This window comes from Bombina bombina, chromosome 1 (assembly GCF_027579735.1).
Source record: "Bombina bombina isolate aBomBom1 chromosome 1, aBomBom1.pri, whole genome shotgun sequence".
Lineage (NCBI taxonomy): Eukaryota > Metazoa > Chordata > Amphibia > Anura > Bombinatoridae > Bombina > Bombina bombina.
This window is the reverse complement of record NC_069499.1, coordinates 1523798606-1523870694: the sequence shown is the minus strand read 5'-3', so window position 1 is coordinate 1523870694 and position 72089 is coordinate 1523798606.

The window sequence follows — 72089 nt, the reverse complement described above, 5'->3', positions numbered from 1 at the left end:
CTAACTAATTTTATAAAAGGACATTGCAGAATTAGAAAAAGTTTAAAGAAGGGCCATAAAACTGACGGAAATAAATGGTTTAGACTATAAGGAGACGTTAGCCAAGATGGGTCTGTTTTCTTTAGAAAAAAAGTTAAAAAAAGTTTGTAGATGGCGCTAAAAGCTATGGGAATAATAAGGTAAAGCAATAATTTAATTTACAAGACAAGAGAGAGACAGATGCGCCACATGGCCCAATATTGTTTGTTCAACACAATGTATATGATCTAGTCGTGTTAATGCAAACTCACAATTCAGGGAGCACCTCAATCAGTGCAATAGAAGCAGCCTGGGATCAATCACAGTCACCCAGCAGACCGACCTCTAGGATAAAGTGGAGTAATCTGTAGTGGATATATAGAGAGACACAGAGGTGCCTATATGGCCTAGTACAGTTTGGACCAGGATATATTACAGTGTTTAAAGTAATATACTCACATTTGATATAGCATCTACAGTGATGCTATTCAAGCAGGATGGGATCAATGTAGTCACCAAACAGACTTTAGACGGGGTATCCGCAGGAAGCAGTCAGCAGGTGTCCAATAAATTGTCAACTGTGAGTGAGTGTCAACTCACTCCTTAGAGGCCCTTCAATTGTATTATTTACATCATTGGAATACTACCTACTGTCTATATTTTGTGTGTAATATATATATTAATAATTGATTTATAATTTTTTGTTTAATTGATTTGTGATATATATATATTGCTATATTAGGTTGGATATTTGATCACGCTCTAGGGCGCCCCCTATTTTTTAGAAAATAATTTAATTTAATATTCTTTAAAATTAACTTCAGACAGTCACTAAAAAATTGGGAATTAATAACAATTTATTCAGATTCTAAAAATTTATAAAATCCAATACAATTCAATACAATTCAATCACACCTCATTCAAGAAACACATTCATTCAAAGGTTAGATAAAACAATTCATGGATTAATATAAAGACCCTTTGGAGCAAAAATTAATAAATTCGTAAATTCGATAAAAAATGTGTAAAAAGTAGGTTATAAAATGTCTTTTGAGGCAAGTCCGTCTCCAAATAGAAGTAAGAGTAAAAAAGGGGACGTCTCTTCACATAGATCTCCTTTTGTAAAAGTAACTTTTTACCTTGATTTACACACAGATGGTGTCCTTTATATAGATACTCAGTTCACCAAACAATCCTTTCTTAGAGGAGATTTTCCACAGTCAATTACTTGTTGCAGTTTATGTTGGATACAAATCAGGCAAATGGTGTTTCGATCGTATATAGATAGATAATTATAGGTATGTGCACATTTATGGCTTTGTAATTTCGCTGAATAGTTATAGTCTTACCGCCTTGGGGTAGCACTTGTCTCCAGGTACAACGCTCTCACCTGCAGTTCAGTCCGGTATTTCAGCTTGCAGCTTGTGGTTTCCCCGGGAGTCCTCGCGCTGCTAGCAAAGCGCCTGACGTCACCGGTTCCGATCAGCTTGTAAACTCCTGTATGGTAAGTTTGAATACTTGCGCAAGTAATGTCAATTCAGTCCGTTTCTTCTCGACTGCCCTTTGCTCACTCTCTGCACTTAGTACTTCGTACGCAGAGTGGAAACTGGTCTGGGCTCAAATATTTTCAATGTCTCCAAATCAATCCACAGTATTTCTACGCGTTTCACCCCTTTCAAACGGGGCTTTTTCAAGATACTGTGTCCTGCTCACCTGTGCCTTAAATTCACCTGTAACTTCCGGTAGGTGGTTAAGAATTGACTGCTTCCTCTCTCATTATGTCTATACGATCTCAGTAAGTGGAAATCTCATGTACTGCTTGTCCTCCATGATTATTTCAGTGTGTAAATCTTTATGCCATTATTACTCTCAATATTGTTCTTAAAAAAGGGGTCTTTGAAATATAGGGTCTTTGAACTTCCGTTATAAACCACACAATAGTTTCACCATCTTTGACACACATATATAAATATTTCATAATAAACCTTTACTAAAAACTCTACTAAATTAATTATAAAAACAATTTATTTAAAAAAAAAATTGAAATAGTACTGGGAATATAGCAATTTAATACAATGACAGGAATATTAATTATAATTATTCATCCAATAAAATCAATGGGTGGTGCGGGACATAACAATATATAAAATTACATTAAAAAATTACATTAAAAATATATAGAAATTATTATTTAATATTTTATCTCGTTATAAAAAATAGGGAATATAGTATTTCATCCTGGGACTATTTAATAAATACATTGGGGGAGGAAAAATATAAAATTTAAAATGTTTTAAAAGGATAATATAAAATAGAATATTATAGAAAAGGTTATTATAGAAAAGGTGCAATCTCTATTTCAGAATTTAGTCCTTGTGGATACAGCGCATTAAAATTATATATCATTTCAGCTTCTTTTCTCAAAAGTTTAGTTTCATAATCCCCACTCTCCAATCTCCCTTTATTTTACATAATCCCCAGAATTTAAAATCTTGTAAATTATTTTTGTGCACTTCCCTAAAATGCTGGTAAAGGTGGGTTTCTAATTTTCCCTTCTCTATGTTCCAGAGGTGCTCTCGCATTCTATCTCTGAGCATTCTAGTAGTTTCTCCAATGTAGATTAAATTGCACGAACATTGGATAACATAAATCACCCCCTTACTACTACACCTTATGGTGTCCTTAATTTCAAAATCCATGTTCATATTGGGGACTATGAAATTCTTCTTCTTCGTGCTATATTTACAGGACCTGCATGTTATACATGGAAAAAATCCTTGTATTTCCTTACCCCTCAGGTCTCTATCTATGTTCTTAACTGATTTCTTTCTTTTAAATTCACTTGGGGCTAATATGGATTTTAAATTCTTACGGCTAGATTTAGAGTTCGGCGGTAGCCGTGAAAACCAGCGTTAGAGGCTCCTAACGCTGGTTTTAGGCTACCGCCGGTATTTGGAGTCAGTGATTAAAGGGTCTAACGCTCACTTTTCAGCCACGACTTTTCCATACCGCAGATCCCCTTACGTCAATTGCGTATCCTATCTTTTCAATGGGATCTTTCTAACGCCGGTATTTAGAGTCGTTTCTGAAGTGAGCGTTAGAGCTCTAACGACAAAACTCCAGCCGCCGGAAAATAGCAGGAGTTAAGAGCCTTCTGGGCTAACGCCGGTTCATAAAGCTCTTAACTACTGTACCCTAAAGTACACTAACACCCATAAACTACCTATGTACCCCTAAACCGAGGTCCCCCCACATCGCCGCCACTCGATTAAAATTTTTTAACCCCTAATCTTCCGACCGCCACCTACGTTATACTTATGTACCCCTAATCTGCTGCCCCTAACACCGCCAACCCCTATATTATATTTATTAACCCCTAATCTGCCCCCCTCAACGTCGCCGACACCTGCCTACACTTATTAACCCCTAATCTGCCGAGCGGACCTGAGCGCTACTATAATAAAGTTATTAACCCCTAATCCGCCTCACTAACCTTATCATAAATAGTATTAACCCCTAATCTGCCCTCCCTAACATCGCCGACACCTAACTTCAATTATTAACCCCTAATCTGACGACCGGAGCTCACCGCTACTATAATAAATGGATTAACCCCTAAAGCTAAGTCTAACCCTAACACTAACACCCCCCTAACTTAAATATAATTTACATCTAACGAAATTAATTAACTCTTATTAAATAAATTATTCCTATTTAAAGCTAAATACTTACCTGTAAAATAAATCCTAATATAGCTGCAATATAAATTATAATTACATTGTAGCTATTTTAGGATTAATATTTATTTTACAGGCAACTTGGTAATTATTTTAACCAGGTACAATAGCTATTAAATAGTTAAGAACTATTTAATAGTTACCTAGTTAAAATAATTACAAAATTACCTGTAAAATAAGTCCTAACCTAAGTTATAATTAAACCTAACACTACCCTATCAATAAATTAATTAAATAAACTACCTACAATTACCTACAATTAACCTAACACTACACTATCAATAAATAAATTAAATACAATTTCTACAAATAACTACAATTACATAAACTAACTAAAGTACAAAAAATAAAAAAGAACTAAGTTACAAAAAATAAAAAAATATTTACCAACATAAGAAAAATATTACAACAATTTTAAACTAATTACACCTACTCTAAGCCCCCTAATAAAATTACAAAGACCCCCAAAATAAAAAATTCCCTACCCTATTCTAAATTAATAAATGTAAAAGCTCTTTTACCTTACCAGCCCTGAACAGGGCCCTTTGCGGGGCATGCCCCAAGAAAATCAGCTCTTTTGCCTGTAAAAAAAAACATACAATACCCCCCTCCAACATTACAACCCACCACCCACATACCCCTAATCTAACCCAAACCCCCCTTAAATAAACCTAACACTAAGCCCCTGAAGATCTTCCTACCTTGTCTTCACCATCCAGGTATCACCGATCCGTCCTGGCATCCGGTGCTGAAGAGGTCCAGAAGAGGCTCCAAAGTCTTCCTCCTATCCGGCAAGAAGAGGACATCCGGACCGGCAAACATCTTCTCCAAGCGGCATCTTCGATCTTCTTCCATCCGGTGCGGATCGGGTCCATCTTGAAGCAGCCGACGCGGATCCATCCTCTTCTTCCGTTGTCTCCCGACGAATGACGGTTCCTTTAAGGGACGTCATCCAAGATGGCGTCCCTCGAATTCCGATTGGCTGATAGGATTCTATCAGCCAATCGGAATTAAGGTAGGAATATTCTGATTGGCTGATGGAATCAGCCAATCAGAATCAAGTTCAATCCTATTGGCTGATCCAATCAGCCAATCAGATTGAGATTGTATTCTATTGGCTGATCGGAACAGCCAATAGAATGCGAGGTCAATCTGATTGGCTGATTGGATCAGCCAATAGGATTGAACTTGATTCTGATTGGCTGATTCCATCAGCCAATCAGAATATTCCTACCTTAATTCTGATTGGCTGATAGAATCCTATCAGCCAATCGGAATTCGAGGGACGCCATCTTGGATGACGTCCCTTAAAGGAACCGTCATTCGTCGGGAGACAACGGAAGAAGAGGATGGATCCGCGTCGGCTGCTTCAAGATGGACCCAATCCGTACCGGATGGAAGAAGATCGAAGATGCCGCTTGGAGAAGATGTTTGCCGGTCCGGATGTCCTTGTCTTGCCGGATAGGAGGAAGACTTTGGAGCCTCTTCTGGACCTCTTCAGCACCGGATGCCAGGACGGATCGGTGATACCTGGATGGTGAAGACAAGGTAGGAAGATCTTCAGGGGCTTAGTGTTAGGTTTATTTAAGGGGGGTTTGGGTTAGATTAGGGGTATGTGGGTGGTGGGTTGTAATGTTGGAGGGGGGTATTGTATGTTTTTTTTTACAGGCAAAAGAGTTGATTTTCTTGGGGCATGCCCCGCAAAGGGCCCTGTTCAGGGCTGGTAAGGTAAAAGAGCTTTTACATTTATTAATTTAGAATAGGGTAGGGAATTTTTTATTTTGGGGGTCTTTGTTATTTTATTAGGGGGCTTAGAGTAGGTGTAATTAGTTTAAAATTGTTGTAATATTTTTCTTATGTTGGTAAATATTTTTTTATTTTTTGTAACAGTTCTTTTTTATTTTTTGTACTTTAGTTAGTTTATGTAATTGTAGTTATTTGTAGAAATTGTATTTAATTTATTTATTGATAGTGTAGTGTTAGGTTTTATTGTAGGTAATTGTAGGTAGTTTATTTAATTAATTTATTGATAGGGTAGTGTTAGGTTTAATTATAACTTAGGTTAGGACTTATTTTACAGGTAATTTTGTAATTATTTTAACTAGGTAACTATTAAATAGTTCTTAACTATTTAATAGCTATTGTACCTGGTTAAAATAATTACCAAGTTGCCTGTAAAATAAATATAAATCCTAAAATAGCTACAATGTAATTATAATTTATATTGTAGCTATATTAGGGTTTATTTTACAGGTAAGTATTTAGATTTAAATAGGAATAATTTATTTAATAAGAGTTAATTAATTTCGTTAGATTTAAATTATATTTAACTTAGGGGGTGTTAGTGTTAGGGTTAGACTTAGCTTTAGGGGTTAATACATTTATTAGAATAGCGGCGAGATTCGTTCGGCAGATTAGGGGTTAATAATTGAAGTTAGGTGTCGGCGATGTTAGGGAGGGCAGATTAGGGGTTAATACTATTTATGATAGGGTTAGTGAGGCGGATTAGGGGTTAATAACTTTATTATAGTAGCGCTCAGGTCCGCTCGGCAGATTAGGGGTTAATAAGTGTAGGCAGGTGTCGGCGACATTGAGGGGGGCAGATTAGGGGTTAATAAATATAATATAGGGGTCGGCGGTGTTAGGGGCAGCAGATTAGGGGTACATAAGGATAACGTAGGTGGCGACGCTTTGCGGTCGGCAGATTAGGGGTTAATTATTGTAAGTAGCTGGCGGCGACGTTGTGGGGGGGCAGGTTAGGGGTTAATAAATGTAATATAGGGGTCGGCGGTGTTAGGGGCAGCAGATTAGGGGTACATAGGGATAACGTAGGTTGCGGCGGTGTACGGAGCGGAAGATTAGGGGTTAATAATAATATGCAGGTGTCAGCGATAGCGGGGGGCGGCAGAATAGGGGTTAATATGTGTAAGGTTAGGGGTGTTTAGACTCGGGGTACATGTTAGAGTGTTAGGTGCAGACGTAGGAAGTGTTTCCCCATAGGAAACAATGGGGCTGCGTTAGGAGCTGAACGCTGCTTTTTTGCAGGTGTTAGGTTTTTTTTCAGCTCAAACAGCCCCATTGTTTCCTATGGGGGAATCGTGCACGAGCACGTTTTTGAGGCTGGCCGCGTCCGTAAGCAACTCTGGTATCGAGAGTTGCATTTGCGGTAAAAATGCTCTACGCTCCTTTTTTGGAGCCTAACGCAGCATTTGTTTGAACTCTCGATACCAGAGTTAATTTTATACTGCGGCCAGAAAAAAGCCCGCGGAGCGTTAACAGCCCTTCTACCGCCAAACTCCAAATCTAGGCCTTAGTTTTTTTATATACCACTTTTGGGTATGGTGGGAGTTTATCTCCTAATATCGGATCATTTTTTACAATATGCCAATGCTTTTTTAAAATCTTTTGTATGGCATAATAATTATCGCTGTATTCCGTTATGAACGGCACATTATAATCTTCTTTTATTTGGGAATTTCTATTTTTGTAATCGAGGAGTGAATCCCTATTTGTATTTCTTGCTCTTATTACTGCTTTTTTCACATTATCGTCCTTATATCCTCTTTCTTTAAATTTAGTTTCTAGAACTTTTATCTGCTCTTCAAAATCGGAAATTTCTGTACAATTCTCTCTAATTCTTAGACTTTGTCCTATTGGTATATTGCTTTTCGATTTAGAGTGATGACAACTAGTGGCATGTATATAATTATTCACATCAGTAGATTTAAAATGTGTTTTAGTGACAAGTCTATCTTTGTCCACTATTATATCTAAATCTAAGAATGTTATTACTTCTTTACTGATTTGATGTGTAAATGTAAGTCCTCTGTCATTACTATTCATTAACCTGAAAAATTCTTGTAAACTCGAAGAGAGTTTACAAGAACTCTTTAATTTGGAGGGGAGATTAACTCAGGTTAATCTCCCCTCCAAATTATAAGGATATCGTCAATATATCTTTTGAAGAGCACAAGATTCGCACCGAGCTCCGCATTGGATAAAAAACTTTGTTCCCATTCTCCCATAAATAGGTTTGCATAGCTCGGTGCGAATCTCGTGCCCATTGCCGTTCCTTCAATTTGCAAAAAATATTTAGTATTAAAGGAAAAATAATTGTGCTCTAATATAAAGCGAATGCATTCTATAAGAAACTCTTTTTGTTCTTTTGACATATTTTTATCTCTCTTCAAGCAAGATTCAATAGCTTCCAATCCAAAATTATGATTAATATTGGTGTATAGGGACATAACGTCACAGGTGGCCAATAAGTATTCATTTTCCCATTTTATATTTTTTAAAAATCTTAAAACACTAGTGGTATCTTTTAAATAAGATTCTAATTGTACTACATATTTTTGTAGAAACTTGTCCACATATTCTGATAAGTTCGCTGTAAGGGACCCTATCCCAGAAACTATTGGCCTGCCTGGGGGGTTAATTAGGCTCTTATGCACTTTTGGTAAAAAGTAGAATATAGCTATTTTCGGGAATAGTGGCATAATGTAAGAATATTCTTTTTCAGTTAGAATTCCTTGTTCTTTTCCTTTTTCTAATACTTTCTTTAATTTTGTCATATATTTATTTGTAGGGTCTAGCTCCAATTTCCTATATGTTTTCTTATCATTTAGCAGACGTTCTGCTTCTTGTATATAGTTCTCAGTGTCCATAATTACCACACCTCCCCCCTTGTCTGCCATTTTTATGGTCACATCATCATTATTTTGAAGTTCCTTTACTGTTGCTCTTTCTTTTTTGGTTAAATTTCTCATTATTGCTTTACCTTATTATTCCCATAGCTTTTAGCGCCATCTACAAACTTTTTTTTAACTATTTGTATAATTTTACTGTCTGGGAAGGAGACAGTTACACGTAGATTGGCCAGCTGGGTTAAGCCTTAGCGCCTCACACACACACCTTTAGAAAAAAAGCACTTGAGAGGTGATATGATTACTTTATATAAATATATTATAGGTCTATATACAAAGCTGGCGGAAACTCCATTTAACCCTAAGCAATTGTTTGTGACAAAATGTCACAATTTAAGGCTGGAGGAAAGGAGATTTAATCTCCAGCAATGTAAACATTCTTTTTACTGTAAGAGCAATCAAATTGTGAAACTCATTGCCTAAGGAGGTAGTAAATAGAAATATCTTAGATACATTAAAAAATGGATTAGATACATTTCTGGCTATGAAACAGAATTCAGGGATATGATTGCTTGTGTTAAGTCACCTTTCTAATTGTATTAGTGTTTGATTGGCAGCTTCTTATAGTAAATCAAGAATGATCTGTATAGGTTGAACTTGATGGACTTCTACCTTCTTTCAACCTAATTTATGTTATTATATTAAAGGGATAGGAAAGGCAAAATTAAACTTGCATGATTCAGATAAAGCGTGTAAGTTTAGGACACCTTTAAATTCACTTCTATTTTCAAATGTGCTTCGTTCTCTTAGTATCTCTTGTTAAAAATGAATACGCACATATCATACACCAGTGGGAGCTGCTGCTAAATTGGTGCCTGCACACATTTGTTTCTTGTGATTGGCTAACTACATGTGTTCTATAGCTGCAAGAGAATGAAGCAAACTTGATAATAGATGTAAATTGGAAATTTGTTTAAAATTGTATGTTCTATCGAAATCATAAAATACAATTTTGGGGTTTACTATCCCTTTAATATTCATACCCTATACCTCAAATTTAAATTCAATACTTTGGATTAGATTAAGAGTTGTGATTGATATTGGGTTTTTGTGGCCATTTGCATGCGTCATATTCCACCTGTATTACAAGTTGAAAGTAAATGTGAACACGTGAGCGCAATTGCCATTTACGCTAGAATGATTACCGCAAATTCAGAGCTCTGGTTAACTGTTACAGTCAATAAAAAAGGGGGGCGTGGAAAGGCATGAACATAGTAGAATCTACCTTCCATCTATTTATCTCAGATATCACGCTACATCTAAGGACAGAAAGAGGTCCCTGGATCCAAAATAGCCTACACACCTAGAAAGATCCTTGATCTCTGAGAGTACGAGCTGATACCATGATCTCAGCAAAGGAAGAAGTTGCCGATCGCATTACAACCGATACCCCCCCCCCGGTAACCCAGGTAATACAGTCATGCTTCCAACTATAATCCTTACTACCACTAACCCACAACCTCAGCTAAAAACGCTTACACAAGCCATAGAATCTACAAGGTGAAGTCGCTGGCTTTCTACATATCTACAATGATCTCACTCGACAGATGGGAGACACGTGTCCAACACCTACTGGACCTCCATTTTAGGGAGACCTTTGCAGACCTACTTACACAAAACGCGGTAACTCTTGCGACACATAAGATGGACTCTAAGAGAGAGGATCAAACCGAGCTGCTCTAGCTGATTAGTACTATGCCTGACAAGAGAGGCGGCATGTTCGCCATTACTAGGCCCCCAGACAGCATACTAGCTTCAGCAGACAAATCTTGGAGCTGAGACTATCTTGACTACAAGGTACATTTGCCAAGACATTACGGATCTTACAAGCTTCCGAATATAAAAATACTCATGCCGGAGACGTCATAACTGTGGCTGTTTACAAGGTCTGATATAATGTGGCCTGCACCAGCCTGTCCTAACAAGTTGTAAGACTATGCTATGCTTGATGCGGACCATAAAATTTATTATGCCCAATCACCCAGAGACGGCATAGGTTGATATCTGAGTTACTATCTCCCCCCAGGAACAGTGGACTTTTTGTTTTAGACTACTGCAGTCCATTGTGCCTACTCACATGGTTTGCTCCCTTCACTCTTAAATAACTAGGGCTGTGTTTGCAGCCCATTATACTCACTGTCAGGGTTTGCTTTTTTTCTCTTTTAGGTTATTTAGATCATATGAGGAATGGTTGTTAATGTTTACTATTATTTGGTTGAAACACGCTTGTCTCATTATAGCTATACACATATCTACACATATTGCATGGGTATACACTGCAAATTAGGACTTCTCACTGTTACTATATGCACTGAATACAGCTCACATAGGATTACGATAACAACAGTTAAATTAAGGAATGCTTGTTAACTCTTGTCATTGTTGTGCTTACTCCTGCATATATAGCTTTACTATACTTATGCCTCATGGATGTATAACAGTAGCGTTGACACTCAGCTATATCTTATTGTTTCTGATTCCATATGCATTGAATATAACTGACATAGAACTGTGATAGCAATAGCTCATCTATGGAATGGTTATTAACACTTGTTATTTCTGTACTTATATCTGTTTGTTTCATTTTAGCTCTACACAAACTTATACTTTATAGGTACATACTACTAGCGATGGTACTTAGCTACAACCTGCTGATACTATATGCATTACATGTAGTTGACATAGATCCTGATAGTAATAGCTCAATCACACTATTTTATTCTAAGATCATATCTTAGTCTCAACAATAGCCTAAGATGAACTCTAATTCGCCACATGGTCACTTAGACTTCATATGCAGTTTATAGATATATGGTGCCAAACCTCCTTGTCAGTGGCCAAGACAATGAGGTTTAGTCTCTATCAAAGATATACTGCTTGAGTCTCAGATAACTACAGCCAGAGATGTTAGTTATTAAATCTATATATTGATATGATTTGATTTTAGTACCAACCCCTGCCACCATAATATTTAAAATAAAGAGCAATTGCATTATATACTATTATATACTGCTTATAGTATCTACAAGTGCATAAGTTCCCTGATTTGTCTATCCCCCACTTGTTCAGCATCATCTGTTATAGCTCCTTATTTGTCCATGCTGGCTTCACCCTGACATTACCCCTATCTTATCTTTCAGGATGGGTTACCAATATTTGGATTGTTTATTATTATTTACTCTATTTATTTATGTAAGCATCATTAAAAGCTCTCCCTACTAACTCATCTAGTGGTCCAAAAGTGGCCTCTCAGTAACTACCTGCTGACGTAATCGTAATTATCTAGCTGGTCCAAGAGACACCAGAGCAGTAGTTGCCTCATAGCTATCTCTTCAAAGGGAAACAAAATATGAGGTTCCATTTATGTGTACTTAATTTCCATATCAGCCTTTTAGATATTTACTATTATCATGGAAGTTTAACCTTATTCTAATATACAGGTATACACTACCACTCTAATACTCACATTGTATGCAATTGTTGGTTAGCTTTTTGGCGAGAAAGGGAGCCTGTAAATTGCATATATATATATATATATATATATATATATATACTTAATCAAGCTCAAGTATGTCATGTTACTGCTCTTGTATTAAGACAATCTACTTTTCTAACCTGTAAATTATTCCGCATTGCCTGTTAACAACCTGTATACTTATTCTTTTTAAATAAGACTGTAAACTCGAGGATGCGACTGCGCGAGTGCAAAAGTTTTACCTGCAACCTATAATAAGTGCGCAACTGGGTGTACAATGTTAAAAAAAGTTGAGCACTGATAAATCCTTGGCGGGAGTGCAAATTTGCACTCCACTAATAATCTAGCCCTTTAAGTTTCTAATGTAAAATACGTTTTAGAACAGGTTTGTCTAATGTTCTCTCACATATCTCATTGTATTTTCTAACCATATTTCCTCTGCAAGCTGCTTTATCTCACTAAATGAATGGCAGAGATATTTTCTCACTAAACAAAATATACTGATAGAAAATCAATATGCATGCACAACTATGATACTACACATTAACATATGCTAAAAACAAGGAGCTGTGTAAGCATATTAGTTACAGTAAAGATAATTTTCTGCAATAGCCAGTATACATTTCCACAGTCAGATGAAGAATTTAGCTGACCATAGAGAAGACAGGTACAATGGAAACATCCAGTATAACTGCACTGCACATATCACTACCCCATGCCACAAGCACTGCATATGTCACTACCCCATGCCATTGGCACTGCAGATTTCACTACGCTATGCCATCGGCACCCCACATATTACTACTCCATGCCACAAGCACTGAACATATCACTACCCCATGCCATTGGCACCGCACATTTCACTACCCCATTCCACAAGCACTGCACATGTCACTACCCCATGCCATTGACACTGCACTTTCACTACCCCATGCCATTGACACTGCACATTTCACTACCCCATGCCATTGGCATTGCACATTTCACTACCCAGTGGCAGTGCAACGGGCATAAAATAAGAGAGAACGAGAAAAATAATCCGATGCCTTTTTAAATTCTGTCCCAACTTTGTCTAATTTCGGAGATTAGACTGAATTAAAAATACAGCTTGCATCAGGAACCCACGTACCATCTATGATTTACTTTTATTTATATTTCTGGAATTCAATACTTTGATGTCAATGATAGTTACATCTTTATTATCTTACTATCATCTATCATATACAATTCAAGCTCAGCTATGTTATGTAATACTGCAATATATTCTTACTCGCTAAAAGCTATTTAGGAAACACACACAGGCTTTATATATAGCCAATTAGTAGACATGTGTATTAGTATTGTTATGAAGCATATTTATTAATGAAACATGGATATTTATCTTGTTTTCACAAAATGAATATCCTAATGAATAAAGAACAAAATTCAAAGAAAACGAATGAATAATGATGAATTTGTCAGTATTCATTAATTTCCTTTAAATAGTTAAAATACTTACCTTTAGCACGCTGGAGACCTGCGCTTATCCCATCCTCTTTTTCACAGAGCCCCAACCTCGCTAATAAGAGACTTAGTACGGCAGCTCCCAAGACCTGCACTTAAGGCGAAGGTCCTTTAGAATCAAAATTAGCATTGCTCTCCAGCACGCTAAAGTTAAGTATTTTGCACTACAGGTGAACTTTTTCAACTGTAACAAAGGAACATTTAATGAAAATGAATGTAAATATTCTATGAATGGTCAATATTTGTTTTGTTTATAATAACACGGGTAATGAATATTCAAAATACATGTGAAACAATTATTTATTTTTATAGTATTGTGGCAATTTTTGAAACAAAAAAAAATCGCAATTTATTTTTGTCTATTGATTTTTTAGATTATGTTTAATAAATGACTATTTGGATAAAATGCATTTCAATTAATAAGATGACTATTTTTCAATAATGTACCACATAGTTGTTATATCAACTATTGAAACATTTGTCAATTATCAGTGTATATTGTAATTATCAACAGCCATTTTGAACCTATTTTTTTATACCTCTTTAAAGTTTCAAATTCTTATATCATTTTTGTCTTAATGTACAGTATATTTAGCTGGTCTGTCTCATTGATGAATACTTAAAATAATCTTCTCTCTCATTGATAAATACTTAAAATAGAGATCTCCTTCATTTTGGTATCATAAAATTAAAATCTTATTTCTGATTCGTTAAGAGTTGTCAAGAGGCAAATGCCTTGATTGGTTGCAGGCTCACTCATTTGTGCCTGCAACTGATATTTTGCAATATCCCTATCAGTTTTATAGGCTTTTAGAGGAAATATGATAATTGTAGGTATTCCTATTTAACAACTCTCAAACAGATTAATGAAGTTGTTTTTTCTAGGATTACCAGTTTAGTAGTTATTATTTCAATAGGTAACCCACTGACAAAACTATGGCCTCTAGTTATCAAGCCGTCAACCTCAAATACACTGGAATTCTGCAGCGTATTTGTTGCGAGGCTGATTCGCCTTAGTTATCAAGCCCTAGACACCGGCAAAAGTAGAATTTAGTGACGTAAGCTTCGATCCGCCGGACTCAGTCCGACACAGATCGATTCTTACGTCACTCCAGATGTTCCGAACACAAGTTCGGCACAATCTGACTTTTGCTAGTTATCAAAAAACTAGCAGGTACGCTCAGCACTTTTCCGGGCCCAGCGTACCTGGTTTTCAAACCGCCGCCCTGGAGGCGGCGGATCCCATAGGAATCAATGGAAGTCTGACCATAGCGAAAGTTCATGTTCGCTGCTGCCAGACATCCCATTGATTCCTATGGGAGCTGTCTACACCTAACACCCTAACATGTACTCCGAGTCTAAACACCCCTAATCTGCCCCCCCCCCTACACCGCCACAACTAAATAAATGTATTACTGTCATGATCCTCCTATTCCACCTTAAATGTGTCAAGCAAATACTATATACCACCTTTACATCTTGTTAACTTCCTACCTGAACCCAATATAAACCTGCTTCCTCCCATGGTCCTTTGCTGGTTTATTGAAGTGTAATAGCTACAGTTCCAGTCCTTACCTTTTTCTACAGCATAACAGGATTTAAACTGTGTATTTATTTCCTTTTCTATCAGCATACCTCTATTTCAGCCGGAGCTGACATTACATATCTGCAGCAGGACTTCACTCCACACCTCCCCCATCCAGGGTCTGCTTGTGAGTATTCCTAACAACCTGGCGTGACACGCCACTCAGCAAACAGGAAACGCAGGGACCACAGCGTTCACACTGCTCACCAAGCTCATTGGGACCGGATCTCTGTGCTGCACTCATCGCACTCACAGCAGCTGCAGTTTGCTTAAAGGGGAAATCTCATTCAGCGACTTCTGGACAGGTGCTGTATAAACTTTCATAAACACACTGTGCAACTCTCTTCTGAAGTACACTTAAACATACTACAAGTGTAAGATTTGTATAGTGAAGCTGCTTGCATTTAACCGTGAACTCTCTCTTCTAACTGCATCCTGAAATACAATTAACCTCTGCATTACTGTTTGTAAACTGAAGCTGCTTGCATTTAACCCTGGTCTCTTTCTACTAACTGCATCCTGATATATAATTAACCTCTGCAGTACTGTTTATCTCTGTATATCCATAATACCTGCCAAAGTCAACTCCCACTAATAGACACTCCAGTTACTGGGAGCTAGCTGTCCGGCAAAATTAACAACAAGTGTTATACAGTTCACTAAAAGCATATAGTGTACTGTCATCCTCAACTCTTGTAACACATCCTCAATTTTACATGATATCTTGGTTGTTACAATTACAAGTGAGTTGATTGTTACATAATAAACCAGCCTTATATAGTAGCCATGGAGCCCACTGACGTCACTCCCCAGCTACACAGCCTAAATCAAAGGCTGGATAACCTAACCCAGGCTTTCAGGGATTTGCAGGTGGAAAATCAAAGCCTTAAAGCCTGCTTAAGGGAAGTGCTATCAAATAGAAATTCTGGAAATGACCATCATGCTGAACCCCAGGTTTCATACCCCGAAAAGTTCTCAGGGGACCGCTCCACTTTTCGTCAATTTCGTAATGCATGCTTATTGCTTTTCGATTTATGCCCTAGGACCTACCCCACTGACAGAGCCAAAGTACTAACCATCCTAAAATACCTTAGGGGAGAGCCAAGGGTCTGGGCTGACTCTTTCTATGAGTCACAAGACCCAATACTGAATTCCCTGGACTGCTTCCTTAAAGCCCTCTCCTCTCTTTATGATGATCCCTACCGCCAGATTACAGCTGAGGGAAAACTCAGAGGTTTAAAACAGCTTAAAGCCCCAGTTGAAGAGTATATCACTCGATTTATGATATGGGCCAGAGATTCCCTCTGGAATGAGGTTTCTCTGAAAAACCAGTATCGCCTTGGTTTATCCGAAGACATTAAGGATGAACTCGCCAGAGTAGGTATTCCAGACCGCCTGGAAGAACTGTACATCCTTACCACTACTATTGACCGTAGACTTAGGGAGAGGAGGCAAGAAAAAAGCCCCTCTAACCCCCCTCAGCGCAGGGTTTTACAGACGCCATCTACTTCACCACCTGAGCAACCTATGGACATTAGTTTTCTACGTGGACCCCTCTCTCCACAAGAGAAATTGAGACGCCGTACATTAAATTTGTGCATGTATTGCGCATCAGCAGACCATGTTGTTAAGGAGTGTCCACTACTATTCAAACAGAAGATTGGTAAGGTACACCCTTTCAACCATTGCCTAAACACAAAAAATATTGCCACTGCCTATCTAACATTACCCTTATCCTTGCAGTGGGAACAACACAGGATAAAGTGTGAAGCCATCATAGATACCGGAGCATGTGCCAACTTTATTGATTTGAGTTTAGTCACTGTTAATAAAATACCTTCTTCTTTCAAAAGCACACCTCTGCCTCTCAAAGTTATTGACGGTTCACATCTACCATCTGGTCCTGTCATGCAACAGACTATTCTCTTACTGGTTACTACTCCCTCTGGTCATTCTGAGACCATTACCTTTGAAATCATATCATCCCCTCTCTATCCTATAGTTCTGGGAATTACCTGGTTACAGTTACACCAACCCTCGGTGCATTGGGACACACTTACTCTATCCTTTCCCTCTTCTTACTGCTCTAAGACCTGTTTTCCAACTGCTCATTTACTCTCTACCTCTGCTCCTTCTATTCCTCCTCAGTATTCAGATTTCTCTGAAGTTTTCGATCAGAAAGAGGCCGAGTCATTACCTCCACACAGGTCCTACGATTGCCCCATTGACCTGCTACCTGGAGCCACCATTCCCTACGGCCATATCTATCCCCTGTCCAGACCTGAGTTACAACATTTAAAAAAACTACATAACTGATAATTTAAAAAAAGGTTTCATCCGTCCCTCCACTTCCCCTGCCAGTGCCGGCATCTTTTTTGTAAAAAACAAGGACGGGTCCTTGCGCCCTATTATAGATTATCGTGAATTAAATAAACGGACGATAAAGAACAGGTACCCGCTACCTCTAATCCCAGAATTGGTTGAGAGGTTGAGTGGCGCTACTATATTTACTAAACTAGACCTTAGGGGCGCATACAAACTTGTTAGAATAAGGTCCGGGGACGAGTGGCTGACAGCATTTAGGACTAGGTATGGTCTTTTTGAATATACTGTTATGCTATTCGGTCTGTGCAACGCCCCGGCGACATTCCAGAATTTTATCAACGATATCTTTAGGGACATCTTAGACACTTTTCTGGTGGTCTATCTTGACGGTATTCTAATCTATTCTTCTTCCCTTTCAGAACATGTCATACATGTCAGGCAAGAGTTAAAATGGGGAGAGAGTAAGCGCTAAAAAGCTTAAAAGGCTAGTAAAAGGTACATTTTAATACATATAAAAATTTACAAATGGCAATCAGACGCATGGATCCATGTCTGACTTAACAAAAAAAATATATATATATAATAAACAAATCTAAAAATATCCAATGGAGTATAGCATGTGACGCTGACTTAGTGGGCCAGTGATGAGGAGTTAGGACATGTACATTCAATAATATAAACAACCTAAGTGAGTGATTGAGTGCACACAATAGCTTTCAACAAAGAAAAATAGCATTCACAAAAAATAGTGTTCACAAAAATTGGCGTACATAAAAAATGTTCAAATGTTCAACCGGTTATATGTAAGTGAATCCAGTAGTGTTTCCTCCAAAGTGACGTGTAGAAATATAAAGTGAAGTCAATAATAGTAGAATGTAAACGTTGAGTGGGTCAAATTATTGTGGTTCAGCTGCTAAATTAAAAAATTGTAAATCCGTGAGGTGTATAAAAATAAAAATAACTTGTGAAAAAATCCACGTGGAAAACTTGAATTCAAATGATAAACAAAGGTCAAAAATCAAAAGACAAAAATCAAAAGACAAAAATATCAAAAGACAAAAATAGAAAATCAGTGATAATATTAAAAAGCACTAAAGATCTAGTGAAAACAAATCCTTAATTCAGATGTTAAAAATCCTTGGTAAGATCCATAACAAACAAATACATCGATAAAATACCTAAAAGGGAACAAAAGAGAAACAAATAGTGCAACTCTGTATATGATATATAATATAGTTAATTAAAACCAAGCTCACCAGTATGCCAACGCGTTTCGGCCTAGACTAGGCCTTTCTCAAGACTATAAGTGTTGTCCAGACTAAGATCACATAGTCTCTACGTAAAATTAGAGAAATGTCTCTTCCATGTTACAGAGGTCTCATTCCTAGGTTACCGTATCAGTCAAAGTACCATTATGATGGAAGACAATAAAATCAAAGCCATCACATCTTGGACTACACCAACCACTATCAAAGAAGTACAACGCTTCTTAGGCTTTGCAAACTTTTACAGGCGCTTTATCCATAATTTCGCAGCTATCACTAAGCCATTAACAAATCTCACTAAGACGACAAAACCTTTCCTCTGGACCCCCCAGTCTCAAAAAGCCTTCAATGACCTCAAGTCCCTGTTTGCGTCATCACCTATTCTTCAATTACCAAACAGCAAAGCTCAGTTCATATTAGAAGTTGACGCTTCCGAATATGCCATCGGTTCAGTTCTTTCTCAAAGGTCCTCTCCTGACAAACAGATCCATCCTGTTTGTTATTTCTCCAGACTTTTAACACCCGCTGAGTTGAATTACCCCATAGGGGAAAAAGAGTTATTAGCCATCAAGTCATCCTTTGATCAGTGGAGACACTTACTGGAGGGGGCAGAACACCCTATAACTATTCTCACCGATCACAAAAATCTCCAATACCTCCAAACCAATCGCACTCTCTCTGCTCGCCAACTTTGTTGGAGCGTCTACTTCTCCCGGTTCAATTTTACCATAAGCTACCGCCCCGGTTCAAAAAACGGTAAAGCTGACGCACTCTCACGCAAGGACCATAAGCCCCACTCTGATCCTTCTTACACAACTATAATCCCTAAAACATCCTTCATTGGTTTCATGTCCAAGGATTTTTCAGAGCTCAAAACCCAACAACAATTGGATCCCACTACAAGTTCCTACACTTTATCTATGGATGACAATGGTATCCTATGTAAAAACTCTAAGTTTTATATACCTCCCTCTCTCCGTGACAAGGCTTTACAACTTACACATGATTCTACACTGGCTGGACACTTAGGTCTACAAAAGACACTGGATCTCCTACAAAGACATTTTTGGTGGCCCTCCATGAAACACTCAGTAAAAGCCTATATCAAGTCCTGCCCCACCTGTCAGACCTCTAAGCCTTCACACCAATTGCCTACTGGCCTATTACAAAATCTACCCATTCCAGATTGCCCATGGAAAAGCCTCTCTATGGACTTTATCGTTGACCTCCCTAAATCCCAAGGAAAGACTGCCATATTTGTCGTAGTGGATCTATTTTCTCGTATTGGCTCATTTCATACCAACTGACTCTCTCCCTACAGCACAACAAACCGCTGAGCTGTTTATCAAAGAGGTTGTGCGCCTTCACGGATTACCTACATCTGTATTGAGTGACAGAGGCTCGCAGTTCACCTCAAAGTTTTGGAAATTTCTCTGTTCCTCTCTTTCCATTCAGCAACATCTCACCACCTCATACCACCCTCAGTCAAATGGTCTCTGTGAGAGGACCAACCAGTGGCTAGAGCAGTACTTAAGATGCTTCTGCTCTAGCACCCACGAATCATGGGTCTCCTTCATACCTCAAGCGGAATTCGCATACAATAATACTACTAACTCTTCTACCGGATGTTCACCTTTCTATATCAACTCAGGACTCCATCCACGTTTCCATCCCTTATCATCCTCTCACACTCCTTGTCCTCAGGTTAATGATCTCATCAATTCTATTAAACTAACATACAATGTGGTCCAAAGCAATATCAAGCATGCACAAGCTTCTCAAAAGCGCTACTATGATTTACGGCATCGTCCACAACCTAATTACAAGGTTGGGGACATGGTTTGGTTGAGCACAAAAAATCTTAGAATACCCTCACCATGCAGGAAGTTTAACAATCTCTTTGTTGGTCCTTTTCCAATTGTAGCCATTCACAACCCACTTACTGTTACCTTACAGCTCCCTGCTACTTACCGCATCCACCCAACTTTTCATATATCATTGATCAAACCCTGTGATACCTCTCGTCTTCTGCCTCTTCCTGCTCTGGTGTCCCCGACGCCGGATCCTGAATATGAAGTACATTCGGTTTTGGACTCTCGTCGATGCAATGGACAACTGCAGTACCTTGTCCATTGGGCTGGATTTGATTCCTCTGAAGATTCTTGGGAGCCTGCAGCCAACCTCTCGGCTCCCCTGCTGGTGTCTCTCTTTAATAGGCGCCATCCCGATCCTCCCACACCCTGATCCCTTCTTGATGGATCTTTGGGGGGGGATGTGTCATGATCCTCCTATTCCACCTTAAATGTGTCAAGCAAATACTATATACCACCTTTACATCTTGTTAACTTCCTAACTGAACCCAATATAAACCTGCTTCCTCCCATGGTCCTTTGCTGGTTTATTGAAGTGTAATAGCTACAGTTCCAGTCCTTACCTTTTCTACAGCATAACAGGATTTAAACTGCGTATTTATTTCCTTTTCTATCAGCATACCTCTATTTCAGCCGGAGCTGACATTACATATCTGCAGCAGGACTTCACTCCACACCTCCCCCATCCAGGGTCTGCTTGTGAGTATTCCTAACAACCTGGCGTGACACGCCACTCAGCAAACAGGAAATGCAGGGACCACAGCGTTCACACTGCTCACCAAGCTCATTGGGACCGGATCTCTGTGCTACACTCATTGCACTCACAGCAGCTGCAGTTTGCTTAAAGGGGAAATCTCATTCAGAGACTTCTGGACAGGTGCTGTATAAACTTTCATAAACACACTGTGCAACTCTCTTCTGAAGTACACTTAAACATACTACAAGTGTAAGATTTGTATAGTGAAGCTGCTTGCATTTAACCGTGAACTCTCTCTTCTAACTGCATCCTGAAATACAATTAACCTTTGCATTACTGTTTGTAAACTGAAGCTGCTTGCATTTAACCCTGGTCTCTTTCTACTAACTGCATCCTGATATATAATTAACCTCTGCAGTACTGTTTATCTCTGTATATCCATTGCTACGAATACCTGCCAAAGTCAACTCCCACTAATAGACACTCCAGTTACCGGGAGCTAGCTGTCCGGCAAAATTAACAACAAGTGTTATACAGTTCACTAAAAGCATATAGTGTACTGTCATCCTCAACTCTTGTAACACATCCTCAATTTTACATGATATCTTGGTTGTTACAATTACAAGTGAGTTGATTGTTACAATTACCCCCTAAAACGCTGCTCCCGGAGCCCACCGCCACTATAATAAACTGATTAACCCATAAACTGCCGCTCCTGGTCCCAGCCACAACTATAATATATGTATTAACCCCTAAACCGCTGCTCCCGGACCCCGCCACCACCTACATAATACCTAATACCTATTAACCCCTATCCTGCCCCCCCTACACCGTCGCCACCTATAATAAAGTTATTAAACCCTATCCTGCCGATCCTGGACCCGCCGCAACTAAATAAATTGTTTAACCCCTAAACTGCCGCCCTCGGACCCCGCCGCCACCTATATTAAACTTATTAACCCCTAATCTGCACCCCCTACACCATCGCCACCTATAATAAATTTATTAACCCCTATCCTGCCCCCCCTACACCGCCACCACTGTAATAAAATTATTAACCCCTAAACCTAAGTCTAACACTAACCCTAACACCCCCTAACTTAAATATTAATTAAATAAATCTAAACAATATTTCTCTTATTAACTAAATTAATCATATTTAAAACTAAATACTTACCTGTAAAATAAACGCTAAGATAGCTACAATGTAATTAATAATTACATTGTAGCTATTTTAGGATTTATTTTTATTTTACAGGTAACTTTGTATTTATTTTAGCTAGTTAGAATAGTTATTAAATAGTTATTAACTATTTAATAACTACCTAGCTAAAAGAAATACAAAATTACCTGTAAAATAAATCCTAACCTAAGTTACAATTAAACCTAACACTACACTATCATTAAATTAATTAAATAAATTAGCTACAAATAACTACAATTAAATTCAATTAAATAAACTAACTAAAGTACAAAAAATAAAAAAGCTAAGTTATAAAAAATAAAAAAAATAATTTACAAACATTTCAAAAATATTACAATTTTAAGCTACTTACACTTAATCTAAGTCCCCTAATAAAATAACAAAGTCCCCCAAAATAAAAAATTCCCTACCCTATTCTACATTAAAAAGTTACCAGCTCTATTACCTTACCAGCCCTTAAAAGGGCCTTTTGCGGGGCATGCCCCAAAGAAAACAGCTCTTTTGCCTGTAATAGTATGCAAGCTCAATCTGATTGGCTGATTGGATCAGCCAATCGGATTAAATCGTATTAAATCGGATTAAACTTCAATCTGATTGGCTGATTAAATCAGCCAATCAGATTTTTCCTACCTTAATTCCGATTGGCTGATAGAATCCTATCAGCCAATCGGAATTGAAGGGACGCCATCTTGGATGAAGTCACTTAAAGTTACCGTCATTTGTCGTTAGTCGTCAGGAAGAAGAGGATGGCTTCGCGTTGGCTCCTCTGAAGATGGCTCCGCTCCGGATGGATGAAGATTGAAGACGCCGCTTGGATGAAGACTTCAATCGGATGGAAGACCTCTTCAGCGCCCCTTGGATGATGACTTCAATCGGATAGAAGACTTCTTCAGTGCCCCTTGGATGATGACTTCTGCCACTCCGGATTTCTTCTTCAGTTCCATCGGTGTGTCGGCTGGCTGAAGACGGCTAAAGGTAGGATGATCTTCCGGGGGGTAGTGTTAGGTTTATTTAAGGGGGTTTGGGTTAGAGTAGGGGTATGTGGGTGGTGGGTTTTAATGTTGGGGGGGTTGTATTTTTATATTACAGGAAAAAGAGCTGTTTTCTTTGGGGCATGCCCCGCAAAAGGCCCTTTTAAGGACTGGTAAGATAATAGAGCTGGTAACTTTTTAATGTAGAATAGGGTAGGGAATTTTTTTATTTTGGGGGGCTTTGTTATTTTATTAGGGGGCTTAGATTAGGTGTAAGTAGCTTAAAATTGTTGTAATATTTTTGAAATGTTTGTAACTTATTTTTTTATTTTTTGTTACTTAGCTTTTTTTATTTTTTGTACTTTAGTTAGTTTATTTAATTGAATTTAATTGTAGTTATTTGTAGCTAATTTATTTAATTAATTTAATGATAGTGTAGTGTTAGGTTTAATTGTAACTTAGGTTAGGATTTATTTTACAGGTAATTTTGAATTTCTTTTAGCTAGGTAGTTATTAAATAGTTAATAACTATTTAATAACTATTCTAACTATCTAAAATAAATACAAAGTTACCTGTAAAATAAATATAAATCCTAAAATAGCTACAATGTAATTATTAATTACATTGTAGCTATCTTAGGGTTTATTTTACAGGTAAGTATTTAGTTTTAAATAGGAATAATTTATTAAAGTATAGTGTAGTGTTAGGTGTAATTGTAACTTAGGTTAGTTTTTATTTTACAGGTAAATTTCTCTTTATTTTAACTAGGTAGCTATTAAATAGTTAATAACTATTTAATAGCTATTGTACCTAGTTAAAATAAATTGAAAGTTGCCTGTAAAATAAAAATAAATCCTAAAATAGCTACAATATAATTATTATTTATATTGTAGCTATATTAGGGTTTATTTTAAAGGTAAGTATTTAGTTTTAAATAGGAATAATTTAGTTAATAAGAGAAATATTATTTAGATTTATTTAATTAATATTTAAGTTAGGGGGGTGTTAGGGTTAGGGTTAGTAAATGTATTATAAGTGGCGGCAGTATAGGGGGGGCAGGATATGGGTTAATAGGCATAATGTAGGTGGCGGTGGTGTCCGGGAGTGGCGGTTTAGGGGTTAATACATTTATAAGAGTTGCAGCGGGGTCTAGGAGCGGCGGTTTAGGGGTTAATAACATTATTTAGTTGCAGGGGGCTCCGGGGGCGCCGGTATAGGGGATAGAACAGTATAGTTAGTGTGGGTGCTTAGTGACAACTTATCAATAAAGCTGTCAAAAAGCCGAAGAGCAGCGGATGATTGATAACTATCACAGTCCGCTGCTCATCACCCCGTACTTGGTGCACGGCTTTTTGACAGATTTATTGATAACTTTGGCGAGATTTTTCAGGTCCGCGGTGGCGATGGTAGGCGAGCTTAGGCGGGCATATTGGGCCGGCGAAGGCAGGTAAAGTAGACACTTTGATAACTAGAGGCCTATGTGTTTAACAGAGAGCTTATTCAACTATGAATATGATTTTATAACTCATCTGGATAACCTGCTAAAGGCTTTCAATATTTACTAATAAAGAACTTTGGTTTTGCAAAGCAGTTCTGATTTTTATCAAAGTCTTAGTTGTGAGTCTTAGATGAGCTAAACAACAGGTATGAAAAAGCAGGCAGGTTTCATGCAATGAGGAAGTAGTTTTGCAACCCCTGATATGTAGAAATTAGTAGAGAAATATACCCAAAACATAAAGCTATTTGCAGATAGTCAGAGACAGTCAAATTTACAAACAGCTGATATAAAAGTACTTGCAATTAATATATAGCTTTCTTACTTGTATACTTCTGATATCTGGTCTGTTGTTAATCCTTTGAAATAACTTACTTAGGAGTTGAAGATCCTGAATTCAATAAACGTTGTGCAGTCTGGTTAGAGAGCAGAGTGTTCTGTGACTCCCTCAGAACACAGCGTGTGGATGATGATGTCAGTGCACAGCTGATTCAGTGTGAAGTGGCTGCAGAGGGAGAGGATGATACTCACAGCTGTTAGAGGATTAATGCAGGTAACAGAGTTCAGAGATGATTAAAGCTGCAATGTAGTGAATCCTTCTGAAAAGAGAAGTATAGAAACTTCAAATAGCAGATAGTTTGGTTTGAGAGAAAAGCTCAGGAAGAGCGCAGCAACAATGGGAGAGAAAATAAGTTTCCCAAACACTTGCAGTGATCAAGCAGTTTGTGTAGGAATAGGCCCCTCCTTAAATAGGGATATGAGTAAGAACAAGGATATGCCTCTTAAAGGGGTAGCAGATATGACATATTTATGAAATCTTCCTGAACCATCTCCACCAACAGTTGGTGGATGAATATCACCCTGGACTGATTCGATCTAGGTGAACAACAAACATTAATAGGGTAACAATGCAATCCATAAACTGCAATCTCTCAGGTGGACATGTTCACTGTGGGTCCCATTTAATAAAGCCCAAACAGACAAGGTACACTTCCGTGAACCTGTCTACCTGGGATTACAGAAAGCAATGCCACACCCCACTCACACTATCCAATAAGGGCTGTCAATCACCCCGAGCGAGTGTGAGGTACAAGCCGGAGTCAAGAACCACAGTACTTAATATTAGCATGGCATCAGAACAGAAAGGGCAGGCAGAGACGTAAACCAATGTGCAGTTCCAGGGGGCAGCAATAAGAATCAAAGTATATAGTTCAAGGTGTAGATAAATGTTCAGCCAAAGATGTGGTCCAAAATGCAAGCAAGGGTCAAAACCAGAAGGACAGGATAGAAACAGGACTCACTTGTCCTCCAGGACTACGACTTTCATCAAAGAATTACCAAGAACTGAATGATGTTACTCAGGGCTTTTTAATACTTACCTTGCAGGTCTTGGAGCTAAAATCTTCAACAGCTCACTTACGATATTAAAGGTAAAAGAGATAGGTCTTAGTGCCAGAATCTTCAACAGATCACGTACAATATTAAAGGTAGAAGAGATAGAAGACCACCTGTGCTAAACTTAGCACACTCTTCATTTACTGGCTCCAACTCCAGGATAGAGATAGCCCACCTTGGATCAACCATTGTGCTACATCTCATTACGTTAGTTAAGCACCAGGCTCTATCTACCTCCATTGAAGACAACTAAACCATGGCCCTGGATATGCACTGATAAGGCAATGGGCATGACACTGAGTAGCCATATGCTCAAGTGTTTCACAAGTTAAAGGTGTAATCTTTCCTTTTTGGTGCGTTACCACTTTTATGCTTGTGGTAATCTGCATTTTAACTCCCTATCATGCATGGTGGATGCTGAAACTCTGCATATTCCCTACCCTACTAACCAAGCTGCTTTAAGAGAGGCAGTTCATATCAGAGCAATATAAGTTGGGAAAATATACCACTGCCTGAGTTATTAGACACTGTATTGACAGTTAAGTCCTAAACAAACCTCTAAAATGCATTAGTAACTCATATTAAAGGACACAACCCCATGATTATCACCTTTGGAAGTGTCCCACCAAATTTTTGCAGGAATGACATATTTCTTTTACAAGAACCCAGTATAGGAACAGTCTATAATTGTCTTTAACATAAAACTAATTTCAGTTCTGTAAATTTCTTAATTTAATGTGCAGCCTCAATTTAAAAAAAAAAAAAAATGATTCCTTCTATTTTTCTAAATGCACCCAACCAGCTTAGATGAACCCCAAAAAAGTCTAACACATTCTCAAAATGAAATCTATCCTGTATTTGCTCTGCGCATGTATTTGTTCAGTCTTTGCATGTATTTTGATTGGCCTATGTGCAAATGTATTTTATATATTAGTTTATATATTAACCATTTAATAATTAAAAAGTAAAAATAGTGTAAAAGGTATAACAATAATTGAATATAACTAAATAAATGTATAATTCTAAAATTGCTTATTTTGTCTCTCAATGTATTTCTGTAAATCAGTTTAATTTATCATAAACCTTCAAATAACTAATAAAACACATTGCTTAAATTCTTTTTCTGCTTTAAAGTACAATTTTTCTTTTTTAATGCAGAAAGCTTTTCTTTCTTTAATTATCTGAATAACTTCAAATAGTACTTTACTTGCTAAATAATATAATCAGTTTCAAAATTACAGTACCTAAGATTTAGCGAGCCTTTTCATGATTTATGTAGAGGAAAATGAAATATTGACAGAGTACAGGAGGGTCAATTTCTTTATGTAATAATACAGGTCAGTGGTTTTTGCCCTTCATAGGTCTGCAGGGGAGTTAGGATTCATTTCTCAGAACTTGTTTAAATAAAACTGTTAAAAAAAAACACATTTGTTTGAATAATATTTTAAACAAAGTAGTAATTCAAAAAGTAATTTACATGTAGCAAGATTTGTAAATGAGTCATACATAAAACATTAATTAGATATAAAAAGAAAGCCTACAAATATACAGATAACTAAAACAAAACAGTTAACATTTTAAGATTTTTTATTTCTTTTTATACATACTTTATGCTTTTAGTTTTATTTCATATTTGATGTGTTAATAAATTTTGCTCCATTTTTTTCGGCACTTTGTTCACTTTTGTTAAATCATTAGATCTTTACTCATTTGGATTATGTAATTATGCAGAAAAGATGGAACAATTTCTGTTATATTCTGTTATAGATTATAATAATATAGAGAGGACAACCAAGGGACAGATTCTCAAAAACTCACCAGTCAGAAGACATTGGGCTCGGTTCATAGATGATCAACAGGTAGCCTAGAGGTTTTTATGTAAAGGCGAGATCATGTTAAAAATGAATTAAGCATCTCTTTAACAACATTTACTACAGGGTCATTAACATCTTTTGTTGTGTTAAGTGACAAATACAAGAAATCTTGCACATAAAAACAGAATATGTTGCTAAGTAGTTACAACAATTCAACTACATTGAAAATACAGCTCATGTAAATTGTAGTAAGTGTAAAATATACAATTGTAGGTGTTTATGAGACACCACAAACACAAATACTGTAGTGTTTCCACATACTCTAATCTCATGAAACACCCCAAATATTTCAAAATACATTGTTTAAAAAAGAATAATAATAACTATGATACACAAAATAGCATCCATACTGTTCACTTATGCTGAAAATCAGACACAAATAAAAATATAATATACTATATAAAGAGCTCTGGAAACAATTAAGAGACTACTGCAAAATGATCAGTTTCTCTGACTTTACTATTTATAGGTATGTGATTAAGTAAAATAAATATTTGTGTTTTATTCATTAAACTACTCACAACAATTCTCTCAAATTCCCCCAAAAACATATTTCCATTTAGAGCATTTATTTTCAGGAAATGACAAGCAACTGGTCAAAACAACAAAAAAGATGTTGTGCTTTTAGACCTCGAATAAATAAAAAAAACAAGTTCATATTCATTTTAAAAAACACAATACTAATGTTTTAATCTACCTAGAGTTCAGAAATAAATATTTGTTTGAATAACCCTGATTTTAAATCACAGCTTTCCTGCGTCTTGGCATGCTCTCCACCAGTCTTTCACATTACAGTTTGGTGACTATATGCCACTCCTTGTGCAAAAATTATTTTTTTTTTTTAAAAAAAAAAACGTTTTATTAGGGAAAGTCAGCAGATATGAGAGTCACAAGTCAAATAATATATGCCACGCAGGGCAAAAAATAATAATATTGAGCAAAATAATACATAAATATCAATCTTAGCTTGACAATCTGACATTATTAAACACGAAAGTTAGAGTCTTAAGGATAAAATTGTCTAAAAGTACTCCTTAATGGTGTGAGCATATACTCCTTAGCTAGACAAACTTAAATCTTACAGTTGCATTTACTTAATTACTATAACATTAAATTAGAGGAAGTCAACAGACATAAAAATAATGACTTAAATAACATATGCCGCGCAGGGCAAATGCCAGTCATCATTTATAACAAATCAATCCTAATTAAACTCAGATCTTATATACGTGGATAATTAATATTGTGACCCTAAGTTGACTTGCGGTAATCTTTGTGAAATCAACCATACCTTTAACATGCTTAAATCTTTTAATCATAATGGTTAATATCAGAATCAGAAGCTAACTTAAATTTTTTCTTTCCTTTATCTTAACTCTCCTTTAACAAAAAACAGAACCATATAAATAATAAACAGACGGGGAAAAAACAAACAAAAAAAAAACACAACTCTCCCTCTCATCCTCTCCCCTATCCTAAATCCTTGTCATACACTGCACCTAAGTCTATATTCATAGGGACCCCTGTTCTCTATAGCAGGAGACCCAAAATGCTGGGAATTCATTGTATAATACAAATTCAGCAAAACTCTCTGAATTTAAAAATGGAGACAGGATACATTTTTGGATATTAAGTTTATAAGACTTAATGATAGGTAGCCAGTCTAAGATGAATTTTTTTTTTTTTTCCTTTGGCAGATTTAAGATGGTAGGATTAAAAAATTATTTGATTTTGAATTTCCTGAATGACTATGGAGAAAGAAGGAACCGATTTGGATTTCCAAGTTTTTTGCTATAAGATGTCTGATTGACAATATAATAGATACCAGAGTTTTTAACCTTAAATTAGGGTCGTTAATGCGAATATTGAAAAAAATAATATTTTCTGGACTAAATAGTATGTCAATACCATAAGACTTTTTTAACCAGAAAGATAGTTTATTCCATAATTGCCTTAGTCTAGGACAATAATAAAACATGTGTAATATATCAGCTTTAGGATATGAGCAACGAGGACAGTTAGCAGATTGAGAGATATACATCTTTGACAGTCTTAGTGGTGTTATGTAAGATCTATTTATAATTTTAAGATGTGATTCTTTCCAGCTCGATGGAATTCGACATTTATTTACTAAAATACAGCTAGCTTTTATAACGTCATCTTCCAAATTTGGGAAGTCACGAGACCAAGAGCTAAGAATATTATTAAAGTTGAGTAGGCTCTGTTTGTTGAGCATTATATCATACATGAGAGAAATTGAAGACTGTCAGGGTTACTGCTTACTAATGATCTGTCCCTTTAAGTGCTTCCTATATCAAGCACTTCCCCCCAGCACTCATTGCTGGTTAATTGAGAAAGGATTCACAGCTCAAGCGTGTCTCTGAGAGTTTTCCACACTCTCCAACAGCCTCTCTATTTCCTATTTGAAGAGTTCCTAAAAGTTACTTATAACATCTCTTATTTTCATTCCTACATTTAGCAGCTCTACTACTTAATTCAATACTGGAAGATTTTACCTATTGCAAGGAAATCAAACTGACTCGACATCTCATCCTGAAGCAGTTACAAGGTAACAGGATTTGCAAGCCGCTTCAGACACAGCACAGCAAGTAGCGGTGACGTCATCAGCTGCAGCCAACAACCGCTCTCCCTGTGAGTACCACGCTGCTGTTCTTAGCAAACGGACACAAGTAACAAACTCCTGGGTTCTCAGGTCAGAACTATTTAATCCATTATTATTCGTTATTTTTACATAATTTGATGAACTTTACCTGCCTAATCAAGGAATACAATAATTTACGTTATTGCTTAATTTGATCTGTTTGCATTTACAATTGCCCTGAAAGAATTGCAGTTTATGAAGTTAATAAACTGACACTTATTGGGCAAATAGTAATACATTATATGAAGCACTAACAACGAATTCATCAAGCTTCTTTTATGTTACAAATCTACTTTTGAGGCAATTGCTGTTTCTGAGTTACAAAACAAAATTAAAGGCTTGTTCAAATTGCTACTATTACAGAATTAACCAGCCATAAGGAAGCAAGGATTTAGTGTTTGTGTACACAGAATTATCCTATACCAAACATATTCACTCAACAGCAATTATGGAACAAGATCTTTTAAGTGATAAAGTTCAAGTCCTGTCAGACAGATTAGAAGCTCTATCAGGTTCTTTCCATGAATTACAAGTGGAAAATCAGGCTTTGAAGGCCTGCTTAAGAGAGACTCTGGCACCTAAACCTGCAAGTGCAGATTCTATCCCTGAACCTATGGTCTCCCCCCCAGAAAAATTCTCTGGTGACCGTTCAAGATTCAGAGAGTTTAAAAACTCCTGCATGTTGCTTTTTCAAGCACTTATCCCACTGAAAGATCAAGAGTGCTCACTGTGATATCATATTTGAGGGGGGAACCTAGGGCTTGGGCTGACTCTTTTTTTGAAAATGATGATGCAATACTGGGATCCCTTGATGAGTTCTTTGATCAAATGTCAGCATTATATGATGACCCTTTCAAACAGGTCACAGCTGAAAACATACTTAGATCTTTAAAACAAAGAAAGAACCATGTGGAGTCTTACATCACACAATTTAAAATTTCTGCCCGCGATTCTGGATGGAATGAGGTCTCCCTTAAAACTCAATATCGTTTAGGGTTGTCTGAGGATATAAAGGATGAACTCTCGCGCACAGGTATTCCAGATTCATTGGAAGATTTTTTTTCTCTCACTATTAACATAGATAGACGGCTTAGGGAACGCCGCTCTGAAAAGGCTAGCGGTACAAGAAGCTTTCTCTCCACTCCTGTTTATCAAACTAAGGAATCGCCGCAACCTATGGACATAGGCTTTATGAAGGGTCCCCTCTCCTCTCAGGAAAAGACTAGGAGGAAGTTGCATAGTCTGTGCATATATTGTGCCTGCCCCACACATGAAGTAAAGGACTGCCCAGTTCTCGCTAAGAATAAGAAGGGTAGGTTGCCTAACATCTCTGAATCCCTGCTGATGAAAACCATTAAACCCTCATATTTAACTATCCCTATTATTTTACAGTGGGATCAAATCAGGATAACAACTGAAGCTATCCTGGACACCGGCTCATGTAGAAATTTTGTTGATTTTTCTTTTGTGAAACAGAATAAAATACCTCTGGTCTCTAAGAGAACTCTGGTCTCTGTAAAGGTCATTGATGGCTCTTTTTTAAAATCAGGTCCTGTCACACACCAAACTACACCATTACAGGTAACATCTTGCACACACATCACAGAAACACTCACTTTTGATGTCATATCTTCACCAATGTTTAATGTAATCCTTGGTATAAATTGGTTTTGTAAACACAAACCAACTATAAACTGGAATGACCTCAGTTTATCTTTCCCTCATCTCACTCAAAATAGTAAGACATCATCAGATTTAATTATGCTACAGGTTGAGGATAATATTTTACCTAAACAATATGCAGACTTCTCAGATGTTTTTAATAAAAAAGAAGCTGAATGTTTGCCCCCTCATAGGGATTACGATTGTCCTATTGATTTACTCCCAGGAGTTTCAATTCCCTATGGACATATCTACCCCCTTTCAAAACCAGAATTAGAACACCTTAAAAATTATATCGATGAGAACCTCAGAAAAGGTTTTATAAGACCTAGTACCTCTCCTGCAGGTGCAGGCATATTTTTGTCACCAATAAAGATGGCACGTTAAGACCAATTATCGATTACAGGGAATTGAACAGGCGTACCAGAAAAAACAGGTACCCCCTACCTTTGATCCCTGAATTAATTGAAAGATTAAGGGGGGCCTCAATTTTCACGAAATTGGATCTTCGAGGTGCCTATAATCTTATACGAATGAGAGCTGGCGACGAATGGCTCACTGCTTTTCGGACTAGATATGGGCTATTCGAATATACAGTGATGCCATTCGGTCTGTGCAATGCCCCAGCAACATTCCAATGCTTAATCAATGATCTTTTCAGAGATATTTTGGATGTATATGTTGTTGTCTATTTGGACGATATTCTAGTTTACTCACAAAATCTAGATCAACATAGAATACATGTTAGAGAGGTTCTCACTAGGTTACGAAAAAATAACCTATACGCTAAACTAGAAAAATGTATATTTGAATCAAATAATATCTCTTTCCTGGGTTATAACATCTCCCCTGAAGGAATCAAGATGCAAGATGACAAGGTTCAGGCTATTCATAACTGGCCAACTCCTCAATGTAAGAAAGATGTTCAACGTTTCCTTGGCTTCTCAAATTATTATAGGAAATTCATTCCTGGATTTGCTGCTATTACCAAACCTCTTACTGAGCTCACCAAATTGAATCATCCTTTCAGGTGGACAAGCCATACTCAACAGGTATATATCAAGCACTTCCCCCCAGCACTCATTGCTGGTTAATTGAGAAAGGATTCACAGCTCAAGCGTGTCTCTGAGAGTTTTCCACACTCTCCAACAGCCTCTCTATTTCCTATTTGAAGAGTTCCTAAAAGTTACTTATAACATCTCTTATTTTCATTCCTACATTTAGCAGCTCTACTACTTAATTCAATACTGGAAGATTTTACCTATTGCAAGGAAATCAAACTGACTCGACATCTCATCCTGAAGCAGTTACAAGGTAACAGGATTTGCAAGCCGGTTCAGACACAGCACAGCAAGTAACGGTGACGTCATCAGCTGCAGCCAACAACCGCTCTCCCTGTGAGTACCACGCTGCTGTTCATAGCAAACGGACACAAGTAACAAACTCCTGGGTTCTCAGGTCAGAACTATTTAATCCATTATTATTCGTTATTTTTACATAATTTGATGAACTTTACCTGCCTAATCAAGGAATACAATAATTTACGTTATTGCTTAATTTGAACTGTTTGCATTTACAATTGCCCTGAAAGAATTACAGTTTATGAAGTTAATAAACTGACACTTATTGGGCAAATAGTAATACATTATATGAAGCACTAACAACAAATTCATCAAGCTTCTTTTATGTTACAAATCTACTTTTGAGGCAATTGCTGTTTCTGAGTTACAAAACAAAATTAAAGGCTTGTTCAAATTGCTACTATTACAAAGACAGTCCTACTTTAAATTTTGAGATACATTTTTTAATATCAGACCATGCTAGACATTGATTAAGTTCCCAATTATGGCTGCTGCAGTAATGCCTTAACTGAAAAAAAGCAAACATATCCTGTCTGTGGAGAGTAAATTGTGAGACAAGAGATTCAAAGGAATGGATATAGCCATCCTCCTGGAAGACTTGATATATATTAACAAGTCCTTTATCGGCCCATTTCTTGAAAACTGCCTGGGAATAGCCTGGAGAAAAATCTATTGTGCCAATTATTGGGAGAAATTCAGAAAAAGAATAATCAACTCCTATAAGAGTACAACATTTTTGCCAGGCTTTAATAATATTTTTGATAGTTAACAAACCTTTAATATTATAAGGTAAATCCTTAGGTGCATAATGCAAACTAGCTTTGATAGAAAACGGGGATAGCATTAAGTTTTCCATGGCCGCACAGGAAAAAATATTAGTATCTGCTAACCAGTCTATAGCGATTTTAGCTAGACAAACAATATTATAAAGTTGAATATTTGGTAGTGCTAGTCCAGCTGAGTCGCGAGAGTGCATTAATTTTTTTTTATTTAAACAATAAGCTTTATTGAATGAACAGACATAATGTTACAGCAGTTGTCTCATTGATGAGTGACAATACAGGTGTTCTTGGAAGCTTAATAAACCATCATTGTAAAGAGACATTATGAGCAGTTACACGAATGTTGTATAGAAATAGTAGTTTGAAACATATTAAAAGATAATAAAAGAGGAGAGGCCTGAAACGGAGAAACGGAACCACATACGCAGCTCCTAACTGGGGACACACCAACCGAACAGCCATCATCTTTGCCCGAATGAAACCAGACATTGACACGCCACGGCACCATTAAGAGCCGAATTTGTTAACGGAGCACGCAGCGTGAGTGACCGGATCACTACTAAGGGCTGCTAGGCCTATCACGCGCAGAGAAGGAGACGGTGCGCAGATTCAAGTCACCCAAGACCCGGAGTTACCTGATCTGCTGCATACAAGGTTAGTGTGCCGAAGGGCTTATTAGGGGGCCAGGTAAAAACGAACACTTAAACCAAGCTGGGGCCCAGACACAAAGGGGAATACAGCAGCAGAGTTACTACCTATAAAATAAAAGGGTTGGCTGATAAAGACTTTCAATCGACTGTTGCTACATAACAGCCACTATTCGCCTTCACATCAACAGACAAAATAAGGGGATTTCACATTCGGGCTCACAGAAGGGGCTCTCCAGAAAACCAGTATTGACCGCCATACATTGTCTAGCAATGGCAACCAGAAAACATAAACCCGACAAAATGCAGAAACAAACTGCCTCAGGCGGCGGGAAACTAAACTCCTTTTTTAAAACATTTGAGAGTGGGCCACAGGCCATAATTGAAGCCTCACAGACAGACAGCATGGATTCCACAGACTTCCCTACAGACCCAGCCCCCATCACTAGAGCAGATTTGCGCTCCCTGCCCACAAAAGAGGACCTGAACTCTTTTATGACCCAAGTCAGCAAACTCATAAAGGAAGGCTTGGCAGATGTTAAAAAAGACATAAACGCCCTAGGCCACAGGGTTCTCCACTTGGAAGAGCAGGCAGACGAAAATGCTAAAACATCTGACGACATGGCCATAACCCTACAACAGCAGAACTCCACTATACTACAGCTTCAATCCCAAGTAGAAGACCTAGATAATAGGGGGAGACGACAGAATTTGAGAATCAGGGGAGTACCTGAGCAAATATTGCCCCCACAGATACCGTCCTATTTGCAAAATTTATTCAAGTTCCTGCTGGGGCCAGAAAGAGAGGATACCATACTCTTAGACAGAGCTCATCGCGCTCTCAGAGCCAGACCATCGCCATCAGCACCACCTAGGGATATAATCCTATGTTGTCACAAATTTACAGACAAAGAAACAATCCTAATGGCAGCAAGAAAGAAATCCCCCATTAGATTTGGAGAAGACTCCCTCCAGATCTTTGCAGACCTCAGTCCCCTCACTCTTGCAAAAAGGAAAGAAGCAAGATACTTGACTTTACACCTGACAGACCTGGACATCCCATACAGATGGGGTTTCCCATTCTCCATCAGAGTGGTCAAAAATGACAAGACTTTTATATATAAAGACCCAGAAGATCTGGAATCATTTTGTCTACAACTAGGCATCCCACAACCCTCTCTGCCTTCTATTAAGGATTTAATGGTAGACAAATCTACACAAAGGAAGCTCCCAAACAACAACCAGCAATCTGAATGGTCCACTGTGCCCAAGAAGAAAAGAAACACTACCTCAACCTCATCACAGGCTAGAGACATAGACATTGAACCACCATGAAAGAGGTTGCAAGGCACAACTTTGGGACATTAAATTACCAGAGACTGCAACGGGCTATAGACCCGAATTTCCTACTGAATTAGGTTGTATCATGGACACAGTCAACATTGAATCCCCTTAGAGGGCCCTCTTACTTAGAATCCCCCTATTTCTCTCCACCTCTCCATCTTTTATACTATCGTAATCTCCCCCTCTCTATCTTGATACATTAACCACTCAAGTAGCTGTACATGTGGACAGGCATGTTCGCTGCCTCACACCCCTACCAGTAACTAGATTCTATTCCCTGCTTACTCTATCTTCTGTTGGGAATACACGTTTCTCTTCTCCCTCCCTCTCCCCCCCCCTAAGACTCACCCCTAGAAGGATGCGAGAGCATCATACAGTTTATTGTTTGAAAAGTTATTGTTCCACGTTTATTGAACTGTTGTTATGTTTACACTTGTTATTTATCTATTGCAGCACAGAAACCAATGCTCCTTTTATTACTCTAGCAGCCACCAACCCTGGAAGGCAGAAACCGGACTACCTTACTAACGCTTTTCACCTAACATGCTCCCTCTCATTAGACAGGAAATTCCAACTCCAACCATCGACTGGACTAAGGAGGGTAAGACTACAACAAATCCTAACTAAACACACATACAAATGGCCACCCCCGTAATCAATATAATATCACAGAACACAAAGGGTCTTAACTCACCCACAAAGAGAGCGATAGCCTTACGAAGTTTAGCAAGCCAAAAAAATTCCATTGTTTTCCTACAGGAAACACACTTTGTTAGAGACAAGGAACCCAAATTTTACTCGAAAGACTACACACTGGGGTACTACAGCTCAGGAGTAGTTAAAAAAAATGGTGTATGCACGCTGTTGCACAAGAATATCCAATTCCAACTCCAGAGAAAGGTGACAGACACAGAAGGCAGAATACTCATTCTTATAGGTCTTCTGTTTCATAAACCGGTGACTTTGGTCAACGTATATGCCCCTAACAGCAGAAGGGCCCAATTCTTCCAATCCCTACAAAACCTAATCACTGAACACAAAATAGGTACACTTATACTAGGAGGAGACCTTAATGTCACACTAGACCCTTCCCTAGACGCTTCCTCTAGCAGACCTAACGCCCAAACAAGACCCCCTAACTCTGTATTTAAATGCCTCGCATATTTAGGCCTATTAGACACATGGAGGATAAGACACCCAACCCAACGAAATTACACTTTCTACTCATACCCCTGGGCAGCATACACCAGAATAGACTACATCCTGTTAGACAGAAATCACCTCTCCTTGTTAAAGGATTCAGATATCCAACCGACCTCTTGATCGGACCATTCACAGGTGCACACACAATTACAATGGCCTAACCACCCCATAACACCATTCATTTGGAGAATGGACGAATCTCTGTTACACCATCCACACACCACCGAGGAGATAGCGAAATCCATAAAAGAATACTTCCTATTAAATACATCACCAAACATCTCACCACACACACTGTGGGAAGCCCATAAAGCGGTGATCAGAGGGGAGTGCATTAAATATACAGCCCACAGAAAGAAGACTTATAATCAAACAGTGGACAGACTGACCACACAACTAAACCGCTTGGAATTGGCACATAAAAATTCACCGACAGACGCCACCCTCCTCCTACAAATAACTGAGACTAGACAAGAACTTAATAAGATTTTAACGAAGGAAGCACAGAGAAGGGCAATCATGCTTAGAAAACTCTATTTCTTCGAAGGTAATAGAGCCGGCCCGCTGTTAGCTAGAGCGTTAAAAGCCCAAGCATTAAAGTCACAAATACATAAACTAACAACCCCAGAACACACAGATATCATAGATAGTGAGGGAATTGCTAATCACTTTAAGGACTACTATTCCAGACTATATAATTTAGAACGGAATGAAACACCCGAACACCAAGAGGGTTTACGAAATTACATAAAAGAGGCCAATCTTCCCAAGTTACAGCCAGATCAGCGGGCAGCATTAGACAACCCTATCAGCCTATCAGAGATTCTTATAGCTATAAAAAACTTGCCGTCAGGCAAAAGCCCAGGCCCAGACGGCTTTACTAACGCCTACTACAAATCATTTAAGGAAGTTCTGGCCCCACATTTACTTAAACTTTTCCACACACTAGAGGAAGAGGGCTCACTCACCCAAGAGATGTTGACAGCTCATATCTCGGTCATACCCAAACCCCAAAAAAACCTCTCCGACCCTAGCAGTTACAGACCAATATCTTTACTGAATACGGACATTAAAATCCTGGGCAAGATCTTGGCCAAAAGAATCAACTCCGTATTACAGACTCTAGTTCATACTGACCAGGTGGGATTTGTCCCTGGGAGGGAGGCACGGGATAATACCATTAGAGCAATAACTCTCATTTCCTACGTTAAACACAACAAAATACCAGCCGCCCTCCTGACCACCGACGCGGAGAAGGCGTTCGATCGGATAAGTTGGGGGTTCTTAAGAGAAACTTTACAAGCAATGGGGTTCGGCCCACCCACAATCACACGCATTTTTAGTCTTTATATGAATCCCACGGCAAAAGTCAGGGCAAATGGGATGTTATCTAGTCACTTTAGAATACAGAATGGTACACGACAGGGATGCCCATTGTCACCAATACTCTTCATCCTCACTATGGAAGTCTTTGCGGCCCACATTAGACAAAATCAATTGGTGAAAGGAATTGAGATAGGCCCACACGATTTTAAGATAGCATTATATGCCGACGACGTTTTATTTACAGTCACAGATCCACTTCACACCATACCCATAATTTTAGACGAAATAAACACTTTTGGCCAGTTCTCGAATTTCTCAGTAAACACCCAGAAATCGGAAATTCTAAATATATCCATGACACCGTCAGACTTCCGAACACTATCGAACATATGCCCAATGATACCCAGAAACAAATCAATCAAATACCTAGGAATTTATCTAACCCCTACCCTCCCATTGTTATTTACTGAGAATTACACTAAACTTCTAAATGCAACAAGACATGACCTAAACACCTGGGCCCTAAAACCCATCTCTTGGTGGGGACGCACCCAATGTATCAAAATGACCACACTGCCTAGGATCCTTTATATTCTCCAAGCAGCCCCCATACCCCTCCCGAAGTGGTTCCTTTCCCAACTTCAAAGGCAGATCAACTCATTTATTTGGGGGAAAATCAAACCCAGGATCAACAGGGACTCCATGTACAGGGCGACAATACACGGGGGATTGGGAGTACCCAACATAACAACATATTACAACGCTATAACATTGCAAAGACTACTAGACTGGCACAGGGCAGGAGACACAAAGGCATGGGTGTCTCTAGACTCGCACATACTTAGAGTCCCATCGGTAGGCGCACTATGCTGGGTCCCGAGATCCCTCAGACCGCCACAGTGCAACGAACTGGCGATACATAAACATGTGTTTGACACTTGGGAAACCATTAAGATCCAGCGACCACATATCACGGGAATCCGTTCACCTCTTTTCCCCATCCCTATGAACGCTGAGATGATAGGTGGATTAGATAGCGGCCTCCAAAGGTTGGGGGAGTGGGGGTATACATTGCCACTAAAAGAGTTTACACGAGCAGGGAGACTGGCAGATAAAGAAGATCTGAAACTAGTGGCAGGCGGGAGATATTCCACCTGGCTGAAACACTCTCAACTTGCTCATTTTATACACACATCCCCGTTTCAAACAGACTACCTCAGGGAGCTGACACCATTCGAAAACCTATGCACAAGTAAGGATGCACTACGTCACACACTATCCCTCTCTAGACGGATCCTTCAGTCAGAACACACGCACACACTCCCCACATATACAAAGAAGTGGCAGGAAGAGCTGGGCATAGTCCTAACAGAAGAGGACTGGTCCAGGATCTTTCGTAATACAAGGAGGTCCTCGGGATCCCCTCAATTCCTTGAACTGAACTTCAAGGTTGTGACGAGATGGTACCTGACTCCCTCTCGAATACACTCAATTTACCCAGGAGCAAACAGTAACTGTTGGAGGGGATGTACATCAAAAGGACATTACCTTCATATGTGGTGGGAGTGCGAGAGGATTAAGCCTTTCTGGCACAAGATAGAATCCTTTTATCGACAACTATTGACGGACGAGTTTACACTGACCCCAAGTACAGCCCTACTAAACGACCTGCCACCATTCCCATGTCAACTAAGGCTTAGAATATTACAACTGGGAATTAATGGTGCCAAAATCCTTATAGCTCGGCACTGGAAAACACAACACACACCAACACATGAGGAATGGGTTAATAGAGTAACAGACATCCTGACACTGGAAGAATATGTCTATTTTAAGAAAAAGAAACTGAACCTTTTCGCTGACATCAAATTTTTATGGGAAGACCTGTTAGCCAGACAAAAGACTGACCCTCCTACCTTGACGTAGAATTTACTCTTCCCCAACGTCCACCCCCATAACCTCTCCCACATTCTACACAGTCTATCCTACAATGGCTGGCTCGCCGTAGCAATTCCCTTTGTTGTTACTTTGTCAACGGAGATGGAACTGACGCATTAGTCAAGGTTTCGTGCCTCAGGGTATGGTGTTCTGCAATAGAACTTATTATTTCTTTTTTACCAATTTTCAAAAGTTCTTTTCTTTTTTCTTTTCTTTTTCCTTTCTCTCTTCTCCCTCTTTCTCTCTCTTTCCTTTTTCTGTTCTCTTCTTTATCTCCTCTTATTAGACACATACAAAGAGGTCATCTAATTTGCAGTTGACAAGAGATATAGAGATATCACATATTCTGTACAAGTAAAGTTTTCATATTTGTCTTTGCCTTTAAAAAAAAAAAAAAAAAAAAAAAAGATAATAAAAGAGAAACAGAGAAAGTCTGAGTTTGCTTGGTCGAGGCATGAGTCTATCCCAGAACCCATAAGATTACAGGCTCCAAGGTAAACGCCTCATATTGCATCAGGCTTCTTCATTAAGATGTTCAACTCAGTATATAATACAAGTGGGAAGTATCGCACGAGGGGCGATTGGGGGAAATAGGATATTAGTGAGGGGATTATGAAAGGAGGGGGGGCGTAGAGAGGGGGAAGATGATGGAGAGAGAGAGAGGCGAGAGAAAAAAAAAAAAACATAAGGGGTGGGGGGGGGGGGTGAGGATGGGAGTGGGAGTGAAAAGGGATTGAATCATGTTCCACAGACCAACTCCAGGGGCCAATATAGGATCGACACCTGTACACTAACAGAGACCAGATCAGGCTATAAGCTCCTACCTTCCCAGATTAATGACATGTACTCGTGAGTTTCTAGCTTCCCTGTCCTGAGGTAATGGTATCTCTCTAAGTCTAGTAAATTTCGGACCTCTGCTTTCCATTCCTCTGTGCTCTGTGTTTGGTGCTCTGTGTTTGGAGAGATTTCCAGTGTCTTGGTATAAGTCCCTTAGCTCCATTTAGCATTAAAAGAAACAAATGGCGTTTGGCTTCCATAGCTAAGAGTGCATTAATTTTTTAAGCGCAATACAGGGTTTTTTATTTTTCCAGATGAATCTGGAAAAGATAGAATATAGTTTGCGCTGATCTGACATAGATATAAATAGTGGTAGATTCTGTAAAGGATATAATAGACGTGGAAATATAATCGTCTTGATAAGACTAACGCGAGCTGATATTGACAATGGTAATGAAACCCAAGATTCTAGGTCATTTTCGATTTTCTTAACAAGAGGAGGAATATTTAAATTATACCATAATTTAGGATTAGCGTGCATATGGATTCCTAAATATTTAAATGTTTCCGCTGATTTAAAAGGAAAATTATACTTAAAAGAACTGATCTTTTTAATACACATTAGTTCACTTTTCTTAGAGTTGGATTCTATAACCGGAGAAAGAGCTAAAGATATTAAGACTATCTAAAACTATCGGAACTTCATGACCGGGATTACCTAAAAATATCAATAGGTCATCTGCATAAATAAGTAATTTTAGATCTTGTGAGCCAAATCTAATACCATTAATTGCATCTCTTAGCCATATCGCTAGCGGTTCTAAAACAATATTAAATAAAAAAAGGCGACAATGGACAGCCCTGTCTTGTACCTCTGCCTAGAGTCAGTGGTAGGGACATACTAGAGTTAACAAGAAGATATGAGATAGGATTCTTATATATATTATGTACGAAATGAGTAAATTGAATCCTAAAGCCAAATTCCTCAAGCTCTCTGAATAAATGATTCCATATAATCGCATCAAATGCTTTTTCGACATCGAGACTAATTAAAGTTGTGTCTTGCTGAAATTGCCTCGGTTGGGCTTGGTCACTATTATAGATATAATCGATGCATGTTAAGACTTTGCGGATATTTTTTGAAGAATTCCTAGTCCACATAAAGCCCGTTTGCTCCGGATGGATTATTTTATCGAAAGAGATTGAGAGCCTAGACGCTAAAATAGAAGTTAAGATTTTATAATCTGTATTGAGAACAGATATAGGCCTATAGGACCCTGGATCTTCCGGGTCTTTATCTTTTTTAAGAATTAAAGAAATATTTGCTGCAGTAAAATTTTTCGACATCTGTTGACCATTAATGAAATAGTTATTAAACAATTTTTCCAAGGTCTCTATAATCTCTTCCGATAAGATCTTGAAGAATTCTGCTGGAAGAGCATCGGGACCCGCTGCTTTATTAAGTTTAGTTTTTTTTATGGCTTTCCTTATTTCATCTTGAGATATAGGGGCATTTAATGTGAGCAGATCTGTGTCTAGCATTTTCGGCAACTTAATCTTCAACCAAAACATTTCTTCCTGTAATACATCTGTTTCTGTACTTGAATACAATTGCTGATAATACAGATGGAAAAAGTTGCTAATTTCTTGAGGGTCTAATTATTTTTTATTACCTTCTCTTAAAGATAGAATATCATTTTTTCTTTTCCTATTCCTGGTTAGCTTAGCCACAAATTTAGCCGAACAACCATGAAAGCTTTTATAATAGAGATTGTTTTTTATTTCTTCCACTTGAATTTTTTGCTTAATTGATACATCTCTTTCCTGCCGAGCTTCTATGTATTTTTTCCAATTTTGATCACTACGCATGTTATTATATCTTATATAAGCGCTTTTAACTTGGTTGGCCAAAGATCTTTCTTGATCAGCAGCTTTCTTTTTTATAGCACACATATAGGGAACGGTGTAAAAGCCGGAACGGAACGGAACAGGCCTTTTATGAAGGAAATTGATTTAAAATATAATGGGATGTGTTAGAGACTCTTGAGAACAATTTTAGGAACAAGAATATTTGTGATATAATAATTATTTAACCCTTTAACTACCAAAATAGTGTCAGGAACCAAACATAACAGTCCGGAACAGCACCTTCCCAGAAAACTAGATACACCAAATTCACAAGTCACATGTGACTAAATGTAATAAGTGTAATCAGCCACAAACCATCCACAGAAACCATGTTCCAATACCCGTTCCGGCCTGTAAAACGCTTTTTTATAAAAAGTGACGGAACGGCACCTACCCAGCAAAATATACAGACCAAATTCACCAGCCACACATAACTAGATGTGGTAAGTGTAATCAACCACAAACCATCAACAGAAACCACGTTCCAATACCCGTTCCGGCCTGTAAAACGCTTTTTCGTGAAAAGTGACGGAACAGCACCTTACCAGCAAACCAGATACACCACATTCACCAGTTACACATAACTAAATGTTATAAGTGTAATCAGCCACAAACCACCCACAGAAACCACATTATGATATCTGTTCCTGCCTTTAATACACTTTTTTATAAAAAGCGACGGAACGGCACATTCCCAGCAAAATATACAGACCAAATTCCCCAGCCACACATAACTAGATGTGATAAGTGTAATCAACCACAAACCATCAACAGAAACCACATTCCAATACCCGTTCTGGCCTGTAAAATGCTTTTTCATGAAAAGTGAGGGAACGGCACCTTACCAGCAAACCAGATACACCAAATTCACCAGTCACACATGAGTAAATCTTATAAGTGTAATCAGCCACAAACCATCCACAGAAACTACGTTCCAATACCCGTTCCGGCCTGTAAAACACTTTTTCATGAAAAGTGACGGAACAGCACCTTACCAGCAAACCAGATACACCAAATTCACCAGTCACACATGACTAAATGTTATAAGTGTAATCAGCCACAAACCATCCACAGAAACCACATTATGATATCTGTTCCGGCCTTTAATACACTTTATTATAAAAAGTGACGGAATGGCACCTACCCAGCAAAATATACAGACCAAATTCACCAGACACACATAACTAGATGTGGTAAGTGTAATCAACCACAAACTATCCACAGAAACCACGTTCCAATACCCCTTCCAGCTTGTAAAAAACCTTTTCATGAAAAGTGATGGAACAGCACCTTACCAGCAAACCAGATACACCAAATTCACCAGTTACACATAACTAAATGTTATAAGTGTAATCAGCCACAAACCATCCACAGAAAGCACATTATGATATCTGTTCCGGCCTTTAATACACTTTTTTTTATAAAAAGTGACGGAACGGCACCTTTCCAGCAAAATATACAGACCAAATTCACCAGCCACACATAACTAGATGTAATAAGTGTAATCAACCACAAACCATCCACAGAAACCACGTTCCAATACCCGTTCCGGCCTGTAAAATGCTTTTTCATGAAAAGTGAGGGAACGGCACCTTACCAGCAAACCAGATACACCAAATTCACCAATCACACATGACTAAATGTTATAAGTGTAATCAGCCACAAACCATCCACAGAAACCACATTATGATATCTGTTCCGGCCTTTAATATACTTTATTATAAAAAGTGACGGAATGGCACCTACCCAGCAAAATATACAGACCAAATTCACCAGCTACACATAACTAGATGTGGTAAGTGTAATCAACCACAAACCATCCACAGAAACCACGTTCCAATACCCGTTCCGGCTTGTAAAACAATTTTTCATGAAAAGTGACGGAACGGCACCTTACCAGCAAACCAGATACACCAAATTCACCAGTTACACATAACTAAATGTTATAAGTGTAATCAGCCACAAACCATCCACAGAAACCACATTATGATATCTGTTCCGGCCTTTAATACACTTTTTTATAAAAAGTGACGGAATGGCACCTTCCCAGCAAAATATAGAGACCAAATTCACCAGCCACACATAACTAGATGGGATAAGTGTAATCAACCACAAACCATCCCCAGAAACCATGTTCCAATACCCGTTCCGGCCTGTAAAACGCTTTTTCATGAAAAGTGACGGAACAACACCTTCCCAGCAAACCAGATACACCAAATTCACCAGTCACACATGACTAAATGTTATAAGTGTAATCAGCCACAAACCATCCACAGAAACCAAATTATGATATCTGTTCTGGCCTTTAATACACTTTATTTTAAAAAGTGACGGAACGGCACCTACCCAGCAAAATATACAGACCAAATTCACCAACCACACATAACTAGATGTGGTAAGTGTAATCAACCACAAACCATCCACAGAAACCACGTTCCAATACCCGTTCTGGCTTGTAAAACGCTTTTTCATGAAAAGTGACGGAACGGCACACCAGTTACACATAACTAAATGTTATAAGTGTAATCAGCCACAAACAATACACAGAAACCACATTATGATATCTGTTCCGGCCTTTAATACACTTTTTTAGAAAAAGTGATGCAATGGCACCTTCCCAGCAAAATATACAGACCAAATTCACCAGCCACACATAACTAGATGTGATAAGTTTAATCAACCACAAACCATCAACAGAAACCACATTCCAATACCCGTTCTGGCCTGTAAAATGCTTTTTCATGAAAAGTGAGGGAACGGCACCTTACCAGCAAACCAGATACCCCAAATTCACCAGTCACACATGACTAAATGTTATAAGTGTAATCAGCCACAAACCATCCACAGAAACCACATTATGATATCTGTTCCGGCCTTTAATACACTTTTTTATAAAAAGTGACAGAACGGCACCTTTCCAGCAAAATATACAGACAAAATTCACCAGCCACACATAACTAGATGTGATAAGTGTAATCAACCACAAACCATCCACAGAAACCACGTTCCAATACCCGTTCCAGCCTGTAAAACGCTTTTTCATGAAAAGTGACGGAACGGCACCTTCCCAGCAAACCAGATACACCAAATTCACCAGTCACACATAACTATATGTGATAAGTGTAATCAAACACAAACCATCCAAAGAAACCACGTTCCAAAACCCGTTACGGCCTGTAACACACTATTTCATGAAAAGCGATAGAACGGCACCTTCCCAGCAACATATACAGACCAATATTACCAGCCCCACTTTACTAGATGTGATAATATTAATCAACCACAAACGATCCACAGAAATCATGTTCCAAAACTCGTTACGGCCTGTAACACACTTTTTCATGAAAAGTGATGGAACAGCACCTTCCCAGCAACATGTAAAGACTAAATTCAACAACAAAACATAACTAGATGTGATAAGTGTAATAAACCACAAACCATCAACAGAAACCACATTCCAATACCTGTTCTGGCCGGTAATACGCTTTTTCATGAAAATTGACTTAACGGCACCTTATCAACAACATATACAGACCAAATTCACCAGCCACATAAAACTAGATGTGATAAGTGTAATCAACCACAAACCATCCACAGAAACCATGTTTCAATACTTGTTCCGGCCTGTAATACGCTTTTTCATGAGAAGTGACGGAACGGCACCTTCCCAGCAACAGATACATCACATTCACCAGTCACACATTGACTAGATGAAATAAGTGTAATCAACCACAAACCATACACAGAAATTATGTTCCAATACCTGTTCCGACCTGTAAAATGCTTTTTCATGAAAATTGACGGAACGGCACCTTATCAGCAAACCAGATACATCACATTCACCAGTCACACATGACTAAATGTATAAAGTGTAATGAGCCACAAACCTTCCACAGAAACCACATTATGATATATGTTCCAGCCTGTAATACGCTTTTCATGAAAATTGATGGAACAGGACCTTACCAGCAACATTTACAGACCAAATTCACCAGCCACACATAACTAGATGTGATAAGTGTGATCAACCACAAATGATCCACAGAAACCACGTTCCAATACCCGTTCCGACCTGTAAAATGCTTTTTCATGAAAATTGACGGAACGGCACCTTATCAGCAAACCAGATACATCACATTCACCAGTCACACATGACTAAATGTATAAAGTGTAATGAGCCACAAACCATCCACAGAAACCACATTATGATATCTGTTCCAGCCTGTAATATGCTTTTCATGAAAATTGATGGAACAGCACCTTCCCAGCAACATATACAGACCAAATTCACCAGCCACACGTAACTAGATGTGATAAGTGTAATCAACCACAAACCATCCACAGAAACCATGTTCCAATACCTGTTCCGGCCTGTAATACACTTTTTCATGTAAAGGGTTTGAGCAGCACCTTCCCAGCAACATATACAGACCAAATTCACCAGCCACACATAACTAGATGTGATAAGTGTAATCAACCACAAACCATTCACAGAAACCACATTCCAATATCTATTCTGGCCGGTAATATGCTTTTTCATGAAAAGTGATGGAACGGCACCTTATCAACCACATATACAGACCAAATTTGGTCTGCAAACTAAGGATGAACAAATGAGAATCATAAATCTATCAGACCATGTATTAAGTACCACACACAAATCTGTATTATCTAGAGGCTTATCTTTTTGTCCTGTGAATTCACTAAACAAATTTGAGGTAATAAAAGACATTCATTTGTTTTCCAGGAAAATATTGCTTAAAAACTATATGCATACAATCCAAATAGTTTAAATGCAGAGGATTTGTTAACTGTAGATATTCTGCAAGAATTATCTGAAAATGGTACTGATACCCAAACACCAAATACCACAAGTAATGGTGCTGAAGAGTTAGCATCAACTTCATGTACTTGGAAATCGAATGTAAAACCAAAAACCACTTATGTACCATCTTTCTCTATGTCTCCTGAAATACAAATTTTCTGCAAAATGGTGTGTAAAAAAATCGAAGAAATACCCATATACAGTACTAAACGTAACCTTAACTATGATGAAATTACTGCACTAAAAGAAATTGAATCGTGGCAGGATGTTCAAATCAAGCCATCAGACAAAGGTGGAAATGTGGTCCTGTGGCCCCAGCAAATGTATATGGATGAAGCTAATAAAGTTATCTAACCAGTCATGCTATAAGCAGTTAATTTTTAATCCTCAGAGTTCATATCTTATCCAATATAACAGAATGATAACAAATGCCTGACAGGCAAATATAATATCTAATTCTGAAAAGAAGTTTCTGTTGAAAGAAAATCCTAAAATTGCTACCCTATACTTTCTACCGAAAGTGCACAAGAATTCATCAATACCTCCCGGAAGACCTATCGTGTCAGGTAACGATAATCTTACTAAAAATGCAAGTAAATTTGTAGATCTCTGATTAAGGGAATATCTTACAATGTTACCCTCTTACGTACGTGACACGATGGAGGTATTGCAAATGTTGCAAAATATTAAATTGTCAGAGGATATGTGGCTAGTGACTGCTGACGTTGAGTCACTTTATACAAATATCAAACATGAAGATGGAATTAAAGCCATCAAATATTTTCTGACTTCTAATAATAATAACAATGAAAAACATAATGAATTCATAATACAACTTTTGGAGTTTGTTCTAACTCATAATTTTTTCACTTTCAATGATAGATATTTTTTGCAAACACAGGGTACCGCCGTGGGTACAGCTTGTGCACCCACTTACGCAAATTTATTTCTTGGCTACTGGGAATCTTTTTATGTATTTACAGATCATCTCAATACATATACTGAACATATACCCATGTGGTTAAGATACATAGATGATGTCTTTTTCATTTGGGAGGGGTCGTATGATAAATTAGAAGCCTTCATGAAAGAAATCAATATGAACGATCTCAATATAAAACTAACCCATGAAGTGAATCAGCAGGAAATATGCTTCTTGGACTTAAAGATATTTAAAAATAATGAAGGATTCATCAACACTACAATATACAGAAAAGAAACAGCAACAAACACGCTCTTACACCATACTAGTGCCCATTCACCTAGTACTTTAAAAGCGATACCTTACAGTGAATTTTTGAGACTTCGCCGTAACTGTACCAGCACTGAAATCTATATGTCAGAAAGTACAGCCCTAACACAGAGATTATCTGCACGGGGATACAGTAAGAAATCCATAAAAAGAGCTAAGTACAAGGCACTTAGAAAGAGCAGAGATGAATTACTTACGCCAAGGGTAAGAACTGTCCAAGAATCCTGTCCTAGACTGATAATAACATACAACCCCCAAATGCCACACATTATCAAAATTATTAATGACCACTGGGGAATACTGCAAAATGACGATACCCTTAAGTCAGTAATAGGAGAGAGAGTATCCATTGGATACAAGAGACCCAGCAATTTAAGAGACCAACTAGTTTCCAGCCATTTTGTAAGATCTGTTAAGAAAAAAGATACTGACCCAGGCATGTACCCTTGCAGCACATGTTCAGCTTGCAAATATGTGTTGAAAACTAAAACAATAACTGATAAAACTGGAAGATTATACAAACTCCAAGCACGTTTCTCATGTAGAACTATAGGAGTGGTTTATGTACTTTATTGCTCATGCCAGATGGCATATGTAGGTATGACCACAAGGGAGGTCAAGACACGTATCCTAGAACATGTCTATAACATTAAATATGCTCAGAGAGACAGAGACAAAGGTAAAAAAATCACCTCAGTCGCAAAACATTTTTTAATTCATCACAATGGCTCACCGAAAGATCTAAAATACACAGTAATTCAGAAAGCATCACTTGGTATAAGAGGTGGCAATATTGAAAAATCTTTATTGAAACTTGAATGCAAGTGGATCTACTCTCTTAATACTGTTAAACCCTCTGGTATGAATGACTTTAATAATTATTTTGTATACTTATAATTTAATACCGGATTGTATATTCTAATAACTAAGGCATTTAGCTTCTGTATTTAAAATCACGTAAAACCTACGTGTTTCCATCAAATATATTGAAAACATCATATACATTAAGATATATACAGAGTATGAACTTTAAGTTGAATTTATGAACAAAAATATATTCCATTCATTGGCATTTTATGCACATTATCATAATGTCACATCATGATCATATGTTTGCTATTATAATCCTGATAAAACTCAGGGTCACTAGAACACCATTTTGAGAAAGGTGTTGTCCCCTGTGCACCATCATTGGCTTTTCTAATGTACCCTTACTGCAATTTTTTACCTACCCTTCCCTTTTCTGTTTATTGTTTTTATTCACAATATATCGAAATCATTCACTCCTGTTTCATAAACTAAATATGAAGTTATGTTATTTAATCTCACTATGATATCCACATACACAGCATTATGTATTAATGCTGTCACTCTCTTGCTTCTTTTATTGAGAAGAATTATACCACAATTTTGCACTCTAACACTTGATCATCTTTATTATTCATCACTAGGTCGTTGATCTTCAAATTCTAGTGGAATATATAACTAATTATTTAATTTGTACACACCAAGTTACTATGGTTACAATACTATAATATTGTCCAAACGACATATTTATGAGATATCTTTTTCGTTCCAACCCAAACTCACGATCATTCTATGATCTATTAATACTGTTTAAGAGCCATTGACATCGTCATTTTTGAAATTACAATATGGTTTTATGATTAGATTTGTTTGTATATCAGACACAGTTATTAATATCATTATAAGTTGGATCAATGTACGATACTCAGTCCTTTGTTTATACTGCTCTGTGATCATCCAATTGTCTCTAAGCAGTACTCACACGCCCCCTGCATACAACTCGTGATTGGCTAACTGTCACTGAAGATACTCTTTACTATTCACGCCCTCCGGTCACATGATGAGATCACACACGTCAGAACAAACAGCACTGACTGACGGATCTCTGAACGAATTAGATACCTTGCATCGGTAATGGGCAACCTATTGTGTTAGGAAGGTGGGCTCTATATGATCTTAAGTAACGCCGAGTAGCGGCGGCCCGCACCCCCTCTGAGAAAGCGTTCTGTGAAACGCGCGTCAGGGGTCCAGCAGGAGTAGCTCTGTCTCTCCTGTCTGCCGTTTTTAACTTGCTTACCCTTGTCTAACTGACATTGTTTTCAAATAATAGCTCTTTTGGTGCCTGCTTAGAATATAAGTTAAAAGTTAATCAGCCCTCGGATTGTAAGGGCTTAGCTTACTTTAGATATTGGCCAGCAGGCACTTGTTAATTACATGATCTCTCAGCATACTAATTATTACAAGACTGGGTTTAAGTGTTTTTAAACTTTTTTTCACTACTTTTGTGTGAATGTTGGTTCCTAGGTATATTAATAAAGATATTAAGGTATGAATGACATGGAACTTTTTAAAATATTTGATATAATCCTTATCTGAATCTTCTCTTTGGAGTCTATATGATACTAAATCTGTGGTAATCTCTGCTGTGAATCCTATTGTATTCCTTATACAATTAGTTTTTCTAGTTGTTTAGTTCTGTCTCTGAGATCCCACACCAGATATGGATCCCATTTGGTAATATTTTATATAACATATAGGTACATATATATGTGTTGTAATCCTAATATAAGGGACCATTTCTGTTATTATTTAACTCCAATTATCCCCCCAAAAACCTCTAATTCTAACATTCAAAGTATGTTTTGTATTAAAAAATGTTTAAAAAGTGTATTAACATAATATGGCATATGACAAAGTGTTGCGCTGGGAAGGGCTCAATGGTGTGTATCTATCTATACATCTCTCTCTCTCTTGGTATATAAATACTGCTCAGCCACAATATTCAAACCACTGACAAGTGTCAAGGGGTGAGAAATATTAGGCAGCAAGTGAAGAGTCCATTCTTGATTTTCATGTGTTTGAAGCAGAAAAAAAGGGCAAGCAAAAAGATCTGACTTTGACAAGGGCCAAATTGTAATTGCTACACAACTGGGTCAGAGCTTCTCCAAAACAGCAAGTCTTGCAGTCTCTGCAATGGTTACTGCCTACCAAAAGTGGTGCAAGGAAGGACCACTGGTGAACCAGTGTCAGGATCAAGTTTATTGATGCATTTTGCAAGCGAAGGCTAGCCGCCTGGTCCGATCACTTAGGAGAGCTACTGTTGCTAAAACTGCTAAAAAAATAAATGCTAGCCATGATAAAAAAAAGTCTGCACACAGTGCATTGCAGTTTTATGCATATGGGGCTGTGTAGCCACAGACCAGTCTGAGTGCCTTTGATGACCCCTGTCCACTGACAAAAGTGGTTTCAATGGAGACGTGAGCATCAGTACTGGATTATGGAGCAAAGGAAGAAGGTTGTCTGGTCTGATGAATCATGGTTTCTTTTCGATCAGGTGGATGACTGGGGGTGGATGACTGGGTGCGTGTGCATCGTTTACCTGGGGAAGAGATGGCAGCAGGATGCACTATGGGAAGATGGCAGACCGGCGGAGGCAGTGTTATGCTCTGAACAATGTTCTGCTGGGAAACCTTTGGTCCTGACACTTAAGTAAGTGGATGTTACTTTGACACATACCACCTACCTAGAGATTGTTGCAGACCACATAACCCCTTCATAGCAATGGTGTTCCCTCATGGCAGTGGCTTCTTTCAGCAGGATAATGTACCCTGCCATGCTGCAAAAATTGTTAAGGAATGATTTGATGAACATGACAAAGAGTTCAAGGGGTTGCCTTGACCTCCAAATTTCCAAGATCTCAATCCAATTGAGCATCTGTGGGATGTACTGGAACAACAAATCCAATACATGGATACCCCACCTAGCAACTTGCAGGACTTAAAGGATTGGCTGCTAATGTCTTGGTGCCAGATACCACAGGGGACATTCAGAGGTCTTGAAGAGTTAACATGCCTCAACACATCAGAACTATTTTGGCAGCATGAGGCGGAAATACACAATATTAGGCACTAAACCCACATGTAATATACTTATTGTGTGCCAGTCACAGTGGAGTATCCGCAATCCTCCAGAAAATGTAGTCCATACATATAATGTGACAACACAACAAACATTTTCAAAGGTGAAAAATTAATTATTCCGATACAGAACCTAAAAAAGTGATGTTTCGGACCTATATGGTCCTTAATCATGCATAGTTAAAACAGCTAAACACAAACACTTAAAAAGACTACCTGAACCAATCAAATCACATCTCCATTTTCAATTAAGATTAATCCCTACCTATCCACGTTAGGTTTACTAAGGAATAGTGACATCTAGTGGTGCCAGAAGCAATTAACACAAAATTATAAAAACAAATGCAAATCATAGTCCCTATTCAGACCATAAGGATGAAGAGTGTTTAAGAATTTTATCCACCATACCTCTTTTTATTTTAATCTAAGTTCTCTATTCCCCCTCTCCTATAATGGGGGATATGGTCAATGACCTGGAACCGAAGATGGCTAACAGTATGGCCCATTTGTGTAAAATGTGCTGAAACAGGCAAAGATATGTCCTTAGATATAATTGAAGTTTTGTGTTGGCTAAACCTATCCCTGACAGCCTGGGTAGTCTCACCAATGTATCACAGCCCACATGGGCATTTCAAAAGGTAGATAGCATACTAAGTTTGACATGTATATAGGCCATTAATAGTAAGTTGTTTCCTTTTACAATTTTGGGCCAAATATTTACCTTTGTTAGGGGTGGTTAGATAATTAATAGTGGTTGGTTTGCTTGTACCTGTGATGATAGGAGGGCATAGGTGGCAATTTACATGATTCAACATTTAGGTTATATTTAGACAGGAGGTACCAATGTTTTTAACAACCCTAAATATATTCCTACTCCTATCACTATACTATGTTGAAAATGCCAATCTATTAATATTATCACCACTTGTATTTTTCTATTTTTCTTTATCTAGGTCAATAATGGTGTTTTCAATGATTTTCTTTGGATAGCCTCTTTGCACAAATTTATTACCCATAGATTCTAATCTTTCAGATAGCCTCTTCTGATCTTTAACAATCCTTTTAGTGCGTAACATCTGGCTTCTAGGTATTGACTTAAAAACAGAATCTGGATGAAAGCTCTCATATCTAAGAAGTGTATTTTTATCAGTAGGTTTCGTATAAAGATCAGTGGTGACCTTATTACCTTGCTTATATACCATGGTGTCTAGGAAGCTAATTTCATGATGTAAATAGGTGAGGGTAAAGTTAGTGCCTGTCATTGAAATATTAATATCTTCTACAAACTGTGGAAAGGACTCCAATGGACCCCCCGATATGCCAAAAATATCATCTATATACCTAAGCCAAAGCTTACAATCACTGTTAAATGAGTGGTCACCATAGACATATTTGTTTTCAAAATCACTCATAAACAAATAGGCATATGAGGGGGCCACATTGGAGCCCATAAGCTGTACCTTGTTTCTGCATATAATATGTATCTTGAAAGAGAAAATAGTCGCAATAGAGCACAAGTCTCAGTAAATCATCCACAAAATCACCTTGTAAATGGTTATATACCTTACTATCATCAAGTAAACATTTTACCGTAGTTAATCCTGCCTCATGGGGGATGGAGGTATATAAACTTACTACATCAAGCGAAAAAATAATCCATGATTGCTCAATTTTAATGTTTGCTAATCTTTCTAGAAACTCATTAGTATCCTTAAGAAAGGATCTTTGCTTTTTAACAATAGGAAATAAAATTCTGTCTAGAAAAATAGAAACATTAGAAAAGACAGATTCTGTACTGGCCACAATGGGCTGACCAGGAGGTTGAAATAAATTTGTATGAATTTTAGGCAATGTATAAAAAATTGGTGTTATTGGGAATTTTTGCCAAAGAAAATCATACATCTGTTTGGAAATGATATTGTAATTAAGAGCCCTATCCAAAATCTTTCTTAAGGTAGAGAGAAACATGGTGGAGAGAAACACGGCAGATTAGCCATACTAAGATTTAAAATCAGTCTTGAAGAAGGCTCAATGATAGAGCCGAAATGTCAACTATGACTTTTCATGTGGTCTGACGAGTCAACATTTCAAATAGTTTTTGGAAAAAAACAGCTGTCGTGTTCTCCAGCCAAAGTGGAAAAGCACCATCCAAAATGTTATCGGCTTCACGTCCAAAAGCCAGCATCTGTCTTGGTATAGGGGTCTGTCAGTGCCCATGGCATGGGTAACTTGCACACATACATTTTGGAGCAACATATGCTGTCATCCACCATGTTTTCCAGGGACAACCCTGCATTTTCATGCAGGACAACGCCAAACCACATTCTGCCCGGATTACAAGCACATGGTTGCATAAGCAGAGAGTGCAGGTGCTAGCATGGCCTGTTGCAGTCCTGACCTTTCCCTTATTGAGAATGTGTGGTGCATTATGAAACACAAAATAAGGCAACAAAGGCCCTGTACAGTTGCGCAGCTGAAGACATGCATAATGGATGACTGGGGTAAAATTCAGCTTGCTAAACTTAACCAACTGTTGTCTTCAGTGCTCAAACGCTTAATAAGTGTTATTAAAATAAAATGTGATGTTACAGAGTGGTAAACAGTCTAATGTCCAAACTTTTTTGGAATGTGTTGCAGTCATCAGATTTAAAATGAGTGTATATTTTCAAAAATACATTACATTCACAAAGTAAAACATCAAATAATGTGTTAATCAATACAGTACAGAGTGAATTGAATTCGAATGACTCTTTTTGTTTGTTTTTTTTCCATTCTCCATACTGTTACAACTTTTTTGGAATTTGGGGTTGTGTGTGTGTGTATATATATATATACAGGTGTTTTATTTAAAACGATGTTTCCGGGTAAAAGAACCCCTTCTTCTGACAAACAAATGGTGTATACTGCAAACTTAAATAAGCCTGTTGTTTTTTAATTGGGGGACCATACACTAAAATATCTCTATGTTATCAATACCTAATATTTATTATAAGGGAAATGCTAGGGAAAACCCAGTCAAATTATAATGAATACAATTTCGTAAAAACTTAGCTAAAGAGAAGAGTGTTAATATTATTAGTCTCTCTCAGTAATGTGGTTCAAATATTAGACAAAGGCAAAACTTAATAAATATGATCCTGGGGAAGTCTCCTTATGGGTGATGGGGGAAACCAGACGTGGACTCCTTGTCCAGTGTGCTGACCTTACTTGGCGGGATCAGACTGATATACTTCAGGAAAGTTTTCCTCTGTGAAAAGCACACTGGTCTAAAAGAGGCTGCTTCCAGGTGGTAAATCACCATAGAACAAGCTGATGAGATGTTGTTCGTTCCTGGTAGAGCACTTCTCTCTTCGTATACAAATTGATATGACCCTGGGGAAGTCTCCCTATAGGTGATGGGGGGAAACCAGATGTGGACTTCTTGCCCAGTGTGCTTAGATTGTCTGGGTTGTCATGTTTCTTGTTCAGAGGAGAATTGCCTGGTATTTGGGGCTGGACTGACTTTACCTGGCGGGATCAGACTGATATACTTCAGGAAAGTTTTTCTCTGTGAAAAGCACACTGGTCTAAAAGAGTCTTCTTCCAGGTGGTAAATCGCCATAGAACAAGTTGATGAGCTGTTCATTCCTGGTAGAGCGCTGCTCTCTTCGTATGCAAATTAATGAAGGAAAATTTAGTTTGAGAAAAAAGAAAAATAAGTCACAGTGCATTATTAAGAAAAAAATGTTAACAAATAAAAGTATACACAAGTAAACATTTTTAAAAAAAATATAAATGAGACAGAAACCTGTAACTTTACCAGAAGTCCTATCATTTTCTGTTTCCAATGAGATGAAATGAGGAATAGTAAAACATAATGTTCAGACAGTATCCCATGTAGAATGACAAACATATTATTAGAGTCAAAGTTATATACCCTTTTCTCTGATATCAGATCTATTGACCAAACCTCCTTCCAGAGGGGCTAGGGAAATACTAACCCCTCTCTTTTACGACATGTCATAGAGCTCTGAATCCTTGGATAAAATTATAGAACACCCTATAAATTATATTATGTGTAACTAGTTAATATAAACAGATAGACAATCCCTCTGTGGTGTCATGAGGAGTATTTTGATACCAAATATGGCATGTCCAGCAGAAGAGTTTTCTGAAAGGCCTAAAACTCATAAAATCTTATTGTAATTTGGTAAAAAACAAACAAATAAAAACACCTTATTTAACCTCAGTTCTCGTTCTGTGTAGAGGGGACTGGTTTTTATCATGTCTCTATTGACATCTCTGCATCATAAAAAATCACTTTCTGTGTTAACAGGTTAGGGCAATAAACTTACCTTTGGCAATAAAATTCTCTCTTATTAATCTTACAAACTATTTATGAGGGCTCTGGCTTATATAAGAAACAATACACAGGAACATATTTCTTCTGAAAAAAAAAAACAACAAATGTTTTAGCACACAAGCTAAATAAAAATACACCTAAACAACTAAAATCATGAGGCCTTCATGACACTTGCATGCAAACACTTCTGGAAGTAAACTTGTAATGTGTGAGGGTTAGCGCGTGTATTAGAAGTAAACACGACACGTACTGACCTCAGGACAGATATTGAGACTGTGTTAACTTCTTCTCCCAAAAGATTTTAATGGAGCGTGCTTTAAAAAAAAAACTTGTTTTAAGTTATATATAGGCCCTTATAACTTTTTTATCAGACAATGTTATTATGATGGTAACTGCACTTTTAAATGTATTTTTGATGTATTTTTTTTTACTTTTTTGTTTAGCGTAACAGTTAACCAGAGCTCTGAAGACACGCTAACCTGACTAGTGTAAATCGTGATTACGCTCATGCGTTCCCATTTACTTTCAATTTATAATATGTATGCTCCTTCCGATGCCTGAAAACAGCTGCGATAAACTCGATATCACTCGCACAAAACAGCACACCACTGGTAATTTAGCAATTTGATTTATGACATTCCTGAAACATACAAGTTCTGATAGTTACTTTTTACAAGCTTGACTTGAATTTACAGTAGTGTGTGTTCCACAGGGAAAATTGAGTACGCTCTCTTGCGGGCAGAAAAACAAACCTTTTTTGGTGGTACAGAAATAAAAAATATCTGACCGAGTACTACATTCTACTGGTTGGCTCCGTACAACAGACATAGGCTCCGCCCCCTACTGTGACCTCATTGGAGACCCTGAAAGTCGCCTACTTCAGCCGTTCCACTCTCTGTACCATGCTCTGAGCACATCTAGCTGGTGCTTACCAATTCCTGTGATCAATATACTGACAATATACTAAATCTTTAAAGTCACAGTTGACTAAGTTCACTATCCATACATCCTGGCAACCTCTACATAAGTTTGTTAGTTTATGGTAGTGAGACAAATACCACTTTGCTGAAATTGCCTTACAGTTCTTTCTCAAAGGAATCTAGGGCTTTTTCTTATTTACTCAGTTGATCTGATCAAACTATTCTGGTAAACTGCAGATCCATAAATACACCACATCAGTACGATATTGTTACACCAACAGTCAAGTAATTGTGTAGTTGATTGTAGATACAGTGGTCTAATCACCACTGTATTCAACATTTTTGGATTAAAATTGTTTCCCTGATAATTGTTCTCTTTAAACTATAACATTTTCTTTTCTGTGTTGTGGCTTTCTTCATCTAATAGGGGATATTTATCAAAGCGTCAACTATGTTGCATTCACCGGCATCAATACGCTTGCCTAACATCACCAAACATCGAGTCTATTTGGCTTTTTCCCAACTTTATTTATACCATTTCACTAAACGCCACCACTATACTAAAATGTTTAACCTCTATCCTGCCACTCCCTGACACCGCCGTGCCGGATGTCTTCAGGATGGACCCGCTCCACGCCAGCTGGATGAAGATAGAAGAGGCCGTCTGAATGGAGACTTCTTGCCGCATGGATGAAGACTTCTTGCCGTCTGGATGAGGACTTCGCAGGCTGGATGGATCCTTCAAGCGGGACTTTAAGAAATGCCCTTTTAAGGGCAATGCCCATACAGATGCCCTTTTCAGGGAAATGGGTAGCTTAGGTTATTTTAGATATTTTTTTTTTATTTGGGGTGTTGGTTGGGTGGTGGGTTTTACTGTTTGGTGGGTGTTTCTATTTTTTTTTGCCAGGTAAAAGAGCTGATATCTTTGGGGCAATGCCCCACAAAAGGCCCTTTTAAGGGCCATTGGTAGTTTATTGTAGGCTAGGGTTTTTTTTATTTTGGGGGACTTTTTTATTTTGATATGACTATTAGATTAGGTGTAGTTTTTTTATTTTTGATAATTTGGTATAGTAGGGTTAGGTTTTTTAATATGTTATTTATTTTATTTAATTGGTAGTTTAATTTAATTGTAGTATATTTTAATTCTACAGGTAAGTTTAAATTTTTTTGATTGGAACAGCCAATAGAATACAAGCTCAATCCTATTGGCTGATTGGATCAGCCAATAGGATTGAACTTCAATCCTATTGACTGATTGCATCAGCCAATAGTATTTTTTCTACCTTAATTCCGATTGGCTGAAAGAATTCTATCAGCCAATCGGAATCTAAGGGACGCCATCTTGGATGACGTCACTTAAAGGTACCTTCATTCAGCTTTAGTCTTCGGATGAAGAGGATGCTCCGTGTCGGATGTCTTGAAGATGGACACGCTCCGTGCCAGATGGATGAAGATAGAAGATGCCGTCTAGATGAAGACTTCTGCCTGTCTGGAGGACCACTTTGCCCGGCTTGGATGAAGATTTCTTCCGGCTTCGTTGAGGACTTTGGCCTGGCTTGGATGAAGACTTCTCCCGGTAAGTCGATCTTCAGGGGACTAGTGTTAGGTTTTTTTTACGGGTGTTTTGGGTGGGTTTTATTTTTAGGTTAAGAACTTTGGGCTGCAATAGAGCTAACCGCCCTTTTAAGGGCAATCCCCATCCAAATGCCCTTTTCAGGGCAATGGGGAGCTTAGGTTTTTTTAGATAGTTTTTTATTTGGGGGGTTGGTTGTGTGGGTGGTGGGTTTTACTGTTGGGGGGGTTGCTTGTATTATTTTTTTTTACAGGTAAAAGAGCTGATTACTTTGGGGCAATGCCCTGCAAAAGGCCCTTTTAAGGGCTATTGGTAGTTTAGTTTAGGCTAGGGTTTTTTTTTAATAGGGCTATTAGATTAGGTGTAATTAGTTTAAATATCTGTAATTTGTTTATTATTGTCTGTAATTTAGTGTTTGTTTGTTTTTTGTACTTTAGCTAATTTAATTTAATTTAGGTAATTGTATTTAATTTAGTTAATTTATTTAATTATAGTGTAGTGTTAGGTGTTATTGTAACTTAGGTTAGGTTTTATTTTACAGGTACTTTTGTATTTATTTTAGCTAGGTAGTTATTAAATAGTTAATAACTATTTAATAACTATTCTACATAGTTAAAATAAATACAAAGTTGCCTGTAAAATAAAAATAAACCCTAAGCTAGCTACAATGTAACTATTAGTTATATTGCAGCTAGCTTAGGGTTTATTTTACAGGTAAGTATTTAGTTTTAAATAGGAATAATTTAGTTAATGATAGGAATTTTGAGTTGGCTTTCTTTTAATTATATTTCAGTTAGGGGGTGTTAGGGTTAGACTTAGATTTAGGGGTTAATAACTTTAATATAGTGGCGGTGATGTTGGGGCGGCAGATTAGGGGTTAATAAATGTAGGTAGGTTGCGGCGACATTGGGGGCGGCAGATTAGGGGTTAATAAATATAATGTTGGTGTCGGCGATGTTGGGGGCAGCAGATTAGGGGTTCATAAGTATAATGTAGGTGGCGGCGGTGTCCGGAGCGGCAGATTAGGGGTTAATAATATAATGTGGGTGACGGCGATGTCGGGGCAGAAGATTAGGGGTTAATTATTATTATTATTTTTCTTTATTTATAAAGCGCTAACAGATTCCGCAGCGCTGTTCATAGGTAACAAAGATAAAAGGACAGAACAATATGAGACACCAGACAAAATGTAACAAACAAATACAAGGGGAATTGGGAGCCCAGTTCCGTGGGAACTTACAATGTAAATGGGTAGGAGGGTGAGAAACAGGAGGTGAGGACTGCAAAGGTGGGAATGATGTTAGTGTGAAGTTAGATGAGGGCAACTATTAGGCAAGTGGAATTAATTTGTTACTGATTTGGTGATAGGCTTCCCTGAACAAGAAGGTCTTTAGTGAGCGTTTAAATGAGGAGAGGTTGGGGGAAAGTCTGACAGCTCGAGGAAGTGCATTCCAGAGGGTTGGTGCGCACGAGAGAAGTCCTGTATTCTAGCATGAGAGGAGGTGATGGTAGAAGAGGCAAGGAGTAGATCGTTGTTGGATCTTAGGGGACGGGCTGGAGTATATTTGTTAATGAGTGAGGACAGGTATGGGGGGGCTGCATTGGTAAGGGCTTTGTAGGTTAATAAGTGTAAGATTAGGGGTGTTTAGACTTGGGGTTCATGTTAGGGTCTAGACATAACTTTTATTTCCCCATAGGAATCAATGGGGCTGCGTTAAGGAGTTTTACACTGCTTTTTTGCAGGTGTTAGACTTTTTCTCAGCTGGCTCTGTCCGTTGATTCCTATGGGGAAATCGTGCACAAGCACGTACGACCAGCTCACCGCTGACTTAAGCAGGGCTGGTATTGGGGTGCGGTAATGAGCAAAAGTTTGCTCAACGCTCACTTCTTGTCTTTTAACGACGGGTTTCTGAAAACTCATAATACCAGAGCTGCAGGTAAGTGAACGGTGAGTGAAAACTGCTCTTTAGCACCGCACAGCCTCTAACGCAAAACTCTTAATCTAGCCGTTAATTTTTTTTGCAATGTGGGGGCTGACGGTTTAGGGATTAATAGGTTTAGTTAGTGGTGGTGATATGGGAGGCCAGACGTTTAGGGGTTAATACAGTTATTTAGTGGCAGAGGTGGCGGGGAGCAGCAGAATAGGGGTTAATAACATTATGTTGGTGTCGGCGATGTCGGGTGTGGCAGATTAGGGGTGTTTAGACTCAGGGTTAATGTTAGGGTGTAAACGTAACTTTTTTTCTAAATAGAAATCAATGGGTATGCTTTCGGTGCTTTCATACGCCCATTGATCTCTATGGCATCCGCGGCCTCAAGGGTGGCGGATTGAAAACCAGGTACAATGCGTCAGAATAGCCGCGAGCGTACCTGTTAGAAGTTTGATAAATTTGAAAAAGTGTCAAATAGAGTCGAATGTGTATCTGTAATGACGTAAGCATCGATCTGCATCAGATTGAGATTGCGGGATCGTATGTTACGTCACAAATTTCAACATTTGCCGATCTTGAGACATTGATAACTAGGTTGGATCAATCTCGCAACAATTACGATGCAGAATTCCGGCGTATTTTCGGTTGACACTTTGATAAATAGGCCCCAAAATGTAATGTTCCAAAACATAACCTTTTTTAAATTTAAACTTTTGGGTAATTTAAACTGTAATACTACAGAATTTATGTTAAATCATAATGTCAGTGCTATTCAGAGAAAGTATATATTCAGAAGCAGTTTCATTTTTCACATATATACATATTTATACTTCGTGCTGTCAAGAGTTTGCTCTTCATTAACCCTTCTCCCTTTTAAAAATGCTTTCTTCAGTATCATTTCAGTTTCCTTGACAACACATTTTAGTAGTTAGAAAATAAACACTATCTGTATTTTTTTTTATTTACAGTTTTGATTATATACTTTTTACTAGAAAACATTTTCCTACCCCAAAAACAAGGCTTATGTTAAAATAGTAAAAATTATTGCTTACATTCTATTAAATAAAAGACCATATATAAATTATTTAAATGGTGCTATCCAGTTATCTTTGAAAACTAATAATTTGTTACCAAAAATAAAATTATGTAAAAGTAAAGGATATTCTTCCCTACGGTTATCACCCAGCCTATATTCTACCGGCAAAGGCCTAGATTACAAGTGAAGCGCTAACTGCTCTCAAGGTTAATAAATAGCACTCCAATGTTTGTGCTGGTATATATATATATATATATATATATATATATATATATATATATATATATATATATATATATATAACAGAAGTAAATGCACTCTCAGGACTTCCCCTGAGGCATAGTTACCTTCTTATTCACCTTAGACCTTTGATTGGGAAGTCATTGAATTACCTCTGATTGTGAGGGAGTAACAAGATGGACAATCTTTATTTGATCATACTTGGTCCCTTATAAGTTGGTCCAACCTATCTCTGTATGTATGTGTGATAATGATGAATCTATACCAGATGCATATAATATCTATCCCTACACATCACCATGAATTGTCCTATAAGACATAATAAGGCATCTCTTAGAGATACATTGGGGTATCTCTCCAACTTTGGATGTTGATTGTAGTTAAAAGCACTTATTTTTGACTAACAGAGGTCAATACATACATTTCTCTATATCAGCCTGACAATCTACGTCCCCTTGAGATTTCACTGTAAAATTAGGTGAATAACTCTATTTGGGCTTTATATCTGAATGTGGCACAGACGCATTGAGGTATATATATAATCCGTTTTGGTGATGTGCAATAATTTTGCCCCCAAATGATCCTAGTATATTACCAATTTTCACATATTCCACTGAAATACATATTTATATATTATTGGAAACAAATACCGTAGGCCAGGGGTGTCCAAACTTTTTTGGAAGAGTGCCAGATTTCATGAAGTGAACATGTGCGAGGGCCGACCATTTTGCCTGACATTCTTTGAACCATTTTAAAATAAATTCAAATTAACAATTTAATTTACCTGCTGTCCAGTTCATTATTTTGTTCTATTGCCCATAGCATTGAAAGAAAACTAATGGAAAGGCTGAAACTGCACAAGAAATAGCGGCCTGTTTTAGTCATATGCTGTGGGTTATGTTATAACTGTCTTAAATACATGCTTTTAAAGTTTAAAAGCATGTATTTAAGAAAGTTATTTAGCCTATGTGAGAATTTCAATATGCACCCTATGTAGCATCCATCTTCCTATCTATTCATAACCCAACCCACAGCATATGACTAAAACAGGCCGCTATTTCTTGTGTATTGTATGCCAAAACTGAGCAAGTTCTTCAGATTTTAAAACATTTGATTAACTTACTACACAGGAAGCCAAAAAAAACTCTGTAGAGATCAGCAAGATGGTGGAGGAGTACTACTGTGGCTCAGTACGGCTGAGCTTCCTGTGGCGTGTGACGTCAGAAGACGGATAACGGCCGATTGCCGTGCACAGAAATAAAACTAGTTACTAGTCAATGCAGTTTGGGACTAAACTGAGTGGCGGTCGGGGACTCACTGGGTGTGAGCGGCGGTCGGGGGACTCACTGGGGGGACGGGGGGGCCGTATAATGTAAATTTTGAAAATTATCTGTGGGGCCATATCAGTCTGGTACTCGTGCCGCAATTGGCCCGCGGGCCGGACTTTGGACATGCCTGCCGTAGGCGTATAGCCAGGATAAGTGCCCATTGCATACTTAAAGTCATTTAATATCATTTTATTAATGGATAACAAGCTCAGCAAGAATCGCCTTTTTCTGTAAATAAATCTAAATCTGTACCTATCTATGTATATATACTATCGCTTTTATATAATGCATAGATGTGATTAAGAATGATTATCACTTATTGTCACATATGTCTGTGTGCTGCACTTTGCAATTGATCACAGTGTTGAGACACGATTAATGATTGTTTATTATAACCATGACTACAGTTGCCATGGAGACCTATATACACAATGGCACTTGATCAGCCGATTAGGGATATTATTACGGCGATCTAATCTAATTTATTTATTATACCTAAGTTTGTGGCATCACTTGTTTATTTATTACACATTACACACCACTGTGTATGAGTTATTGTACGTTGATGAAATACGTAATACAGCTTGTAGGTTTAATATTAAGATGCTGCGAAACCGGAAGTGAGATAATATCACTTCCGGTAGGCATCAGCACTGTGGAACGCAAGATGCGTTCCACCCTCGAGATTTGGCGCACTTTGGAGTAACACTTGTTTGGTGAGTGATATTTGAAACACTATAAATTGTTTGAGTTTTGCCTATGTGTTTATGCTGATGAAGGGGTTGTGAACCCCGAAAACGTTCCAATAAAGAAATTTGTGGAAGTCCTGAGAGTGCATTTACTTCTGTTATATATGCTATTTATATTTGCACCCAGGCTATTGTCTCTCGGTGGGCTGAACTGGAAATTGTTTGGATATATATATATATATATATATATATATATATATACAGTATATATATATATATATATATGTGTGTGTATATATATATATATATGAGCCCTACCCAGTCAAACACTTTGTCATATGCCATATCCCTTTTAACCATTTAAAAAAAACAACAATATTAAATTAGTATTTTTTATTAAATATGTTTGTATATGAGTCTTTTTTTGTAATATGTTTTACATGAGTTTTGTGTAACTTTTATTTTAGCCCTAAGAATTTACTTCTGATCTCAGGTCGCTAACATTCTAGAGCTATTTAGGCGTATGCATGGGTGTAACCAATAACTTTCAACTTGTAACAGTAACAATATTTAGCACAGTTACGATCCACATTGAAAGTATAGAGTGCACTTAAAGGGACACTGAACTCAAATTTTTTATTTTGTGATTCAGATAGAGCATGCAATTTTAAGAAACTTTCTAATTTACTCCTATTATCAAATTTTCTTTGTTCTCTTGCTATCTTTATTTAAAAAAGAAGGCATCTAAGCTTTTTTTTTAGGTTCAGAACTGTGGACATCACTTTTTTATTGGTGGATGAATTTATCCAAAAAATTAGCAAGGACAACCCAGGTTGTTCACCAAAAATGGGCCGGCATCTAAACTTACATTTTTGCATTTCAAATAAAGATACCAAGAGAATGAAGAAAATTTGATAATAGGAGTAAATTAGAAAGTTGCTTAATATGTCATGCTCTATCTGAATCACAAAAGAAAACATTTGGGTTCAGTGTCCCTTTAAGGGATGTCAGCTGAACTAAATGTTCTCTGGTATATCTGTTTTACCATGGACTTGTAATATCAATTTGATCCATGGTATTAGTATTACACCCCATGCTATGATTAGTGCTCCACTTCTAGTCTGTGCCGTGGACGGTATTTTTAAAGGGATATTAACCCCAAAAATGTTCTTTTGCGATTCATACAGAGCATAACATTTAAAAAAAAAAAAGTTTGTAATTTACTTCTATTATCAGCTTGCTTAATTCCGATGGTATTCCTTGTTGAAGAGATACCTATGTAGTAGTCTGGAGCACTACATGACAGGAAATACAGGGAGTGCAGAATTATTAGGCAAGTTGTATTTTTGAGGATTAATTTTATTATTGAACAACAACCATGTTCTCAATGAACCCAAAAAACTCATTAATATCAAAGCTGAATAGTTTTGTAAGTAGTTTTTAGTTTGTTTTTAGTTTTAGCTATTTTAGGGGGATATCTGTGTGTGCAGGTGACTATTACTGTGCATAATTATTAGGCAACTTAACAAAAAACAAATATATACCCATTTCAATTATTTATTTTTACCAATGAAACCAATATAACATCTCAACATTCACAAATATACATTTCTGACATTCAAAAACAAAACAAAAACAAATCAGTGACCAATATAGCCACCTTTCTTTGCAAGGACACTCAAAAGCCTGCCATCCATGTATTCTGTCAGTGTTTTGATCTGTTCACCATCAACATTGCGTGCAGCAGCAACCACAGCCTCCCAGACACTGTTCAGAGAGGTGTACTGTTTTCCCTCCTTGTAAATCTCACATTTGATGATGGACCACAGGTTCTCAATGGGGTTCAGATCAGGTGAACAAGGAGGCCATGTCATTAGATTTTCTTCTTTTATACCCTTCCTTGCCAGCCACGCTGTGGAGTACTTGGACGCGTGTGATGGAGCATTGTCCTGCATGAAAATCATGTTTTTCTTGAAGGATGCAGACTTCTTCCTGTACCACTGCTTGAAGAAGGTGTCTTCCAGAAACTGGCAGTAGGACTGGGAGAGGGAGCTTGACTCCATCCTCAACCCGAAATGGCCCCACAAGCTCATCTTTGATGATACCAGCCCAAACCAGTACTCCACCTCCACCTTGCTGGCGTCTGAGTCGGACTGGAGCTCTCTGCCCTTTACCAATCCAGCCACGAGCCCATCCATCTGGCCCATCAAGACTCACTCTCATTTCATCAGTCCATAAAACCTTAGAAAAATCAGTCTTGAGATATTTCTTGGCCCAGTCTTGACGTTTCAGCTTGTGTGTCTTGTTCAGTGGTGGTCGTCTTTCAGCCTTTCTTACCATGGCCATGTCTCTGAGTATTGCACACCTTGTGATTTTGGGCACTCCAGTGATGTTGCAGCTCTGAAATATGGCCAAACTGGTGGCAAGTGGCATCTTGGCAGCTGCACGCTTGACTTTTCTCAGTTCATGGGCAGTTATTTTGCGCCTTGGTTTTTCCACACGCTTCTTGCGACCCTGTTGACTATTTTGAATGAAACGCTTGATTGTTCGATGATCACGCTTCAGAAGCTTTGCAATTTTAAGAGTGCTGCATCCCTCTGCAAGATATCTCACTATTTTTGACTTTTCTGAGCCTGTCAAGTCCTTCTTTTGACCCATTTTGCCAAAGGAAAGGAAGTTGCCTAATAATTATGCACACCTGATAGGGTGTTGATGTCATTAGACCACACCCCTTCTCATTACAGAGATGCACATCACCTAATATGCGTAATTGGTAGTAGGCTTTCGAGCCTATACAGCTTGGAGTAAGACAACATGCATAAAGAGGATGGATGATGTGGTCAAAATACTCATTTGCCTAATAATTCTGCACTCCCTGTAGTGCTGACATCTGGTGCTTTTGCAAATGGAAAAACTGCTGCTATATTAGTGCTCCGGACTTGTGCATGCTCCTGAGCCTACGTCCCTGCTTTTCAAAAAAAGATACTGAGGGAACAAAGAAACTTTAATAATAAAAACAATTAAAAATGTAGTAATGAAATAATTTCTTTTGGTTTGTCCCTTTAAGGTTCAAATCAAAGTTAAAAATAAAGATGAAATACAAAAGTAAAGATGCTATCAAGGAGAAACTTCTTCTAGGTGTATTGGAATCTAATTATGAGCAGTGTTAGTTCCTGATTTAGGCTGTATAATTATTTATGCTTATTGATGCCTACATTTTCACCCTATCCACCACTAAATACAAAAAGAGTTCTTTTTAGGAGAGTCAAGTCAGTTTCTGTTCTTCAACCTAGATACAATAAAACTAGGCTGACCATATTGCCACTTTAAGAAGGGACACATATGAAAAATACATATGTCAGGGTTCTTATACAAAACATTTATTTAAACAGCCCTAAAAACAGCCCTGACATAAGTATTCTTCATATGTGTCCCTTTGTAAAGCGGCAATATGGTCACCCTAAATAAAACCTAATATCTGGCAAAACAAAAACAAAAAAAACTTGTTGCAGCATCTCAACTCCAAAATTGCAGAAATGATTAAGATTGCATTTGTCCCTAGTCACATCCATTCTAACTCTCCAAAATAATCAATGGCTCAGCATCTATCTCACAACTGTTCAACCTGAGGCGTTTCACTGTGAAGGATACCGGCATCACAAAAATATCTTCAAAAACTCTCTCTAAGGGCCTGATATTCAAAAGCTCACCGACATGGAGAGAAGTCATGCAAAATTGTTGGGATTTTTTAGACCTTATTTTGTAATGTAGGTGTCACTCCACATTAAGAACCCTGCATAGTGAGATAAACATGTTTGAAACTAAAATTTGTGTTTATAAAAAAGCTTTGGGGACCTCTCCGTACTGATGAGATGCCTTAGATCATATCACCTGAGCGGAGAGCTTTTGAATATCAAGTCCTAAAAAATCGTCAAAGCTAATACTTGATAACAGAAATAAAGAATGAGACACCATTATCTGCTTTGAAATAGCAATACAAGACAAAATATTTTACAGGAACAACAGAGTCTTAATGATATGTGAATATTTAAACATTTGCATAAACCATTTTTCAAGCGTATTTCCCAAGTGGTGTTGTTATAATTATTTTTTTTATTTTTTTATGTAGCTAGCCGTTTGGGTTTAATGAGATAGATATATATTAGGCATGTCATGCAACTATAATGTATACCCTTAGTGAGGGCTAAAAACACATAGGGCTCTATTTACTAAGTTGCGGAGGAGGCTTTGGAGTCCTTAATGTGCAGGCTTGTACATGTGAGCCTGTCAAACTCTAAAAAGAAACAGTTTTAAAACTGTGACTTCTGGACCTCTCTGCTACCTCACAAGTGAGAGTTAAAGGGAATTTTCTCCCCTTTAATATGTTCCCAATGACCCTTTTTACCTGCTGGAGAATATTGAGGGCCAGTTTACGAGTGGAGTGCTTATTGCACTAGAAGTAAACTTTTTGTGCACATCAGGTTGCGCTCGTATTACAAGTTGATAGTAAAATTGTATTGCTCTTTCACTAACCCGACACACGTAAAAAGCTGAACTAAAAATATTGCCCGCCCTACACCTTATCACCCTACTTGCGGGCAAACCTGATTGCATATTCTCATGTGTGCTAACCCGATATGAAAACATGAATATTTCACATTCCAATGTTCTTCACAAAGCAGAATATGTTCTATGTATTCATAAATACATATATTAGATATATATCTAATGATATATTGGTGTTTTTATCTACTTAAAGTGAAGGTCAAGTTTGGCTTAGTCGCTCACTCCGTTCTGTAGTTAATTATAAATAACCTTCATGTTCATTCCTAATTTATGATAAATGTTGTCAGAAATGTTTATATTTTACCTTTTAATTCTCCCCCGTTGTTCTATGATAGTCCGCTCGCCATCTTGCCAATATTGACTGACAGATTTTTAAGATGTAATCTCCAATCTCCGTTTTCCCCCGGGGCGTTCAGCACCTTTTTCTCCAAGTCATTAGTCTCTTATGCGCATGCGTTAAAGACCCGCTAGCGTCATCAACCTCTCATGCTCGTGCATGAGATGCGCATGCGTATTCGACTTCATTATTTTTTGGATACATTTATTCACTCACAACGATCTATCGCGCTACAAGAAAGTATAGCGAGTGACACGATCACATAGTATTCAATGAATGAATGTATTCATTCATTGAATACTATGTTTCACTTTTAGGGATCGTAAAATTTGGACGCATGCGCAATTGCGGTGACCATACGCATGGGCAGTTTATTTGCAGGATTGTGCACAAGCTTTTCAGTGACATAGTGAGCGTGTGGGACCACTCGCTATGTCACTAGTACTGAATAAGGAAGTGGTGGAGGGGAGGAGTCAGAATGAAAAACGGAGGTATTATATATTATTATTTTATTAAAAAAGTACAAACGATTGAAAAAAAAAAGAGTTAGCGACTTAAATGCCAATATGTTAATGTGTACATTGCACTAGTCCATCAGCATAAAATTGACCTTCACTGTAACTGCAAAGGGCTCCAATGCACTTATAAATGTGTCTATATATGTGAACATATGTATTTATGTGTTTATATGTGTATATATGTCTGTAAATACATAAATACACTGTCACATATAAATACATAAATACATATGTATACATACAGTATATAGACACATATTTATATTTACATACTTATACATCTTTAGACACGTATATGTACACTTATTTATGTTAAATCCTGTTGCCTGCCTTTTTTTTCTAACACCTGAAATGTAATTCCTTTGAGCCCTTACAACTTTTTGTAAAAAATTTTTTTCAATATTTTTTATTATTTTATATTGTTATAAACTATTAGATAGGTTTATTATGAGTGTAACTGTATTGTGTAATGCATTTTTCCTGTGTTTTGTGGCACTTTTTATGTTTAGCGAAACAGTTAACCGCAGCTCTGAGGACACGCTAACCCAATGAGCTTTTACTTGAATTAAGCTCAAACAATTGCATTTGCTTTCAACTTGTAACGTTTGCGCTCCACTGGTAATCTGGCCCATAATTATTTGTAAGTAACTCATTTACCTTTATTTGCTATTTTAAATAGCTGCTCTCGCATTTTGTATCCCCGACTACACTGAAAATATGAGTAACAAACTTTCTGTGTAGAAAAAGATACATAAATTGGAGACAATCGCACTGCTTAAACTCTCAGTGAGGGAGAGAGATATTTGGTATGTGAAATAGCTGCTAGTGTGTATTAAGCCCCCTAGCTATAATTAGC